Source organism: Stegastes partitus, unplaced genomic scaffold (assembly GCF_000690725.1).
Source record: "Stegastes partitus isolate 25-593 unplaced genomic scaffold, Stegastes_partitus-1.0.2 Scaffold2247, whole genome shotgun sequence".
Taxonomy (NCBI): domain Eukaryota; kingdom Metazoa; phylum Chordata; class Actinopteri; family Pomacentridae; genus Stegastes; species Stegastes partitus.
Window position 1 is genome coordinate 4,379 of NW_007579978.1, and position 64,001 is coordinate 68,379.

General features: G+C 42.2%; 1 protein-coding gene across 1 annotated transcript; it reads right to left on the minus strand.

Moving 5' to 3' along the window:
• Positions 1 to 8,334: 8,334 nt before the first annotated feature.
• LOC103374441 (pyruvate carboxylase, mitochondrial) lies at positions 8,335 to 55,626 on the minus strand (the record flags this gene model as incomplete). The annotated part of the gene is made up of 12 exons (XM_008304533.1): positions 8,335 to 8,420; positions 11,286 to 11,460; positions 16,078 to 16,257; positions 25,243 to 25,329; positions 25,986 to 26,143; positions 33,631 to 33,712; positions 34,422 to 34,589; positions 36,970 to 37,210; positions 40,306 to 40,462; positions 46,645 to 46,866; positions 53,458 to 53,547; positions 55,482 to 55,626. Coding segments are annotated over 12 exons (1,791 nt in total), but the record flags the coding sequence as incomplete, so codon positions are not given.
• Positions 55,627 to 64,001: the final 8,375 nt, after the last annotated feature.

Sequence of the window (64,001 nt, forward strand, 5' to 3'; positions counted from 1 at the left end):
TGTTCTGTGACTTTTTGTTTGTACGCCAAAGTATACGATGACGTTCTTTAACAAAGGAAACTAAATCTCTCACCATATTCTACAACATGACATATTTTGACGGAATATTACACGTTGACATTTTTACGACATACGGTACTATGACATTTAAAAAATTAATTGAAAATGCTGGTGTTAGTACTCGTCCTTTGAGACTGACTACATGCTTAATATTCATGAACATGTTTGAAATATTCCAAATAGTCTATATACGTCACGAATGGCAGTAACATTGAAATGAAGTGGACAATATAGTGACAGCAAAGTGGGATCACAAGCGTTGTTCAGACATTTATCCTCAAAACATCAAGTCACAGTAAAGGCCAGTACGTCCACTTCATCACTGAGTATTGAGCCATTCAATATAAATACATATTATTATAAGAATTTGCCCGATAACACCATTAAATACATCAATGAATTCAAAGTCGGTAAAACACTATCAAATCCAGCTCCTGCCACCCAGCCTGCTTCTGTTTCAGCTTCTTATTAGCATACTTGTGATAGGATCCCTTGTGCATTATGTATGTCCCATATCTCTGGTGCATCTGTGCTGTTTTCATCTATAGAGGCCTCACAAGCACCAATCTGCTCCTGTCAGATCCAGCTACTCATCCATTCAGAGCTACGACATCACTGACTGAGACACTTCTCACATTAGTCTTTGATGTGAGTTTATTAACGACTTGTGCAGCCTGTGACGGAGTAATGAGATTACTTCAGGGCTCCACGTGTCGGTGTCGGTGAACATTAGCCGTGATCGTGTGCGCATAAGTGGGTCCGTGTTCGTGAAAATTTGCGTTTAGACTTCTGTCAGACGTGATTAACACCTCGCTGAGCACATGTTAGATGCACGGAGGTCGATGTCTTGTTTCTGTTCAGCGGTTTCAGGGACGTGTGTCTAAATTTGCCTTGTCCAACTCGAGTTTGTCAGAAATTGGCTGAAAAAAAAAAAAGCATCTGTATTACTACTTAGCCTCTGCAGAGCGTGAAGAAATTCTATCACACTGAAGAAAACGGTCACAAAATTGGAGCGGTTGTGATCTCGATCCATATTCACAGCACAAACGGGAATCCTTCAGGCTTACTGTTCAGTCTTGGCTCTGGTTGTATTGGATTTGCAACAGGCTTGGAGTGATGTGCTAAACAATACCAGATGATTACAGTGAAAGCCTTTGTATCTACTTCCCACAACATCAACAACTCCGGGCTTTAGGTCTAGTGCGGCGCTCGAAAAGATTCGGTATTTAAACCTGTTTTGATCGAGACTTCCTTCGCACACGCTCGCCGGCAAAACTCAGGCAGCTTTTGTTCCAAAAATTTTAGCGAGCATCCTCTGCAGCTCAAAGTTGGCATCTTTTGCTGGTGTCGCTTTGGATTTACCAAAAACACCAACAGAGCCACACTGACAGGGTCGCAGCTCGCTGTTTCCCTTCCTCTGGGCCGTTCTCTGCTTTAACAGGATCTACTGTAATTCTATAAATCAGTCAAGTGTCTGCACTCAGGCACACTTCTTACACTCTAAAAGGTCACACCTGTGCTTACTTGAACCACATGAGTGTACTTTACCTATTCCTCATTGTCCTGTTCATTGAACTCATGGACTGTGAGTATGGACTCATTTTTCCTTAAAGAGTTATAAAACGAAGTGCACTTGAGTAAACTGGACTTGAAACATTCTGTTCCTGGACTGAACACAGAGCTCAGCAGTGCACATGTGCAGCAGAGAAGTGCAGGAGAACCTGTGGCTCAGGTGGTAGAGCGGGTCGGTCAATGATTGGAAGGTCGGCGCTGTAACCTGTGTCATGGTGGTGGTTGTGTCCTTGTGTCCTTCACCCACCTTGCCTGGTGTGAATGCGTATGAATGGATCGTTTGAGGTGGTGGTCGGAGGGGCAGAATGGCCGCCACGCCTCTGTCAGTCTGCCCCAGGACAGCTGTGGCTACAGTCATAGCTACGACCACTGGAATGAATGTATGTGAATGAATAATTGACAGTGTAAAGTGTTTAGAGAAGTGCTATATAAATCGGATCAATTAAGTTTCTAACCCTTGAAATATCAGGTTCATTATACTATTATGCTGTTTTTAAGTTCACGAAATGAAGTAAACTTTACAGTAGATATGACATAAACTGAATTTAACTAATGGTTATATTTACTTACCAAACGGTTAACAAGATTTGTTTAACTAAGATCAGCTTTTCAGATTTTACAGTGTGTGAGCATCTAGTAATTACCATAGACTGTATAAAAGATGGACGTAGCAACCGGCCCTGAAAAATGAAGCCAACCCGGAAGTGTCAAAAACCTGCAGTATCACTACGTCCACTAGCTGCTGGCTCCAAAAAGCCCTGGCTCCCATAGACTTGAATTGAAAAAGAAGTGATCACAGATCACGAAATACTGCATTCCTACAGCTCAGGATTTTGTTCTTATTAGTTTTCATGGTCAAATCCAGAGATCAGGTGGCCAATCTGAAAATCAATACTGAATTTTTAAAAAATCGTCAACATTTTACGGGGCAAGGGGCGTGGCTGGCTTGATTGACAGTCAGCAGTGACGATGCAGATGAAGCGAGCAGAAGGCAGTAAATGTGGGCGGGCAGAGAGGGCCCGCCTCTCAATCCGTCTGAGTAATCACTGCTCCTATGGCTCCGCCCCCCTCCGACAATTTTTGCATCACTGGCTCCAAAAATCCAAGATGTCAACCAGGAAGTAGCAAAACCCTGGCTTCATTTTCTCAGTGCAGAAACCAACGGGTGACATCACGGAAGCTACGTCCATCTTTTATACAGTCGATGGTGATTACAGACCGACACGTAACACCACCTACACTAGATGTCTGCACATTCAGCGACACTCCTGACATACAACAGTCTCATCATACGCAAAAACACAACACCAGCATTCCTCAATCCTCACAGTGATGGCTATCTAATATTTTTACTGCCTCTTTGATCGCTTCTTGATTGCCAAGTCATAATCATTTCACGTGAGATAAACCAGCCGATCAAATAAAAAGCAAATTTAAGACCCGAGGACACTGAAGCAATATTTATCAAACAGTGTGTTCTTATTATCGGAAGAAAAAAACGCATCAAAATATCTTCACCCGGCAAATAGCTGCAGTCATAAGACCAAAAATAAAAACAATTTAATGCTTTGTTTTAAAATCAATGGTGTTTGTAACATGCAATACTCCTGAGTTTCATGAAACATGATGAAGTAAACGTATGTGATTTAATGGAACGGCGCCGCCTGGCCTTTACAACAAAATGGATTAGAAATGACAAAAGTGAGATCTGTCATGTCTACTCTTTTATCCCTTGAGGAGTTCTTTAAAGTAAAAAAAAAAAAGAAGAAGAAAGAAAACAACTAATGGAATCTCACGCTGTAGCGACAGGTCATTTTTTCCTGACATGTTTTCATTCCGCGTCTCGCCTTGTACTCCTAATCGGACCTGATCTGATGGGAGTGCCCATCGTCATGACAACAAGGGGGTACGGTTTTGTTTCCGTGGCGATGACTGATGTCGAGCACAAAACCCGGTGTCTGAAAGTTCTGAAAATGACACCCGGAGATCAGACAGACGGCTGCGAGGAGAGGTGAGGATGGAGGTTAGAGCTTTGTGTTTGGGCGGCGGGTGAATGAAGTTTTTAACTCAGACGGGGGGGAAAGCAAACTGAACCACCGAGAGCCAAGACGGATTAAATATGAAGTTTTCCCACTTAAAAGAGGGGACAGCTCGAAAAATCAATTTCAGTGCAAGAAAAGCCAATATTGCTATAGGCGGGATGGAAAATGAATATTTATACTCCTCATGCTGTGGAGCTGCAGCTTTCGTTGATGCTTATTTAGTCGTTTTTGATGAAGAATCCTGCTATTGATATTCCAGCCAATCGTTAAGGAGGTTGCAGGGATTTGAAAGGAGCCGCACAGCATGTACAAAAGTGTCGCTTTAAATAGGGCTGCGCCATTATTCGAATATTGATCGGCAATTTGGTGTCGCACAAATAAAAGATCATTATTTACTGTTTAAGGTTTGTGCACTGCTTTTAGAAAACAGCTCCTTTAAAAAAAAAAAAAGATAAACTCCTCAGTTTAATCTTTTAAAATGATTTTTCAGCCACATCAGTGAGAGTTGCTGCGCTGCATTAACTGAGTGGAGACTAGAAGCTTCCCTGTGCACAGCTCACTATCGAGCATCTACAGTGACATGTATTCATGCCCTCCCATTAAAGAAGGAAAAAAAACAGCTGTCACTGAAATAAGATGAAATTGACAAAAGTAATAATAAATAAAAAATTTATGAAAATCACGACATTGCTTTTGAATTGTGGTTCAACAGAAATATTTCCGAAAAACCAACAAAAAAACAAAACAGGTATTTTGATTTCACTGCTCATCAGCAAAGTGCTCTAATTTGTCTGAGACTGTTCCTTTTTTTAAAAAAAAAATATTCTTTTCAACCATAATTCAAAAGCAATGTCTTATTTCACACAATTAAAATTTAGCAAATTTTTATTTATTACTACTTTTTTCAGTTTCTAGTTATTTGAGTGACTTTTGTGAAGTTTTTCTTCTCTAATCGAAGGATATGAATAAATCTGAGGACGACTGCACATTGGCCTGCATATGGGGCGTTTAGGGAACATCTGTAAATTTTAGAGTCCATTGATAAGCAGATGTTCAACAAGTGATGCTTTTAATTCCATTTTCCCTTTAAGAGCTGCACTAAATTCAGTTGAAGATAGTTTTAAGTCTCATTTTGATGCAAAGATTTGCACATTAGCAGGACAGTGAAGTGAAGCCGGGGCGCACTGCTCTGTTTAGTTAAACAAATAAACATACTTAAAAATAGTTAATCCACAAATTTAATTCTAATCAGTGGTTTGTGCGCGAGTCTCGCTGCCATATTAAATAATGTCTGGAACCATTTTGCTGCACCAAGATCAACTCAACATGGAGGCTTTGAGTCGCTCAGTAAATACGTTCCTCATAATGAGAGAATCAAGTAAAAAAAAAAACCTTCGAAATAAAATAAAGCAGACGGATGTGGGAGGAACAGATGATGTATAAAGGAAGATGTGCACTGGGGTTACACTTGAGTTCTAACTGGTGAAAAGCTGACGTAGAGTCTAGACAAGAGGCCTCATGGAAATGGTGAAAGGTAGCAGGTGAGTGAAGGGAGTGCAGGCGTCTATTCATTTAGTCATGCAAGTTTTAGTTTCATCAGTGCACAAAAGTGCTCTTTACCAGACACGTTTCACTTAACCTACGGGTAAAAAACATAAAAAAATACCGGCGCTGTATAAAAGCTGAGGTGACAGTTCAGCGATGACTCAGCTGACCTTGTGGCACGCCTCATTCACTACATGTAAAAGTGTCTTCCAAAACACCTTGAAAATAATGAAGTTCTTGTGTTTTTTAAATTGTCTAAAACGCTCAGGAGACAAGAGCTCCAACATCGAACCAAAAGACCAGCTGAGACCGTGTCACTTCAGCATGACGGCTTTCATCCTCTTTAGAAGGAAAGAAAAACAGAATTTAGTTGATGTACGACAAGTTAAATGTACAAAAGGGCTTTCAGTGGTAAGAATTTCATTTCCGAGCGACGTGTTGCCGCTGGAATTAACAAGGTGTCCCACACACAGAGAGAGAGAGAGAGACAGCAGTTTAGGGAACTATCAGCTGTCAGCACAACAGAATGATTTAGAGTCTAATTATTTCCAAATGCTGCAGTTCACAGAGAAATTCACCGCAGAGCATTTCCGCTTATTTACTTCAGGGTAGTTTGCTCTAAACCGAACAGCTAGTTTAGCGGCTGGTTGTCCTGGAAGTAGATTTGTCTCAACAACATCTAATCCACTGGGCGTTTTTGTTTTTACTTCCATCATACGGAGAGAGGATTTTGAAGCGATTCACGTAGAAATTCAAGCTTAAGGAGCTTTAGTGTTAAAAAATAGTGGACTTTTTTCTTGAAGATTCATTTCATTTTATCCTCAGCGAACACCTTTGATTCATCAAGGTGACTAACATTCAGCACCTGGATTTATCAATGCAGGATGTCGGCGGCATTAGCTTACATTTAACCTGCGCAAGGTTAACGTTTTCGCTTGATATTTCACCAACAAAATCATCTCCAACATATTCCTACGAGAGCAAGGTCGTCTCCGCCACTCATTAAGCTTCGAAGCGAGGCCTCGTCTCCTTACATAACACGCGACCGCCTGATTTTACTACACCAAGTCACGATGAAGCTGTAGTCGGAAAACGCCACAGCCGTCATCTCTGACCCGCCTCACCTCCTGTTTACTGGACTGCACCGCGGCCACCTGGTCGCAAACGCGCCGTCCATCTGGGTGAAAGCTTGAAAGGAGTAAAGTCGAGGTGCCACACGGCTTCGACAACTATTTTCCCTCAAAAGAATCGAAATAATTCATCTGTGTTCCCTTTAACTTTTAATCCTTGGAGTCAAATAAAGTTCACGTCTAGTTCCACATGATCTGAACTTCTCTCGACTCGACATTGTGCCACTGATGTTTATTCACAATCTAGTGAATAAACGTATTTTTATTACCACCAAATGTAAAAAGATTTAGCTACACTCTGCTTCATATTGTACCGAGAAGCGTTTCATTCCATGATGACTGACAGACTCTTCCAACATCCTCCTCATCCGAAGTTCTTTTCTTTGATCAGACATCTCATTCTGACATCTGTCAGGAAAGATCTCTTTGGAATCCTCTCCCCGATCCTGATTTCAACCATCACTTTGGTCTGCACTTTCTGGATAAAAACAGCAGCTGTCTTCCATTCTGAGAGAAACCTTCAATCAGCAAGGCAGCAGACATCTTGAAATATTTCTGCTGACTGCATATTCTCGCCAGTTTAAACCAACTGATTCGTAACATTTTGGAAATGACAGAAAAAGGTTTGCAACACAACATTCCAGAGAAACGTTTTTTTTTTAGCTTGAGGATTTCGTGACTTTGCAGTAATTACATCCTCCCTCCCTGAGATTGTTCTGTTTCTGTGCCCCACTAATTTTTCTGCATCCATTTATTTTGTCCCCCCCTTTGGACTGCACGTCCAGCTGCCTCCCTGCTGCAGAACGAACGACGGTACAATCTTCAGGAGCCACTAACGGTTTCATTTCGGCCCCGGTGCATTTCTCCAGCCGCCTCTCAAACGTCTCGCGACAAAATTAATCTGTTGTTTCTGCGCAGGAAGGCCGATCTGATGGCTGGATGGATCGGAGACGCTGTTTGTTGTTCCCCTGATGAAGCGTTAATGCTTTTGTCCTTCCCGTTGTGTTATCAGCGCTCCACTGTGACTCTACATCAAACCTCAGCCATCTGCAGTGACGGAACAATCATTTCCTGCTGATAATGTCCTTTCTTTATGGAACTGTTATTACACCAGAAATTAATTAAAGAGCAAATTGGATCATTAAATGAATTATTATTAAGATTAAATGCATTATCGCAGAATTAGTGACAGCGACTGGAAGAATCATAAATGCACTCGGCGGTGAATGTAACGGATCCATTCGTCTGCCTCTCGTCCAAAAAACAAGCAAAAACCACCAAACAAGCACGAAAACTAGTCTATTTTTACATGCAATACACTACTGAAAATACTTAATTTACCTAAAAAAAGGGGGAAAACACCAGCGTTTGCACAAGAAGTCATAATTTTTCACTGCAATATAAAATCCTGCACCTCTATGGAAACAGAACAATGATGGCTGGAAGAGGAGAGAACTCATAAATGTCTTTTACACAGCATGAAGCAGTTCTAATGTCATAAATCACAAAAAAAAGATCATTTCTTTAAAAAAAAAAAAAAGAGAGATGTATATAAAAAATATAACCACAATCCTAAGTACAAGAAGTGCCCAGAGGTGTTACCAGGACTAATAAAGTAAAGGTGGTTCGACATGCTATAGATATTTTACTACTTCAATCTTTAATTTGTTTCGGTACTCAACTCCTGTCTGCTCTGAGAAAACAAAGCTCAAAAAGTTCTGTCACTGTTACTAATTTGCTGGGTTACTGATGGTTTCGCAGTTGTGCAACGAAGAGCAGATTCTTTAGTTCTTTTTGGAAGCGAAAAGTTTAGATTTTGAAGAATTTTTAAAAAAGATATTGAAAAAATATCCAGATTATTTATTTATTTATTTATTTTTACCTTAAATTTGTTTGTTTTTATTGCCAAAACTGAACAAATGTTTAATTTGGGCTTCTTTTTTTTTCCCTTTTTTAAAATAGACTTTAATAGACAACAGTCTGTGTTAGTTGCGTACCTCAAACTCTTCTGCAATCTTGGGTCCGTCCAGGAACAGTCTGGTGCTGAGACAGTCCACTGGGCCAAAGTTAGCTGGAGGAACAACAACAGAATGTCAGTTTGTGTTCATGACAACGTGGAGTCCATGTTTCTAAATGTGTCTGATGTACATGTGTGTGTGTTTCCTTCTGAACTTTCTGTAGCTGAACAAGCAAAACAGATTCTGCTGTGGTTCTGCTGGAAGGACTCGCAAAACTTTCAAAAACATGATTTATCATAAATTTCAAAGGCACCGAGATCACTTTGCATTTTCCATTTCATCAAGCCTGGACTACTGCAGCAGCCTTTTCACCAGCTTGAACCAAAAACCTGTCGATCGACTCCAGACTGGACAGAACTCAGGTTTTACCCAGAACCAGGAGACACGATCACATTGCTCCTTGTATGTTTTAGAGTCAATTCTACTGACTAACTTTACTGCCAGAAGCTTTCCTGAGTTCATGTGAGTTTTAATTCCCTCTGAGCTGTCTTTTATGTCCTTTAAAAAAAATATTTTTTTACATTTCCCAGCACTGTATTGGTTTTATGGACTAATTGTTTTTATCTTTCTTCTTGAACGATAATTTCATGCTGCCCCCGTGAAGCACTTTGTAACATGGATTTGAAAAGTGCTCCATCAATAAAGATTATTATTTCTTAAACTCCATTAACTTTTACATCTGGTGATATGCGAGCGCGTTCACAAGCGCCACACATCCACAGCAAAAGAGAGATTCTGGAGAACTTCCAGTGTTTTAAATCAGAAATGTAATTAGAACAGACTGAATGCTGAGCTGAGGGTCAGGGCTGTGTACAGTGTTAACCTGAAGGACTGTACAGCAATTATAAATGCTCACAAAGGGGCACTGGCAGCTTGGAGCTAACAATGCCTTGCTCTTCAAAGCAACAATTAGGCTCGGGTTAATCCAGGCAGCTGAATGTTTCCGCAGCTGCTTCAAACAACTTCCAGTCAAGTTTGATTCCTCTTGAACCCTCAGTGTTAAATCTCCAGCATCATTGTTTTCTTGCTGCAAACCTCCCGCTACCTTCTTCAAACGCTGGTGCTCATTTCTCCCTTTAGTGCTCCTGAACTGCCAAATTCCAGCAGTTAAAACATTTCTACCAAATGGCTGAACTTTATAATCAGTGTTCCTGACATAAGCTTGGCTGGTGTTAATTTCAAGGCCCAGTAATAATACAAATGAGAACGATGGCGTGTGTGTGAGAGAGAGAATGAGATCAAGTATCACAAACCCAGACCTGTTTAATATAACAGCTCCAAACTGAGCACATTGAACTAATTAAAAATTCGGATTAGGGATGCAAATTTGAGGCAGTTTCCTTAACTGATAATCAGCCGCGTTATCAATAGGGATGCACACAGAAAAAAACAAATGTCTTAACCGATACTCTGCAGCCTTGTCCATCAATAATTAATTAATGTATAACACAAAATTAATACAGTAGACTTGGTTCCATTTTTTGATGAAGAGCCCACAATGCTCTCTGCTTGCCAACACAACACTGCCTCCTCTGGTCGTATTAAAGCAAGTTTTCCATCTGTTTAAACGCCAAGAGGTTCCACCTGGTGGCGCAACCAGGTACTACAGCCAATCTACAATACATTTGATGGCGCGTCTGAGCCTCATTAGCTAATGGTGTCCATTACTAGCTAAACCCAACAAGACGAAACCGCTCGTAGTCTGAGCGACCGCCTCCTCAGGTCTCTACAGTATTAAAACACAAATGAGCTCCAGACTTCCATCTTATAAACCCGTAGAGGTTTTGGCCTATTTTGGCCGTTTTTGCATACTTTGAGTTTAGTCTTTATATACCACATAGAAACTTGTTTAGCGTGCCCAAGTTTGGTATCTTTCTTTTCAGCACAACATCATCTATATGATCTGACAATTATTTTTTCACTTTAAACTACTATATTAACATTTGGGCTCAAAAACACACAAAAAAATAATAAAATCTGATTTTTAAAAAAATTAAAAATTATTACAATAAAACCAACAAACATGCCTAACGAGGCATTTTGAAAGTAGAAATTGTAAACATAAGTTGCAGATGTGAATATAAAAAGCTAAAATTGATATAAAATCAAACCATATTTGCAACTACAGCAGGTGTGGCTTTCTTTCTCTTTTTATCCATGCCACTCCTGAAAATAGTTTCTGACAGCCAAATCACAGGACCTGCCCTTCCTGGGATTTTCTTTCACTTTCGTTTTGTAAAACGACAAAAAATGACGAAGATGTTGAACAAAAGCGACGCCTGCAGCATATATTTCATACGCTTATATTTTACACGCCTTGTTTTTCACGCACATTCATAACATTATATCTACAGTTTACGTGGTCTATCGACATGAAACAAAAACTGAGAGAGAGTTTAAAGTCAGCACTTTTGAGTGAAGTTGACAGCATCACTGTACATGCGCTAGCTCGTGACGTCTCGAAAATGTCACATGATTATACCATGACGGTGTGACAGCGGACCTCTAAGGGTTAAACTGTAAGAGGCTGCACCTGGTGGCACAAATAGGTACTACAACTAATGTACAATACATTTTCTAGCATGCATGGTACTCATCTTTTGCCTTATTTGTTAATTCATTTGTAATTGTCTCTGATGAGAGTCATTACCCGCTACAGAGGACTACGTCATTGTGGTCTGTTCCTAGCTAAACCCAACAAAGCTTGCTAAGACGAAACCGCCTGCAGTCTAAGCAACCGCCTCCTCTGGTCGCTTCAGTACTAAAACACAAATAAGATGCAGTCTTTCATTTCATTAAAGAGTAGATCGGTACTACAATTGATGTAAAATACATTTTCTGGCATGCATGCCCCTCATCTTCTGCCTTATTATTATTGCTATAGATTAACTGATCAGATTAACATCTGGCCCACTCACAGGTGAATTCCTTGAACTCCTGGAACACCTTGGGGTACATGGCTGCTGACATCACATCCTCGGGGGTGATCTCTTCCCCGTGTGAGGCCCGGAGCCCCTCCTCCAGAGCCTTGAAGTCCATAGGTGGCAGGGAAGCGCCGGGACGACCTTCGATGCGTGGAAGGGCCTTCAGCACCTGTGGCAGGAGGTCGAAAGAGGAAAGGAGACGGAATCAGAGGAGGCAGGAGAGAGTAACATAAAAAGGCACAGAGAGGAGAAGGAAACAAACAATTTCATAAAAGTTCTCATTCAAAGTCATGCAGTCTTTGTGAGTCTTTTCCCACTCATCACAGGCCCCCGTGGGACGCTGAAGCATGTGGGAAGTCGAAAGTGATGGTAAAAAACCTTCACGTTGTACTTCAGAGCTATATATGTGGATAAAAGCTTCAACCTGTCAAAGCACTAAATTGGTAGAGATTTTGAGTGAGAGGAGGAAGACGACTCAGATGCAGGAGGAGATGTTTTGAGGCACAGAGGAGGAAGAGAAACACTGGAAATCGAGGAGAATGCAAAACTTATTAATGCACGTTGTTTTTTAAAATTTGCATAAAAGCGGCGCCACTGTTGTGTTTAGCTCTGCAGTCATTTCCACTTTAGTCCCCCTCCATCTCTCCCACAGTTCATCTTCTTTTCCTTCCACCAAACTTCCACCAGCACATTAACGCCGAGTTAGAAAAAGGAACGGAAGGAGAACAGTGTAAAAGCGGTGGCTGCTTTAACACTAATGATACGACAGTTTATCTTCTCACACAGTTGTTGGTGTCTGACACAACTTGTCGAGGCAATCGATTTGAGGCTAATAATAATGTCTGGTGAAGAGATTATGTTAAGTCGGCGAATAAACAGCTATTTTCCGTTTTGTTTTTATTTTCGCAAATCTCACAGGAGACGGGGAAAGGAAGGAATCTCCATACAATTAGCCTGTTTAGTCGGTGCTTCGGCAAATGTTTCGAGGAAATAAACTTTTTGTGGTACCTTCCTCGCTCCGTGTAGGTTTCTTTCTTTCAAAACATTGTCACCCATGCTAACATACTATCAGTCATCTTTGTGTTTACACTCATTTACCCTTTCAACAGCACTGCATGCATCAAATTAAACCTTCAGCTGATCCCGTGCCTCCTGCGTGCACACATACTGGGAGTGTTGATGCATACAGGTTGCTAAGGTGTGTTTGCGCTACCCTCCGCTTGCCAGCGTGTGCTCTCGTATCGTCACTATATCGGCATATGCAGATGAGTGCGTGTGTGTGTGCCTCGCAGAAATCTCCAGACAAAGGACCCGGTGCAATGCTATTAGTCACAGAGCTAACAGTTCAAAGATAGCTGACTCATTTGTGTACGTGAGAGGAAGACACTTCAAAGATGGCAGGCTCACTGGAGTCCCTGCTCATTAACATCGTCTCCTCTGAGGATGTCTTACACCTAAACTGCTTGATTGTTTAACTGTGAGACACAGATAGCGGCTGAGAGTGTGTGTGTGTCTGCATTAACAAATGAAGGAAAGTCTTCCTCCAAGGTTATTTGCTCTTTCTCCTCGTTTCTGTCGAAGCTGCTCAAAAGCACACTCCTGCTCTTTATTCTTTTTTTACTGATTTTTCTCATCCCCCCTTTTTTCTCCTGCTCTGAGCGACGTGCTGCATTTTTAACCATAATCTTATTTAATTCACTTTCTTTCTGATGGCATCTCCCTCCTCTCCTCTCCTCCCCTCGCCAGCCATCCTCCCACCGTTTCACTTCCCTCCCGTGACCCTGTCTTTCTTGTTTTCCTCTCCCCTGTCCGTTGTTTCTGTCCACCCACGCCACAAACGAACTGAGCGTGACAGAACTAAGATGGGAAACAACTCAATTACCGCTTTGCACTTTTAAGAAAGTTTACCCGATGCATGCAAACAACTTTTTGACAGGCAGCGAGACTGAAATGAACGCATGTGAAATAATTAATAGTTAATACCTCCAAAGCTCCATGAAGGAGACACCTTCGTGCAAATGTCACCTTCGGCTGCAGCACTCTTTAATGCAACCATATGAAGAGGTGTGGCTTTGCTCTAATGCATATTTACACCTCAAACACACACCCGACAAAGCTATGATAAACTTAAGATCATGAGCATCTTATAAGATAAAGCGCTGTTTTAGGATAAATAATGTTTCTTCTCTTTAAAAAGCTGAATTTATCTAAGTTATGTAAATCAGCTGCTTGGAATCGCATCCCCAGACACGACGTCTACGACGGCAGCATTTATCAGAAACGCTGTGAAGGGAAAAGTAAGAAGGACTCGCACCGAAGTTGAACTCTGAATTTCAGTGATTAAAAGGTTATTGTTTAAGTGACTCAGGAAGACGGAGAGAATGAGTTCCTCAGTAAGCTGCGTGCCAGACAGCCCCTTTGGTGTTTGTGCATTTAATATATCGAGGGTGGATTGTCAGAGTATGAATATCTGTAGGAGAGATTTAGAGCAATAGTCTGGCTTTTCTGGCTCGGATGAGAAACTGGCTGCAGTTCATCATGTGTTGAGGATTTACTCAGAGTACACAGTGATGATGCGGGCTACAGCTTTGACATATTGTTTAAAAATGAATGGTGTATCATAGAAAATACGTTGTACAACACCGACGGGCCGGAATACAAACACGCCCCACTACAGCACACAACAGATGGCGGAGGGGAAAGTTAAGTGGGCAAAAAATGTCAACTCTGGCATTCAGGTTCGCATCATCTCTCAGCGGGAAGTATTTCAATGCTGAGTGGAGATGAAATGAAAAAGGACAGCGGAGGATTTGATTTAATACAGAAGCTGTCCACCGTCCTGATTATTTAATAGGAATTACTCTCCTGTGCTGAATTTTCACTTTGGAAACATGAGACCGTCGGAGAAACAGAAACACAAATGTCAAACTGGACAGGTAGCAGACAGAAGGCAGGATTGTTGGTGATTTAGCCTCACAAACATTTTACTATTTTATTTCCCCCAAATAAAGAGACAAGGAAAGGAAGGTCAAAGGTGGAGTGTGAGTTTCACAAAGGGAAGAACAGTGTGTGGAGATGAGTCCATAAATAAATGGATGGAGAGACTCCTAAAGCTGTAAGTATACAAATAATTGAGCGACGAGCTGAGATGAACCGAACATGGCAGAGAATAGGTGATTTAAGTATTGCACAAATGCACTGTAGCTGCATATATAAGACACAAACTGTGCCGGTAAGTGCAGGTACGGCCTCAACAATACATCTTCTGCAGCGGTCAGCTCATTGATAATGCATTATGAAAAGGACAACATCTGTGAATGTTAGTGTGGAGGGAAAAAAAACAAAACATCCGCCTAATCGTCTTCCTAAAAAAGAAAAAACTGCAGTCACTTCTTTTTTTTTTTTTTTTATTCTCCCTGCAAATGTCAAGTATGCCAGTATGTCAGCAGGGTTTTTTTGGGGAGAATGTGACACGTTTGCCTTTATTCATGCAATCCTCCTGAGGAGACTTCAAGCTGTTGGGCTCTGATGTGCACGAGAGTCTCTACGTCGCTGTTTGTGAAACACGAGGAAGTAGGTGGAGGTGAGGAAACAAAAGAGACGAGAGGACGGAGCAACATCACGGCTTCCTTCGCTGTTTTGAGGCGTCCTCCCGGGGACGGGCGACTGTCAGACGTAACCGAGCGTGTGACAGAGTTTGTGTGTGTGTGTGTGTGTGTGTGTGCAGAGTTACACCTTAAAATGGGCTTTTCAGCATGTGTTTGTTGAACATGTTTGGTACATAAAAGGTAGACATGAAGGAGGAAGTGGAGGAGAAACATTACAAGGTTTGGATGAGTTATTTTTAGGGATTGGCTGTTTCTTTTTATTTATTTTTGGTCTGACATTTATTAGTAATTAAGAAAGGCAGATAAATGGTGAATGATTTGGAACTGATATACAATAAATATATGTATTAACAGCATGTGATAGCAGAGAACCTGTCATTTATCTAACAGGGCTTCTTCGTTATTAATGACCACAACAACTGAATATGTAAAATAAAAATTGATGACATCAGAGCGTCCTGTGATGCTGCCTCTTCTCTCATCAGTTTATCTCTTGCAGTTAGGTTGCTGTTCTTCTTTATTTTTAATCTTTCACTGGTCACAAACCATTTTTATTGCACATCATGATTCAGATTTTAAACATTTATTAGTTATAGTTTTCCAGACACTGTTTCGGGATAATCTGTGGCTGCCTCCTAACTCCGCTGTTAGATTAGTGTTAGGCACAGTGAAATGAGCCATTTTCCTAATTTGTGGCGAAGGCCGTGTTCGGTTTATGCAGGTTGCATCGCGTCTGGCGGTTACAGCAGATTGCTTAAATCAACCTCACTTCAGAAAGACGCCACGGGCGGTCACAGGTTGACAGTGAGCCTCTTAGTGATTAGCAACATCTGCTACGTCACCTTCGAAACACGTGCGCCGTTTTGCAAATGCACTCGTCTGTCCCCGTCTGTAAATCGCTTTAAGCGCTAATTAGCCGTTACTGGTGACGTGCAACCAATGAAATATAATCATAAAGACCACAGAGTGACTACAGAGAGGAAGCCAAAGTAGCAGTTAGTAAAATAAACACCATCAGTTTTTATTTTATGATTCAAATCCCTGTTGTAGTTTTATTTATCTAACTACATTTAGAGTGCTTCTTTAGATGTAAATTTTTGTTATTCCATGTGCAAAATTAAAGTACTCAATGAAGAAAACTGCCTCTATGTGTGTGAATCCAGGAGAAACTGCGGTACCTTGGACCTGAGCGGCTCGGGGAAGCCTCCATGTGGGATCCCGATGTAACCCTGCAGGAACTCCACCACTGACAGCGGGAAGGACAGCTCGTCTGCCCTCTCCTCCACCTCTGCCCGGGTCAGGTTGTTCTGCACCATGAACTGGGCCAGATCACCCACGATCTTTGAAGACGGAGTCACCTGGGAAAGAAAGAGAGGTGGTATTAAAGACATGAGCTCACATTCGCTTCCTTTAGCCGTCAGTGAGGTTTTTTTTTTTCTACTATTTCGCCACAGGCTGAGCAAAAGATATTAGAATACAGCCTCTCCACACAGATATCTCAATTTACCGGCGACAAGGAGAGGTGCTGTTATTTCTTGCTAGTCTGTGACCACTGGCCTTTTAATCTGACAAATATCAGCATTTTGCAGAAAAAAAACACTCTTGCATGAGAATATATTCAGGGTAATACCACAGTTTTCTACAGCGCAATGGCTTAATCTTGCAAAAAGTGGGAGCAGTTGCAGCCGTCTGCCAGATCCATTTTTCTCAGTGAAGTCCTGCTGTGTTGTTTCCACACAGCAGTGCACAGGTAGGACCGCACATACGCAAAAAAAAAAACAAGTGGTGACAGAGTCTTTGTTTTAATGAAGATGCTGTCTGCAAAGATTAAGCACTGAGTGACCCGGAGAAAGAGAAATGAAGAGATGTTTATATCCATACAGTCTCTTTAATCATTTAATCTGGCAGCTATGAAATAAACCACACAGACCGTCTCCGTGAAAACAGAATGAACCTGAAAATGAAGATGGAAGAAGAAAGAACACAGAAAAACATTCATTAAAATCACATGTATTCATTCTTTCATTATTTATAATGGCATATCATTATGGTAATAGCGATCCCTATTAGCATAATGGTGATAAGTGGAGTCCTTTTTTTTTGACTGCGAACAGGACACTGATGCAAATATCAATTGCACACATTACTCTTCTATTGGGAAGATTACAGACGCAGGTTTAAAGCTTGCTGTTGACTTGCATGTGATACTTAGGCCAATTGAAGGGAGAAAGGGGTCAATTAATGTGATCCATCAGCGTTCTGTGTCAGAACCAGACACTCTGGTTTGTACTCGTGCTCGGTGCTGCATTTTTTATTATATAGTAGGCGAACAGATCAAAGTTGAAGAGAGAAATATGACAGTCTCCCACATGGAGACCCAGCTTGTTCAAAGTTTTAAAGACCCCCTGTGGTGAAAATCAAGTTCATACCTTGATAACATGCCCATATGGTGTTTTTTTATATGGTGGTAGACGCATCGTGATTCACTTTGAAGCCGCAGTGCGCTGACGACAGTCTCAAAAACACGGATTCACACAGTCAAAGTTTTATATGTAGCCAACTTAACTTTCGGGCTTTCAGAATCGGTTTCTGGATTTAACATGCACGGCTTGCCAATATGTGATGTTGTTGTTTTGCAGTGTTGGAGCAGAGTGAGCTGGTGTGCTCGAGCTGCTTAGATCTGCACGTTTTAGAGGAAGCAACGCTGTAGAGTTACATCGAAGCCATTTTAAGGCACAACAGGGTGAATTTCGCGGGGAAAACAACTTTTAAATATGTAACTGTAAGCGTTTAGAGATTTTAAACTGCTCTCCCATTTTGGTGCTCGCCAGCAGAGCGACAGTGTCCTGTTTAAAGCCTCCACCCATAGTTTGACAGGTTGTAAAGTTAAGCATTGACAGCTGAAGGACTAGCGAGAACAAAGAACGGGCCCACACTCTACGAGATGTCTGTTTTTTTTTTTCTTTTTTTCTGTGGCAATTAGTTCACTCTGAAGACGGAAGAAGAAAGGCAGAAAGAGAATAGATGAACAAATATAGATCAAGTTGACACTCCCCGAAGAATTCCCCAACAAAGAACTTGACACCTGTTTCTGGGAGATGTGATGCCAAATTATCGAGAGTGAGACATGAAGCGCTCGCGTCCCCTCTGGGATTCGCGCAGCCCCCCCGGGGGTTTGGGTGCTTGTTAGGCTAGCTGAGCTCCTGGGATCACTGAAGTCTTTCAACAAGCGCAGTCGAACTTGTGTGTGTTTTGTCTAAATGCCTTTGGTCTTTGGAGATGACAGGACTACCGACCACCTCAACCTGACCTTCAAATACCAACAGTATTAATGATGGAAGGAAGGCCACACTTTAAAGTCAACCTGTATGTTGTATCCTTGATTACAAAAGTCTTAAAAGAGTACTTTAGTAAGGAGATTTGAAAACTAAAGGTGTATAAAAAAAAAGCTTCTCCCGCTGTGCAGCTACGAAATACATCAGAAAAACTGCAGCTGCGTTTGCTCTCCTGACAATAAACTTTGGAGAAACAAGCCCATGACGCCTGTTAAGGTCGGCGGCCACTTGAGCAGTGTTAAAGGAGCCTTGCAAGCAAATCAGCGCTTTTTCAGCAAGCTGCAAGAAAAGGGACGCTTCCTGCTGATTGGAACAAGTGTGCACTTCCCTACAGCACTTCCCTGCCACAACACTTAAAGCTCAGTTTGATTGGGTTTGTGAATAGAGGAGATAATGATACATTGCTTTTACTGAATGACTGTTTACAGAAAAGCTTAAGAGATTTGAATGGGCTGTTGAAATCCCTGGAGAGGCCATTAACTTGGTATAGCTGAGGAACAAAAGCTCACTGCTGAGTTACTCGAAATCTATCTAAAACATAAGAAAGGAGCATGACTGTGCATTCCTAGTCTACCTTCCCTTCGTTTTCCATTGTTTTCTCCGTCTCGCCGTCTCCGGAGTCCATTTTTCTCCCCCTCTTCACTGCAAAGTAAATAACTGTTACTCTTCTCTTTATTATCCATCTTCCAGAACCATTCCTCTTACTCCAGGCCTCTCGCTATCCTAACCGCTATCTTCTGTCTTCACGCTAAAAGCCGAGATGTTGACTTCTTGCATCGTGAATCAACTTAGTCCCGTTGCCATCCTTCTTATCTCCAGTCAGTCTGCCAAATGTTTCTTTCTCTTGATCCAAGAGTGTTACTCTCATTATCAATCTCCGCTGATGAATCATCCACCTCCAACTCTCTCTGGATGCCTCACACACACACACAGGAAAAGGAAATTATATTTTCAGCATGGTATGAGCTATACGTGATGTGTGAGCTTCTCTATATTTTTAGACGAGCAGTGAGGTAAATCACATCCTGGCTGGGTAAGAAGAATCTGATTTCCTCCGTTTGTGTGTGTGAAGCTGAGCTCAGACTCTTCACTCTGAACTGCAAATCTCTCTCAGTCTAACAGATATGATAGTGTTGTTGTGTCAGGAACTCACATTTTCTATCTTTTATATACAGAAAACATAGTTAAATTACATTATTAGGGGGAGTTTAACTGGACTGATTTAAGTGGATTTCTTCTTGAATCTCGGAACAAAATGCAAACTGGTAGAGAAAGTGGGCTGGTGTTGTATCTCAAATAAGTTTGCTGAGAAAACAGTGAGGGTCCACACAAGGTCATTAACAGAAAAACCCAACCATTAGCTTTGTGTGGTGAAGTAAAAATAATAATTGGACACAGAGTGGTGTTAGAATAAAGGTCTTTGGCCAACTATCTCAAAAAGAGTAAAACAGAAACGTCAACATAGGTCTCGAGAGAGTTCTTGAGATATAAAGTTGTACGAACAGCATGTTATATAACTTCTCTATACATGAAGATTAGCTGTAATAGCTGATTGTACTGTTTACTACGATGGAAGACTACAGGGAGGTGGTTGCTTGGACTATGGACAGCTCTGTGTTCTGTGCTAGCGATGTGCCACCATGACATCTGTGGCGGTTAATGGACTCCAGATAAAGCTCTCAAGACAAGAAAACGTTCCTATTGCTGAGCAGCCGATTTACCCGAGCCTTTATTGATCCTGCATATAGAATATTGTCTGCTGGGCTTCATTCTTTCTCATAATTCATTATTTATTGAGAACGCAACCAACTATCTGGACTAAATGAATCACCATGCTTTATGGCCATACATAGACACTGCACTGAAAACGTCAAACTTCATCGCGGTGCTAGCAGAAAGTCAGTCGGCTTTACGCTGTGGAGGTCATGATTGTCTGTCCAGATATTTACAGCAATCTATTCAGTAACAGAGCCTTGAAACCAACTCACTGACATTACCATTCCTGGAGCCACAGTACAATCCGTAATGTATTTTTGTGCACGTTTCGAAGGATTGCATTAGATGGATAATTTATTGGAAAATGCAAAATCGCTTGAGTTATTTTTATTTTTTTCCCCCCATAATGGCACATGGAAACACCTTTTTAAAACAGGTTCTGACTGAACAAACAATGAACTCACTGCTGATCAGCCTTTTCTGCTTCTTTCTTTGTCTTTGTGTCTGGACAACATGACAGATGGCCAAAACCAACTGACTTGAAATAAGAACGACAATTTGGACTTTTCCTCATTTTTCCCTCATCGACTGCCAAAGTTATGTTTGTTTTTCCCTTTTCTGTTTTTTTTTTTTTGGCGGCCTGGTTTTGCCAAATCTGTTTTACTTACAGCCGTGCGTAACGTAGCGTACACTGCCACCTTCTGGCGACACTACACAGCCTGGTTTATTTGCTCCAAAACGGTTTGTGCACATTTTCAAATTTTTTGGGGGACATTTCACAAGTTTGTTTGAAATACTGGAAAGACGACTAGGAAGGTATGGTTACTGTTTGAATTATCTATGGTCGTCATTGCATCTGTTCCACAAATGCATATTTTACCAGAAATGAACACAGATTCATCTAAATCGAGGCTCTTTATCACCACAACTGTCCCGTCCCGCCCTCGTCCACCTCCAGCATCTCTTTCTGTTCTCACCACCTCCATGTTTCTTTTCTCCCACATTACTGTTCTCCTGCCTTCTGTCCATCTTTCTCACTTTCGCTAATGTACAGCTCCCACTAAGTGGTCCGGCGTGACTCCCCTCTCCTGGCAGCACAGATCTGGTACAGTGTTAGAGAGTGTACCAACGCGAGCATGGCAGCGATTTCCAGTGAGCTTGTGTGCCTGTGTGTCATGTGTCTGTGTGCTTTGCTCAAATTTGTTTTGAAAAGCGTCTCTATCCAAACCTGAACTCCCCTAATGGGCAAAGGATTATATCATCCAGAACAGCGAGTGTGTGTGTGTGTGTGTGTTAAAGAGAGAGAGAAAAAGGCAAATACAACAAACACACACACTATAATGCGAGGCAGCCAAGCCAGCAGCAGAGTGAAGAATGGTACCTGTCAGGAGAGGAGGAGACAGGAGAGAGGAGCGATAACAAGAGGCTCAGGCAAGGAGGAGGGAGGGAGAAATGATAGAAAGATTAAGGATACATGAAGGAAGTCTAATCGAAATGAGGGAAGGTGGGAGGGAGCGACGAAGGAAGGGATGAGGCGAAATGAAACCGGAGAGGGAGAGACGGCGGACGGGGTGATGAAGAGAGTGACAGGAAGAGTAAGAGGGAGAAAGAAAGGGATGGACAGATTAACCGAGGGGAGGAGAGACGGAGGCAAACAGACAAGAGCAGCAGACATCTGCAGCCCCACAGGCGATACAAGGAGGTGCTCCACCTCCAACTATAAGAGACTGTGTGAGTGTTTTCACAGTGTGGAGGTGAGTGAATACGTGCCTGTAATTGCAAAAGGAAAGTGACAGACTAAGTGAGGTGAAGGGCAGAAGACGGAACACCCTCACAAATACATACACAACTTGTCCTCCTTACATGGACACGCTCGTTTTGCGACGGATGAAGCTGAGCGAGACGGAAAAGGGAAAGAAATGAGTGGAAGTTAAAAGCAAAGAAACGGAGGGAAAAGAGGTAGACTTTAGTTACAGCATGTCGGTGTGAGTTACAAACATGCCACCCTGTAATTTCCTGTGTGCTATCTGCATGCCTTCTACACACACTACATAAAGGCTCACTGTCGGCGAGAACAGCTACATTATTAAAACATCACCTGCAGGCATCTGTTCATGTATGTTTTGCTGGATTTCTCTATCGCTAACTTTAATCTACTGTCAAAGAGGGTTTGTCAAGCTCTGGTGTGACACTACAGCAATGTGGTCTGTGCAAGCCGGGCAGCGCTACGTGACCAGGAGGACGATAAGTGGAAGAAGAAAGAGATTGGCATCCACCAAAGGTTACATGTTACAGAGCATTCGCATGTAAAGGAGAAAAGGTCTATTTTTAATTTGTTCAACATTGTCAAGGTTCCTTTTTCAGTTTCACAACAACACTACATTTTACCATAAGAACCAATTTGAAAGCTTTACTGATACATAATGTGAAAAACGCAGCAGAATTTTAATAACGCAGTCGAATATTTAAGATAAAAGTAAGTTGAATTCCAAAGTTGCCGGGGGGGAGATGTGAATTACTTTGAAAAATAGCATTAATTTAAATGGTAAAATACTAAAAATTACAAAAAGAATGAAGATGCTTCGCAAAACGGCAATCAATCTTATCCCTAAGAGGATTCTGCAAAATGAAGTCAGGGGGCTCTATATTACAGACACACAATTAACACAAGAGCAGAAACTGGAAGACATCATCCTACTTTCCTCCTGCTCCAAAGTCCTTTTGTGACTAATGCACATTTAACAGGTGTGTGCACACATACAGTACTGGCGTTTGACAGAATGCCGAAACTGCCCTCGCTCAGATCAATAACTGCCCTCTTTCTACACAGGTTTTAAATAATGGGGTAAAAACAGTTCACCTTTCACAGCTCCTTCTTCCACATCCATCATTCTGCTGCCTGCAAAATGCCCCTATCTTTCTGAACTTTTTTATTTTATTTCGCTGTAGCAAGCAGTGTGGTGAACAGCCACCACTTCATCTTAACTGCTGCACATGTAACCTGCGTGACTGCTGCGTGATCAATAAATAAGATCTGATCTGGCCTTGAACATCCTCAACATCCAGTTAATGCTGAGGAACACTCCAGAGACCGAGGATGTTTTTATGCCCTCTGTAATTGGTAATCAACTGCATGGATTCAGGTAGATTTGGTGAAATGCTGGGTGATCAGCAAGCGATGTGATGACTGCACTCAGCTACACATCTGGAATTATTATTAAGCTGTAAAACAGTTAGGCTTAGCAGCATTTTTGGGAAAGTCTCTCGGTCTCCTGCGTGGCGTTTGATGTCGTTTGGTATTAAGTGGAAGCCAATGAGCCTAAGTCCCGGCGTCTCTTTGAATTTTTAATCAGGCTGTTCTGTCAGTTCATGCCGTACAAATATCTTGATTTCCTAATTCAGGACGTGACACCAACTGCCACGAAAACATGAATTAATAAACTTGGCAAAGCAAACAATCGCTTTAATGCAAATCACTTTTATGCAAATGCTTTGATGGTGATAAAACTTTTTTTTGTTTTTTTAAAAAAATCCAAAATAATTAGAGTTGTTTGTCTTTTTTCATGAGGGGAGTCGATGCTCTTGATAAGAAAAAAAAAACAAAAGGGAGAAAATGCTTAATTATTGATGTAAAAAGTTTCCTGGACACTAACTTCATGATTCTTGGCTGACAGCTTCATAGTCATGACGTCTGCAGTGATGTGTGGGGGATCGCGGTGGAGGCACGTACGCTGGATGGATGCTCTGCTTACTGCCGGTGCAGTATGTGGTGCGTCTACTTTATGTCTAAATCTGACAAGCAGCCTCCTTCTCCCTTATCGACAAGCCGACAGTGTGAGAGGCATCGCCATTGTCAAACTAACAGGATACAACTGAGAGCATAGCAGGACTCGTAGGCACATTAAGCCAACATTGGCTTGTGCAGTGAAGCCCGCCGAGTCTTAATTGAATTGATAGAGAGCATGGGGAGAAGGTAGGGGAGGTCGGGGGAGAGAATTGATGAGGAAAACAGAGAGGGGGGAAGAAAATTAAGGAGAGAGGGGACCAGAGAAGGAAAATTGAGAGAGAGACATAAAGAGAATAAAAAAAAAAAAGGGAGGTGGTGGAGTAATGGGGAATCCATGGGAGCATGTCTACGACGAGATGGAGCAAAATAAGAAAGATGGCAGAGGGATGGCGAATAGAAAAGGTGAAAGAGAAAAGTGAGACGGGGGTTTGAGAACGGGAACGCAAACAAAAGAGCAAAAATAATTACAGAGTGAGTGTGAACACAGCACAAGAGGGATGAATCTATTACTACGGTGTGATGGTAAATAACGAAGGGAGGAAAACAAAAGGAATTAATGAAAGATGATGAAAAACAAAAAGGCAGGCAGGAGGTGAGTCTAGGCTGAGAACGAAATTGTTGACTGCAGAATTGGCAACGGAGGCCTCTCTCCATGACAGCGGCTAATGCGCCCTTCAGAAAATTAACCCACAAACAGTTCACTGGAGTTTCTCCTCAAATTAACATGAAGCAAAAACAACGTAGTATCAAAGCTGAATAAATCAGTCCAGCTCAAGGTAAAACGAGAGGATAAATGAGCATAATGCAGAAGAAGAACAGTTTCCCAAGTTAGGATTAACAAGTCTGGTAAAGGAAGGAGAAAAGATATGAAAAGGTGGGTGCACTGAGCTAAAGGAAGCCAGGGAGGGTAGAAAAAACATATACAGTGTGGCTGAAAGTGAACTCAGACAGCACAGAACAGTGGATGCACCTAACTTAATCTGGGATTGTTTGGTTCAGCCAAGCCATGAAAAAGGGGCAGCCTGGCAGGAGCAGCCACTGTGAGCAATGCCAATGAAGGAATATCAACAGCGTGCCAAAGTAGCAGTTGTGTTTTTGGCAGAGCGTTCCTCTCAAACTGCTTTAGATGAAACGTATTAAGGAAGGCAGCGAAACTCTCTTGCAAATGCATGTTCCTGCAATTATAAAAGAGTTATTTATGTTTCCATCTGTATTTCAGTAGTAGATGTTCTTAAAGGTGATAAAGATTATAATTACGGACTTTACCTTTAAATCAAGGAGTTGTGGATGTTTTACTACCAGCCAAGTGAAATTAGGATTTGCTGGCATCGGTAATTACAACAATGATGAATCCTCAGGGGCCCTGCGTACATTTATTGTCCTATGTATCTGCTGTACGATTCCATACCGGCGTGTCACCGGTGAAACTAAATTAGGGCCGAAACTGCACAGCTCGGTGATGAAAAACCAAGAGGGATTTGTCATGTTTTATCTTCATGTCTCACCTTAATGAGGTCTCCTAGTAGTTTATTGGCTTCAGCGTATGCCTTCTTCACCTCCTTGAACTTATTTCCCAGTCCCATACTGTGAGCCTGCAATGAACCACAGTGAAACAAATGCCAGAATAAATGAGCAGAGTAAAAATAATCTCTTTATTATTTCCCCATTTAAAGGGGAAAGCCGGGGAGCGCTGGGCGAGCCAGCTCCATCCTGTGATTTAAAGCAATAACTTGTGACCAAAGCTTTTAAATTTAGCAAAGGCCAGATGGGCCGTCCTGGTATCCCACCGCAAACTGTCATTTTCTGCACAGCGTATTTGTTTAACACTTGATATAAACGGACCACAACTGGTCTCAGATATGGGCGGCTGCAGGGTTTTTGCAGGGGATTCAGTCACTTCTTTTTTTTCCAGGATTTGACTGGGTCGATACTCGTCATGTGATTAATAAACAAAGTAAGTTGTTCAAGCAGCATTCAGTGTTTCTAAAGCAGTGCTGCTCTTTTCTTGTCACATTTCTTGCATCTACAGTTGCTTTAAATAAAGAAACACAAACATTTAAGAAGGCATTTCTAAAGAAGAGAACTCTAAATTCGAAAAAAATGTCAAATATCAACAGTCCCTGCATTTAACAGTGATGACGTGTCTGATGTTACACGGTGCCAATGTTGCCTCATGCACAAACCGGCTTCTATTCTCAGTGCAGAAATGAGAAAACACAATAAAAAATAGAAGGATAGCTCAGCGTACCTGGAAGTGAAGGTTGGTGTACTGTCCTCCAGGTATCTCGTTCTCGTAGACATCAGCGTTGCCAGATTTCATGGTAGCGGTGCAGTCAAATGGAGCGTACAGGCCTCTGGCTACCTCCCAATATTCACTGTAGTCAAACACCTTCTCCAGAGCAATGCCTGCAACGCAACACAGTAAAACAGCATCAGATCAATGGGAACCGTGCACATTTGTTTATTAGACTCAATAGTATCGATGTACAGTAATGTCGAGTAATTTTGCTGCTCGTCTTAAGAGAACAAAAGGCGATAACAAATGCAAAGTTCGACAGAATATGCGGTCGGTTTGGGTTTAGTCTAAATGCTGATACACATGAAGGCTGTGCACAGAGATACGACCCTAATTCTGCTTTTAAGCCAAATCTGCTCTCTTTTTTTTCCCCTGAACATTTTTGGCCCCTTACAGCTAAAAAGAGGGAAACGATGAGATATTCACCACAAATATAGTTGAATTGTCCTGGAAGCTTACGTGGCAGCCTGCCATTTATCTGCATTAGTCATATCACTGACGAGTGCCAGCTAGTCAATTGTGGGCTTATGCGGTTGATTTTAATGTATGAAAATATAAACAGGATGTGAAAGTTGGTACAGTTCTGACAGTGTTTGGGGAACTAGAACAAGTGTCTCTGCTGTTTTTTTATTTTACTATTCTTAAACTATTCAGCAGGAGAAACCAAAACGCTGTAGTCTGCCAGGATCTCACTCTTGACAACTGGATTAGAGAGTAGTGCACTTCATCTCCTCTATCTAACTGTAGGTAAAGTGTACTATTAGCCTGTGAGTGTGCTTGAAAGCTGCATTTTCATCTTGCCTTTTTCTACATCTGAGCTGCTCATTAAATCTTTGTGAGATTTTGTCGTCCTTAAATAAAACATCTGTTGCTCAGATCCACGACATTCTGCCGCTGCTGGTTAAGGTGCACTAAAGCTGATTACCTTGAAAGGAAGAAATCTGCTTTAATGCTGCGACAGAAATGGCAGCACGCAGAGCTCTTGGCTAATGATGACAAAAATCATCCATGTTAATGAGACAAACTTAGCTTGTTACTTCCACAACAACTGAGTGACGAGCTTGTGTTTTTATGATTTAAACAGAGCGCACACTCCAAAGTGTTTGTGTGTCTCCGCTGTGATCTTGGTGGGAGAATGGCGCTACTGTGAAATTAATGTGAAATTAATCTGCATGTTGTTGCTCCTCGAATTCAGCCGCCTGCCAAGCCGGGCTGTAATTGGGTCCATTTCCTTCTCTGTTTGCGAACACCATTTTTGTTGCATTCATTTATGCCTCCATTGTGAAATTACAGTCTCAGTTTACAGGGGGAAGGGACGCCATGTTCACGGAGACAGCAGACAGCAGCTTTTGTTGATTCAAATGGAAGCTTGAGTCAATTTCACCAATAAGCAGCACCAGCTGAACACCTCAGGCTCCACTTTATGTACTCACGGTTTGCAGTTAGTGGACAGAAGATATTTGCAAGTTTGCACATAATTAGGAGTAACTGACTTCTCACATCTGAAAACAAACTGCATTCTGTTCTCCTGCACTGAGGCTGCAAAACCCGCCGTCGTCTGGTTGCTTCCATGATGGACTGCTGAACGTCGCCATGAAATGTTGTTTCTGGAGTTTAACTGCACTGGAAGTGTTTCAACACACCCACATTTGGCCACATCAGCATGCAAATCTACGTCTAAATCTGCAGATATTATGTTCAATTACGCCAAGAATGCAAAATTTGGACACACAAGTGCGCTTAAATTCCTCTAAAGACAGAACTTAATGCATATCACAGAGGATAAAAAAAGATTTAAGCCTCATTTGGAAGAATTAAGATTACAAGAGAAGGTGGGAGATAAGATTTCCCCTGCAGTCGCTGGTAATTTAATACACTGTTCTGGACGGGATTTTAAACTTGACAGACGCTCAGAAAGACAGTAAACTTCTATAAATCTTAAGCTCGTTATCTTCATTTATGTGCGATGAGCTTAAACAGCAGTGGTGTCTGAGAGAATGTTTGACAACTGTGTTAGAAGATTAACCTCAGGTAAAAAACCAAACAAACTCTGTTTAGTGTGAGTCCTTTCCCCCTGAATCTTAGTGTTAGCTGCAACTGCTAAGTTTGCACAGTAGCTACATTCATGTGAAATGCACAGGACTGCAGTAAAACGGAATTATCCTTTAAGGTTTCTCTAAAATTATTATGATTCATCATGTGGAGGTCATGAAGAGATTCATGGCGACCCATCCACTAGGCTGGCTGGTGAGCATTTACAGAACTACATCACGAGTGTGGCTTCTCAACCCCAATCAGCCTGCTGCACCGCTGAGGTCAGGGACTTAGTGAGAGGTAGAAGTTGTAGTTTACCACTTTAACAAACCAAAAAAAAAAAAAAGCATTTTAGAGTCACGAGCTCCAGACTGTGCGGTGGAGAGGCACCTGGTCCAACAGCTGAGCTGCAGCGTGTCCAAGAAACACTGTTTTCTATAATCCTACAGTTTGTAATCTTCCCTCTCTCCGTCTAATCAGCCAAACACTACACCTGTGTGAGCTGGAGAGTCCTAAATTGTTAAAAATGATTAATAATCTTCATTTACCAGAGAAGTGCTTTGGCTAGAAAGGATAACAGGTCCAAAAAAGAAAGTTGGCCGTAACGAAGCACCAGCACTCTGTTTTGTCTGCACCGTTTTCTGATATTGTGATAAACTACCGACTAAATCACGCTGAAGGTTTTCTGCTCTGTGGTTCTGATCCCAAAATCATACCCTGTAAAGCATGTGTATGTATTCCACAGACAGCGGTCCATACATCACTCATTAGGGTGGCAGCTTGGCAGCGACACTGTGCCATCAATATTCAACTCATTAGCAGCACAAACGCACTAATGCAGGATACGAACAGACAGAGACGCACATATATTTGAGTTTGTAAATGTATACACACACTTTCTGCAGCAACACAGATGAACACAGCTAGAAAACGACAGTCACACAGAGTTTGTGGTTGATGTGACAACGAAAGCAAAGCGAGACGCATAGATGAAGACAGATGAGACACCAGAGGATGGAGGCCGAAAGACAGACGGGGTGAGAGAGATGGAGGTGATGCTAAACATCCCTGTTGCCTGCCTCTTTGTCTGAGCTTTGACTACTGCGTCTTGAACAGCTGCATTGTTGTTGCAGCTGAAGATTTTTCAATTAAGTCCATGCATGATGCATGAGTCAAGGCAGTACATGCAGTGCGTGACAATACGTGTGACTTTTAAAATGCCCGAGTTTGTGCTCACGTTGTGGCACACTGAATAAATAAACTGACAGCTTAAAGACAAATGAATCGAGCAGAGAAACACTGCTTTTGACATTTCTTTGGAACAAAGAGATACTGTGAGAGATGCTAAGGGAGTGGAAGGGAGAGAGCAAGGAGAGGGGGAGTCTGAGGGAGTGAACTAGGCATGGAAAGTGCTGTTAATTGCTTTGTCACCGAGTGAGGGGGAGGGAGGAGGAGGAGGACGGAGGGACAATGTGAAAGAAGCGGGGGTGATAGGAAAAGGCATGAGAGCATAGAGAGGGAGCGAGATAGAGGCAGCAGAGCACATTGCACAGCACTGATTACTGCTTTGAAACAGAGATGGGAGAAAGACGGGAGGGAGTGAAGGAAAGCAGTAAACAGACTAAGGTCAGGAAGGTATGGAAGTATCCAAGGAACTGCTCTGCTTGATTACAAAAGTAGTGAGATAGCCAAACTGACACAGAGAGGGGAGAGGAATTAAGTGGAACAGGGATGAAAGGAAGAGACGAGCACAAGGTGACAGGTATAAAAGAATTTGGACGTGAGAGGGAGTTTGTCTGCATGTATATGCATTATGCATAACCGGGGTCACATCAGGACAGACCATAAGTATGCACACATGTGTGTGAGAGAGAGACATCCTGCATCCCAGCTTAAGTCTCAAGTGAGGCAAATTGAAATTCCATGAATAAACTGACAGACTTGAGAACCTGTCGCTCTTCAGTAACGACCTTGTCTTTCTCTCTCCTGTTTTTTTTGTACTGTACGCTCACAAATTGATATTCTGTCACTAAACTGGACCGTGTCTAAATGATGGCAGAGTTTCTATCACGTTTCTTACATTGTCCAGAGCCATATTTATTAGCTCCAGATGTGAACCTGCTGCATTCAGCTGCCCATTTAAAGTGTGGATGGAGGCGGCGGCAGTAAAGCAAAAGGTTTTCCTCTCAAAGCACAAGTCACACATCATCCTCACAACACAGCATGTCTTAATGGATCTGTTGCTGCACTGCTTTATGGACTGTTACAGAAATTGCTTCCTCTTTTATGACAGATTTTTCAGTGTATGATTGTTAAATATTTCTGTCGAAACAATGAGGCGAGGAGAGAAGCCCATTCACGTCGAAGGACACCATCGGGGGACTAATAACACCGAGACCTGATGTTTACGGTTATCATCTGCTGGACAAATAACACCGCAGCTGCACTGGAAGTATCAACAGGACATCTTGCTTTCAGTGCGGCCACCCATCCATGGAAATTAGAAACAGCAAAAAATTAAGTAACGTGGCACCGAAATGCAACGAGTAATGCCTTTTGTTTCCTGAAAATCTTTCTTTTGCTGACCAGTGGTTTAACTTTTCACCTTGCTGCAGTGATGTAGAAGTGCACTCAGGGCTCTGTCAGATCACTGTTGAGCAAGCTGCAGGTTTAACAGAAAATACTTGTGACCACACCCAACAGAGACACAGTGAAACTCTGCTTCTAGCCCAGAGTTAAGTGGTGAACTGTTTGGATGGTTTAAGGTGGAATTTTTCCTCCAAGATGCACCAATAATTTTAAAAACGGGGGATAAAATGTAAGATGAGAATTCATGCTGCATTCAGAAAGTCCTCAGACCCCTTCACTTTTGTTATGTGACAGTATAATTCATTCCACTGAGCATGATTTGGAGAGGCACATGTCTGTCTATAAGGTCTCACAGGTACACAATAGAGCTGAAGCCAAACCATGAGGTCAAAGGAACTGACTGCAGAGCTCAAAGACAGCTATGAAAAAAAGCTATTAAAAATTGTGCCTGAAGTTGAAGTTCCCAAGAGCACAATGGTATCCAACTTTACTAAATGGAGGAAGTTTAGACCAGCCGGGTCTCTTCATAGAGCCGGCTGTCTAGCGAAACTCACAAACTAAGCAATCGGGAGGAGGAGGGCCTCGATAAAAGATGTGATCAAGAACCTGGTGGTCACTCTGGCTGAGCTCCAGAGATCCTGTGTTGAGACGGAAGAAACTTTCAGAAGGACAACCATCACTGCAGCCCTTCACTGATGTGGGATTTAAGGCGGAGTGGCCAGATGGAAGCCTCCTCTCAGTGAAAGACACATAAAAGCCCCATTTGGAGTTTGCAAAAAAAAACACCCAAAGGACTCTCAGACTGTAAGAAGTAACGTTCTCTGGTCTGATGAAACCATGATTGAACAATTGGGCCTCAGTTCCAAGCGCCATGTTGGGAAGTGACTAGTCAGCACTCATCGCCTGCCCAAAAACTATCCCAACGGCGAAGCATGGTGGTGGCAGCATCATAGTATGGGGTGGTTATCAGCAACAGAGGCTGGTCAGGGTGGAGGAAAAGCTTAATAAAAACCTGCTCCAGAGCACTCAAGACCTACTAAGGCTCACCTTCGAACAAAGCAAAAATAAATAAATAATTGTTTTGCTTTGTCATTTTGAGGCATTGAATGTAGACTGATGGGGACATTTCAAACTATTTTAGCACAAGGCTGCAACATAACAAAATGCAAATACAGCGAAAGGCCCTGAAGACCGTCACTTTATGTACAGTAATGTAACATGCAGGTGCCTCCTGTGATTTTCCAAACAGCGCTCTTTGCAAATTTGCTAACAGAGCTCAACGAAATCTCGCTAAATTATACAGCAGTCTGACACTGACAGACAATGATTACTGTATTCATGACAGGAACACTCCAAACCATGTGGCATTCATGAGAGTGTGTTAATAAACATGCAAATTGTGCAACAGGCATGTGTTTCACTGCAGACTGATTTCTCTACTTCATTACATTAGCATCAGGTTGTTTTTTTTGACTGTGTGGCATCAGAAGGGTCAACCCATCATTGGTTGGCTTTTTTTTTTTCTATAGACCACATCAGAAATTGAGGTGATGGGAGATAATGTTACTCCTATGCACAGAAACAATAAAAATCCATTGTCAGAGTGGAGAACTTGGGGTACACCAAGACGTCCATTTAAAAACATTATCTGCATTTAGCTACCATACAGCAGCAAACAGCTTTTAATGTTAATAATATCCTGCACTACAGCAGCCAGCAGTACATTAGCTGTGCCGTGTGAATGTAGTGTAAACAAAATTAGCGGGGCTTTCGTGGTTCTGAGTAATGGAAATGAGCTATCAGATCTAGTTAGCAGAGCTGAGTCAGTTTTCCCAATAGCATTACTCTACATAACTAAGCAGCAAACTCCACATCACTTTTAATTCCTTTAGCCTGTTTCATGCGCCTTCAATTTTTTAAGCAGCAGCTTTACAACCGTCTGTTTAAATATGTTTTCCACGCTGCGCCCCTTGTGACGTGGGAGGTCACTGAGCCCGGTCACATATCAGAGGTGAGGGTGGGCTTTTCCCACAGCCCATGAAAACGACATTGAGCAGAACACGCTGGTCGACAACAAACCCGAAGGGGAATGAACGCATTATGAATCCATTCCTCCACTTATCATATAACCTCCTGAGAAAATAGAATAAAGCCGCGGTGCTCCACAGCGGTCCAGAGGGGCTTGTACATGAAACATCTCTGATAGAACGTGGCAGAATATCGTTTAGGAAAGCAAATGAGTAACCAACCGTCATGTCAGAGTTGCCTTGGAACACCTTTAACCTCAAAATCCTCCAGGGAGGGCTACTACAAAGAATAACAGTCTGTGCTGTTCATTTTTTATTTTTTTTTGTAAACACACTGGAATGAAAATAAGATCACCTTATTCATGAACACAAGCGGTATTTTTCTATACAAAGCAGATGGGTTTTAAAGCATCAAATAAATCTGCTCATATGTATCATCTTCTGCTTAAATCTCTCTGAACCATTCATTTTATGGATCGAGAATGTTTTGTTTATCAGAGCAACAGTTTTTTATTTACGACAATGGTTTCTTTCTTCTGGCGTTCCTCCCCTCTCGTTTCCATCTTCCTCTCATAATTGGCTGTGTACATTATCACTGAGCAGAATGCGTAGGTTTCTCCGACTCAGGGCCATAATTACTGATGCGCTCTGTCATTCATTGATTTGTTGACTGATTTTCTTCCCTCGTGTAAAGCAGCAGACTCCGAGAGAGAGACGCCCAAAAAATGATTTCTGAGCAAGACGGAGAGATCCCCCTGTCTCATTAACAACCGCATGCTGCAATAAAAGCTTAATGTTTCATTTTTTTCGAACCTGTTTGTTATAGTTGAGTTTGCTCAACTAGAGCTAATGAGAATGACAATCAACCAGTGTCTACTAAAACTGATGCATTACACAGAACTTCCTCATGAGATTATATACTTTCTAGGTCAAGAACTGCGACTTACCCGTGTCAAGCTTGGTCCCCTTGGCGCAGGCGACCATGGCTCCCATGCTGGGTTGAGAGGTCATTCCCGCCATAGAGTCAACCTAAACGGAGACAATCAATACAAATGCTGTTTGATTAAGTTTAAGCACATAATATGGGCCCACAGCTTAGTGAATCGATTGTATAAACACGGAGTAAAAGGTGCCCTGGTCTGCAAATCTGCATCTAAGTCATGTAAGTATAATGAGTCGTGGTATGAAAGCACAAACCACCAACCTTCCGCACAAAAACACACCTCCCCTCCCCTGTTCGGTGTATCTCGTTTGCTGTTATTGTGCATGAATGTTTTATTATTACCCTGATTTATTATTTAAATACACAAACTAATGGAACCGATGCAAATGTTTTTAGAGAGTGAGTCTGATTCATGGTGGACACTCGGTTGTTTGTTTCATTCAGTGTTACAAGGAACTGAGCAGCACAACAACCCAAAACTGCAAATAGTAGCCAATTGTTTTAATGAAACTGCCTGTGCTGGCAGCATGCGTCAGTGAGCACAGTGAGGGGAATGTTCCTGGCGTCAACAATTGTTTCTGTTTAGTTTCAGCAACATTTCATTATGCAAACGGCAGCAACTGGTAGGAAATGAGTGTTTGTTCATGTTCGGATAACTGGTGGGTGGACGTAAGCTTCAGAATATTGCTAATGGGTCACATGTCAGGCTTCCGATAATAAACCTGACATCAGCTTTGAATAATAGCCATGATGAATCAGTAATGCAGCTGTAGAATGAACACGATAAATACTCACCGCCACGTCGACTACGTCAGCTCCAGCGCCGGCACAAGCCAGCATGGCGGCTACGCCGGCTCCAGCTGTGTCGTGGGTGTGCACGTGGATGGGAACATCTGGGAAGCGGTCTCTCAGAGCGCCGATCAGAAGCTTGCTGGACTCTGGCTTCAGCAGACCAGCCATGTCCTGGCAAGAGAGAGACAAGGATAGAGACATGAGATGCAACGTTAGAGGGACATTCGACACGTTACAGATACGTCACCTTGTGTTGTTGCTTATACAATATTTTATTTGTCAAACTGGTGGGACTGGATTTCTAGACATGATATAAAATGAGCTACAACATTAAAACCACTTGCCTAACATGGAGCAGATCCCCTTTATGTTGCCCAAACAGCTTTTTACCCATGAAGGCCCATAAATAAACACCTCCTGTGGTATCAGGCTCCAAAACGAGAGCATCAAACCTTTTTAGTCCTGTTCAGATTTTGGGGTGTGGCCTCCATCGATTATGTTCTTCCAGCAGACCCCAGAGATACTCAACCAGATTGAGATGAGGAACATGGAGGCCAAGCTTACACCTTGAACTCTTTATCATGTTCTCCAGACCGCTGCTGAACAGTTTCTACAGGGCATCAGGGAGCACTGCTTAAAGAGGCCATCAGAGAACGCCGTTGCCATTAGAGGGTGTACGTGATCTGCAGCACGATGTTCACATGAATCTCTTCAGGTTTCCCAGAGCAACACTGCCTCCACCAGCTTGCCTTCCTCCAACAGGGCATCCTGCTGCTATCTCTACTCCTGTTAAACAACGTGCACACACCCGGCCGTCGACATGTTATTAAATGAAACTCGATTCATCTGACCGGGCCACCTTCCTCCATTGCTCCAGGGTCCAACTCTGATGCTCATTGCAGGTGCTTACAGCGATGGACAGGAATCAGTGTCGACACTCTGACATGTCTGCAGCTGCACGGCAAGCTGCGATTGCACTGTGACTTCTGACATCTTTCAGTCACAGTCAGCAGGAAGGTTTTTAGCAGTTTGTGCAACAGCGGCTATTCTGAGGGACCCACGAGTCAGCTTTTGCTCCTCACGCACATCGATGAGCTTTGGGCGACCATGACCCCGACCCCATCATCGGCTGGTCGCCAAGCAGACTGAGAGCACCTGACAAGATCTGCGGTTTGCCCGTTTCCTGCTTCCAATACCTCAATTTTCCTGAACTCACGGTTCACTGGCTGCCCTATAAATCCCCCCACCTCTTGACAGGTGCCTTTGTGATGAGATAATCAATGTTATTCATTCACCTGCCAGCGGTCGTAGCTGATCGGTGTAATCTACATGTTACTCTTCAGAATCTTTAGAATGACTTGATCTTGGGAGGAAGAGGTAATGACCACTGACACTTTTTAAATAATCACTGCATTAACTGCTGCATTAATCTGAATTGAAAATGGATGAGTTTACTTGTGCCGTTGAGGAAGCCTTTTTGAAATAGCCACTTAGGAAAATCACACGTCTTAGAGGAGGAAATGATTAAATATGAATTTGGAGATTATTGAACAAGCACAACAGAATAGAGACACTCATGAGGATTATTATAAAAAACAAATCTCAACTGATATTAACAGAAATTGCAGATGCAGCTTAGATGTTTAGTTGCGCTCTCTTTGATGATCATTGCACTCCATGAAGTTACATTACATGCCCATTTCCTCTCACAAAAGTTAACCTCATTAGCTGTGGCAGCGTTTTATGAGGCTTCACCGCTGCGTGCGACGGTTCACACTGTGGTAGTTTATCATTCCACGTCTGCAAATATTGTGTCATGCCTGAATAAAGAAATTAATTCTTTGTGAGCATTATCAGTCCATTCATTTAGATAAGACGCGCGAGTATACAAGTTATTTTAATTGGAGCAAGTTGAATACCATCAGCTGTGTTCAACGATTACCTCAAGAAAATTTTCTTATTATTTAAAATGCTAATCAAAAGCCATGTATGTGTTTAAAAGGGGGGGTTTAATTCAGCACAACACATTAGTGAAATTGGTTATTGGAAAACTCATTTTTTCTTGATCTATTTTTATTTTTCAGCTGAATATCAATTAACATTCCGCAATTAATATTTTTAGTTTTCAGCTGAATATCAATTAACATTCTGCCATTTTGGTAATAATGGCAGCAAACGTAACAGCAGAAATAGAAGCGGAGGTTGCGGGGTAAGATAAGTAAACTCACACACGACAGTTTGCTCAAATGATTAAAGAGTGGTAATTTCGTCAGGAATTAGTCGGGCCCAACGAGTTTCAGTATAGATTAAACCGAGTGAACGCAAAAAAGACCAATCAAAGCTACTTGGAGTGTAGACAAACCATGCTAGATAAGGTTTAGTTGGTAGATAAGGTTCTAATTTTTGATAAAAATGCCACTGCTTGTGTAAAAAAGTGTGTGTATACATCAGTTTCTGTTACTCTGGTTGCAGATTGGATTGAATTTCCACACAGAAATCTTTGCAGAAGCCTGAACAACTTCTACAGCAACTCTTTGATTTATTTCCTCACCTTGATGCACAAGATGTGGGTTCCAGCTTTGACGAGCTCATCCGCCAGCTTCACGTAGTAGTCCAGAGAGTACTTCTGCCTCATCGGGTCGGAGACGTCGCCCGTGTACGAGATGGCGGCCTCGACGACGCCGCCCGCCGCCCCTGCAGCCTCCATACCCAGCAGCATGTTGGGCAGGTAGTTGAGGGAATCGAACACGCGGAAGATGTCCATGCCGTTCTCCTTGGCCACCTCGCAGAACCTGAGGAGGTGGAGATGATGCTAGTCAACCAAAACATCCGCATTCAAATCAGGTTAGGAAGGTTGTCAAGACTTATTGTACGCTGCAGGATTATTACGCAGCCTCACCCACACATGTATAATGAGTTTGCCTTCATGCACAGTGTACTCCAGATAATGGTGCACATCCGGGTTGGGATAAGCTGTTTATATCCATCTCCATATCGCTGCTCATAAATATCGCTGTACCTGAGTAAATACTGTATCCTCACTATTTTCATGAAAAGTGAGCTTGCAGCCTGCGAGAGCTCACAATAAGTGGGGAGAAATGTATACCCGCCTCATTATCCAAGCAGCTAGTGGTAAATCCTTCCTATTATTGCCTTGGCCCCGGTATCTTAATCAGGTTTTTCATAACTGGAGTGACTACTTACTGTAGCTGTGCGACTGTGAATGCAATATTTACTCACGCTGAGAGCTTTTGTTTTGGCAAATAAACAGATAAACATTGTATGTCAGACACACATTGTTACGTCTGTTTATTTGTGCCACAGGAGGATTGTCGGTCCTGTGTGTGTGTGTGTCCAGTATTTATTTAGTGATGCACTACAACGTATACGCGTGCTGTTTGCCCACTGGCACCACATGAAAAACACTGCACTGCCCTACATATCTAACTCAGAGCTTAAAGTTATCATTATCTGTGAAATTCATAGAGGTTTTTTTTTTTCTTTCCTTCCCTCCCCAAATGTGACAAGAAAATCTCGTTAACAATCATATGACCCGTTCAATCCTCCAGGCGGTTTAGACATTTTAGAAATGCCACATCCCTCTCCCTGCAAAATGTACTCTACTGTGACCCTGTAAAATGCACTTTAAATCAACTAAATGAAATGGAATTACACTTTGATTTGATTTAGTTAATGAAGACGCTTAGGTCACTTGGCTGCCGCGCCGAAAACGTTGCGGGCGAGGGAGTGACAGAGTGCAGGGAGGGGAGAGGGGGAGAGAGAGAGAGAGAGAGAGAGAGCCGGGCAAACAGATCAAAGCCATTAATCACAATGATGTGCAAATTTTCGATGGCACTCCCCCTATGGGACGCCGTGAGTGAAGAGGGAGATGAAGAGCAATAGGCGTCGGAGGAGGGGAGTTGGAAAGAGGGAAAGAAGTGTGTAACGCGGGGAGATGAATGGAAGCGCAGAAACGAGAGGCATGAGTAGGGGTAAATAATGACTCCGCGATCGGAGGGGTCGGGCGGGGGCAAAAAACAGGGAGGATCGGGGAGGTCTGCCGGTGTGTGATTCAATGCGAAGGAGGGAGGAGGGGACAGCTGCATTAGTCATAAACTAGCCACTACTAATTTACTTGAGGTGAGGGGAAACACACTGTGCATGTGCGAGGGAGGCGGTGTGTACGTCCCTGCCGGCGTTTGTGTGCGCGGCCCGGGCTGCAGTTGTGTTTACATGAGTCATCCGCATCGCCGACGAAGCCTGTGAAGCCATTTGGAAAAAAAGAGGCGTGTGTATGCATGTGTGTAGGCACAGGAGTATTTATGGCCCCAAAGTGCATTACTAGTATACATCTGTATCAATGATGTGTAACTCGCCCAGCGCGGTAAGACGCAACGGGAACGCTTCGACCAAATTGACCTGATTAAATGTGTGGTTTGTGGAGAGCTAGCGTGCATTATATCCATTTAGATATGTTCAGAAAGATAGCAGGAGCTACTGATGGGTATTAGGGATTGATGGATAGTCAAGGCTGATGTTCTGCGTTTCTCTGATCGTCTGTATCGTCACTTTTACTGGCCATTTTAAGGGTGAAAAAGCAAATAAATGTGCTACTGTTGCTCTGATGCAGCCACCTCTCTTTCTGCACACATTAAGGCAAATCGCTGAAGCTATTGTTTACACAGAGAGACAGATGAGCACATTTACAGCTTTGGTGAATTAGCTGTGTTTCAGCTTTCAGACTTTGTGACTCTTTCAACTGAGAAGCAGGATTTGAAAACGGGCAAAGAAGTTAGCAAAGATATTATTTTGCACAAGTCTGATCCGTGTTTATAGTGTTATTACTTCGACATGTACAAATACGCATAACTACAAAACTCTCCTTCCTCTGATTCATACGATATGGTATCAACTTATCGATGCAATTGCGAGTTCATGATGTTAAACTCAACAAGTACTGCGGGTGTGGAGATGGCGTGCGAGTCGTAACTGTGATTAAATGTAATGCAAATGCAGTTTAGGATGTGTTTTTGGATGCAAATCGTGTCTATTTGGGTTTAAAACAACAGCTGACGACTTGAAAAATGTGCAGTCGTCATTCATTTAAGATGAATTCAACTCACAATGGTTTAAAAATATCTATATTATTAGAGCATCATTTTGGCAATAGTGTGGTATGAATAATAGCAGCAATGTTTCTATTTTATATGACACTATATATGTAAAGTAGGGGCTCTTTAGTCCGTAGAAAATTGCGTATTGCGTGTTCTATCGGTTTTTGCTCTCGTGTGTTGTTAGAAGTAATTGCTTTTCAATTGTTTCGCTAAATTGTTTGTGTAATTATTCATAGATAGCAATACTTTTCAATTTCACTTTCAATCATCTAAAAGGCCTGACACTATTACATGGAGCAAAAAAAAAAAAAAACACAAAACACCATCACGTATGAAGTTGACGGTTCCCCGTGTTGTTCCCATGGAAACGACCCAGTCAGAGGACGTTTTCTAAATAATATGACAATGAGAGACAATGGAGCAGAAGGAGCGGCAGCTGGCTTCAAGAAAATCTTATTCAAATTGATGTTTTGCAAGAATTCGATAAAAACTGTTTTCGACACAGTTGGGGGGGAAAAAAAAAAAAAAAAAAGAAGCTAAACAGGAAAATGAGAAAGCTGCTCCGGTGCTATGAAGGATCTGTGACAACACTGACAATCCGACATACTGAACAGTGTGTGGCAGACATCAGACAGCACACTATACCTATGTTTGCTTTATGTGTATTCCTTTATTCGCCTAAGCTTTTGAAAAATACTCACAGTTTAAGATTCGGTTGTTTAAGAGCTGAATTAAGAAGAGCTTGATGAGACGTGTGTGTATGAGTGACTCACTTAAAGACAGCATTGTCAGGGTAGTTAGTGTAGCCCACAGCGTTGGCTCCTCTCAGCAGCATCTGGAAGGGGACATTTGGGATCAAAGCTCTCAGCTCCTGGAGTCTCTTCCATGGACACTCCGAGAGGAATCGCATGGCCACGTCGAAGGTAGCACCTACGCAGGACACACAAACAGGTCGCGGTTTACTTCAGCTTTCATCTCCAGTCTCATTCGTCATCCCGACTTTGATCTCAATTCGAAAAAAAAAAAATCCCAAAATAATATTTCAAATTTCTCCCATTGCTCACAAACACACACACACACACACTCGGACAGCACTAATAGAGGACACAATAATGGATGCTCGAGTAAAATATCTGATGATAGTTGCACATTCATTGTTCGTTCTAACACTTTCATCATTCCTTTTTAAAGTCACTTTAAAATCTAAGAAATGTTCCGGGGAAGAGGTGAAAAAAAAAAAGACAGGAGAGATAGCGATCTCTCATTTCCCTTTCTGGGGGAGTAGATTAGCGATTCTCATACCCGTTTATCATATCAGCCAGAAATATTGAAGCCTCCAGTGGTATTCTGCTGATCCAACACTGTCATCATTAAATTTCATTTTCTGAGCACTCATACATTTGGACATGGGGAGAATACTAAGCGCAGCTGCTTGTTCCTGACTCTATGAGCAGGAGGGATGCCCTGGAAAAACCCTCCTCTTCATCAATTTTTTGGTAAAAAAATTCTTTCCCTCCAATTTGGATTTTAGCCTACGTCAGCATCTCTTAAACCACCGGTCTGGAGCGGAAATGACTCCAAGCAATCTTATCCGATGTTAAACATATTAGTATTAATGTTTCATTGCATTTGAGCTATCAAAACATGATGCCGAGTGAGGAATTCATCTGGGACAGCGCAATCTACTCTAATAATTTGATAACGCGAATGAAGACTGACAGCTGGTCCCACGTGCGGGACATTAGGCATTTGCACTGCTGTAGTCGGCCTCTTTTATTTTTTTATTTATTTTTTTGGGAAAGATAGGCAGCCTCCAATCTGCTGTGAATGTGAGTTGAAATAAATCAGATGGAAGGAAGGAAATAAGGTCTTTGTGCAGTCCCCATGACAGCCAGCAAAGTCAAGAAAAACTTATTTGGGGACAAACTGTCTCCTGGAATAGGTGTTGTGGAGATATATGGGCTTGTAACATCTTCCGTAATATTAAATTTTATACATAACTCGATAATAAAACAGTCGGTTCAGGCGCACGCTGGCAAACTCCATCCAAAGTTGTATAAACTAAACTTCTATTTTATGCTCTTAAGCAAATAAAGGATGCATAAATGTGATTAATATCTCTAATTTGAATTGTTGGGTTACATAAACACACATATCTCAGCATTTTTTTGCTTAAGTGTGCAATTACGCCCCCCGTGCATCAGACGGTTTTTCCTGCCGGATCAATTTTTATGTCATCTGAGATTCCACTTTGATCCACCTTAGTGATGTCCAGACTTTTTTTTATTTTTTTTGCTCTCAGTGCACAGTCCTTAATAAAACAAGCAAAAGTACTCTAAGTTGCTGATTACACAACTGCTCGGGTGAAGACGAGGAACACACCAACGTGTAAAAGCGCAGTAATTAAGAATCTACCGCTGCTCCATCTGATAAATTTGCCAAGTGTGAAACAGATATGAGGAGCCGTATAGATACATTATGTGACCCAGTTCATTTTACTGTATCTTGCATGGTGTAGGGAGAAATGCTATATCAGGAAGGGACTTAATCCTCAAAGGGCTTTCACAGGCTTAATCTCTTCAATGATTCATTCTGCCTCTAAGCAGCTGAAACATGTGAAAGCAATATTCCCTATCTGAGACCGCTCTGTGTTAAACAAAAAAACACAAAACAAAACCATTCCAGCGTAGGGACAATGTGTCAGGGTTACAGCGTTCAACATTCACATGGTCGTCTCCCTTCGACGATTTATTTTTGCTCTGAGTGATTGAAGCCCAGACGAGTGTGATATTGTATCCCTGATCACTCTGCAATGAAAGTGCACTGTACAGGGACCTCCAATCAAGTGGCACACAGCAGTCATTCCTCCTGTGGTCATTAAGTGATTTATGAGGATCTCTTTAAAGGTGCCGTAACAAGCAGTCACAGTGGGACAGTGTGTGCTCAGCTGAACTTTTTACAGCGTCGTAGTCTAATTTGTGTTTCACAGCTTAAATCAATGTGGGGTGAGAGAACGGCAAATGGCTAACCTGGGAACTTTGGGTTTTAAACACAGGGTAAGTGAAGAAAAGGAGACACAGCTCATTATCTTAGCAGTTAGAGGTATACTCTTTAAAAGGTTAGAGTGTTCTTTTAGTACAAGGGTTGCTCCACTTATTTCACCTGAAGACCAGTTTATTCATCATGGGGAGCGCCGCTCACTGCCGTATATAGTCTCTGGAGAAAACTTTTAAAGACTGAGACAATAACCCCTTCCAATAGCAGCAGAGTTATCTAGAGTCTGCAGTAGGAGGTGGAGGCACAGAGAACAGATGTGGCTATTTGCAGTAGGAGGCATGAAGGGTCTGGAAGTTGACCGATACCAGGGTCTAAGTGTATGAATGTCCTGACTTCTGATACTCATGACTTACATATAATTAACAATATACTAACTGATAAGGCAGAAGCTGAGTATTCTGCGGTTTATCTGTCAGGAAATGTTCTGCAGATTTGCTGTAGTACCTGGTTGCCCCACCAGGTGGACTGTTTGATGAGACGGAGTTACAGGTGTGTTTGCTGACCACTTGTTAAGAGTTTCATCAAACAAGCGCATCTCTCTCATGTTTACCGTGTTTAACTGTGGCGGTCGCGTTGATGAAGTCTGCAGCATAAACATGTAAAAAAAAATATGTCTGCAGGCTAACTGGTTTATTTAGCTACCTCAACGCTAATATAGGAAAATCAAATGCTAAGAAGCTACTGACGCTGCTAATTTTCAGAAGGACTTTGGTTGCATGCTTCCTATAAACATTTAAAATAAACTGTTGAAGTGTATTCTAGAGGTGGCATTAAATACTGACAGACTTCCTGGACGGATAAAGTTGCTGCAACAGTATTTGAGGACATCTGTTCCAGCTGTTTACAGCAGCCGGACGAACATTAATAAAGTGAGCCACTATTTTATATGTTGTAAAAATTCTGTAAAGAGATGATTAACTTTACAAGCTATATACTACAGAAGACTTTAGCTGTGTGCAATACTTTGGATTTTGTCGGGACAATCCTTAGACACCAGTAAACTTATTCAAGGACTTGTTTGTTTTTGCTGTTTACTCTATAACTTAGTAACCAGACTTTTACTTCCTGATCTAACCGAGCCTGTTTTGCAGCAAACATTAAATTATGGTGGTTAAAAACGGTTTAACAATCATCTGCAGAATTGTATTTCATTCACTGTAACAAGACTGTAAACATGGACGACTATTGGTTGAGGAAATTGTTTAAAGTGTGCATTCCTAGAAAAAACTTGGAAGGAAGTATATGCAGCCACAAGAAATGGGTACAACTCAAAAAACAGGCAAATCTCCCATCTTTAAGATTAATTTAAAAACCGTCAGTCTGTTGTGGAACATGTAATTTCCATGCTCGGTTACAGAACCTAAGCAAAAATTGAAATAATTGCCCAAACAAGTGTCAAAAGGCTCGGTGGCAGATTCATCACATGGCTCTCTAAATGCTTTGTTGTTCCCCCTTAAGTAGCTCAATTAGCATCAAATTATTAATATGCACAGGAAGACACTGAGGCGAACACATTATTACGCTGCTAAATAAAAGTGACAGGAAGGTTTCAGGGGGATGTCTCTTTTTAGAATTTATTCTGCCTTTAAGTGTTTAAATAATTATGAGACAGTCCCCCCTCTGTTTCCTCAAACTCATAATCATATCATGCAGGAAACACTGATGCCTCAAGAGGATCCACCAGCATATTACGTTTCTCTTCTGCGATTCACACGATCACCACTACTTTTCTTAACCGAGAAAGACAAATGAATCCTATGCTGCTCAGCTCATAATATCAGCCCATTACAGAATCATTATGTCAGGACTTGTTTAAATTTCCCCGACTCATGTTTTACATCTGATTTCAATGATCTACTCTTGCTGTTCCGGTATAAATGGGAACCAGACAAGCATATATTCACTTTCTCTAACTTCTTTATGGAGACGAAAGACTGTTTAAACTTCAAGAGCTTTCATTGACAGAAGATTTTAAAACTCGACTCCCACTGCAATTCAAACATTAGCACTTTATGAAAGAGTTCAGGAGGGAGGCACGGAGCGAGACGTGTTCGCTATTCTCTTCACGTTTGATCATAACTGGATTCAGTTCAGACACCAGATTAATCTGCAGTGTTTACTCTGAGCTTTTACTGCAGCAAACGCCTAAATTAAGACGGTTAGCCACTCTGTTGGCTCGTTTAAGAATAATTATAGGTTTTGCTTAAAATACTCAACTGAAGTCTTAAAAAAATAAACGATTTCATTATTTAATCTTACCATCAACGACGTCTTTTTGCTGTATTTAAACGTAGATTTGTCGTCATGCAATCAATGGATTTGTTGAAAATCTGGCCACACTTCTTCTGGCTTTGAAACAGTTTGAAGGAGCAAAAGGTTTAAAGCTTTTCAAAAACAAGCCACTCTAAATTATCCCTGATGTGCAACATTAAATGGTGTGAAAACATGCTTTCTGTCAGGCTTTATTGACTGTCTGTTGAGCACATGAAGCCAAGCGAAACCGGCAGAGAAAACACTGGCTTGAAAGCCTCAACAATGGCCCCGTTGGACCGTGTTTGCTGCATGTTCTGGTGCGATCCTCAGAAGTAAAGCTATCAGCGAGGTCGTGTTCTGCATGATTGCAAATGACGGTAAACAAGTTTTTTAATGCGGTCTTGGCTGGAAACTTGGAAGCACTTTTTTAAAGTTGTCAAATATATGAAAATGAAATCTTAAAAAGGCATTTATGGGCCTTAATCAAAGCACTTTCGCCTTTCAGAGCTGGTTCACATGGCATAATGAGACAAACACAGACAAGGGGCTTCCCTGGCACCTATTCAACGCTTTCCTCAGGAGTTCAGCGCAAGTTTTCACAGTCTCTCTCTTCAAAGATATGCTTTTAATGTAGCTCCTCAAACACTGCTACGCTGAATTCATATCATCTTTCCTGGGTCAGTCTCATAATAAAATCACAATATTCTGGGAGATGGAAGACTGGAAGCGTTTAAGCCCTTTTTATCGAAATATCTACTCAATAATTTACTTTTGCTATAGCCTTTTTATCTGTTCAAACATGAAATAAGTAGACAGTTGCTTAATGTGAGTTTTGCTCAAAGTGCTCTCCCACAGTAATGAAATATATTGCTTTCCCCCCCCCTAACTGGTGCACCATGATCTGCTACCAAGAGGAATTTAATCTTAGAAAGGGTTTATAGCACCGAAGAGGTTTCACTGAAGACTCACGCTCGCTCTCATGTGTCTTTATTTTTTTTTCTCTCACTTTGTTCAAGCAGCATCTAACGATGAGGCGAGCCACTGAAATAGAAGCTGAAACGGAACAGGGCTTTTGTTGGTTAGTTCTTACGTTTGTTCTTGTGATCTTTTCGAGGCACTCCAAGTAATACAAGCACAAATACTATAATTGAGCATTAAATTAAATGCTCCAACCTCAAGAGGTGTGCTGGGCATCTCTCTTTCACAACTGTGTGTCCTGAATGCACAAACGTTCAGAAGGAGCTCGTAACAATCGCACTTCATATAGGATCGTTATGAAGAAGTGTTGATAATTGGTCTTGTTACCAGCTGTTCAAACCTCACGTTTTCTTCCCCTTCCCCAATTTTAGAGTAATTGCCTATTATACAGCGACACTACCGGACTGCTCGCGCCGCAAGAAGTTTCAACAACGTGTGATTTTGTCTATTCATTGAAGAGCAGGGAAGAGGTACAATCATCGTCTGGGTGGTGGGAGAGGAGATGGCAGAGTGAGATGTGATTTTCACAGCTCAAACACGAAAAAACAAAGAGGCTCATCACTGAAACATGGAGCAGATCTACAGCACGAGTGGGGAGAGACATTAAAATGCACAAGCACATACAAAGGGATTCAATTAACACGATAGCCATCAGGGTAGTTAAATTCATGATGTTTTTACACAGCTGCCTGTAGGAGATCAAATATGATCGTTTTCAGCTCCATTATCCGGCATCTTCAGAGCTTTTAGGGTTTCACTAATTGATGTTGCTCATGTGAGCTGTGGATCATTTAATTAAACTGTTTCACAAGAGGCAAACTCACCCCCCCAGTTCTCCAGGCTGAAAAGGTTGCTGAAGTTGTGGCTGACGAATGGCGAGATCTTCTTCAGGTCATGGGTCCGAACTCTGGTCGCCAGGAGCGACTGGTGAGCATCCCTGAACGTGGTATCCATTAGCAACAGGCCTTGGTGGGCACGAACAGCCTTGGCGAATCCCTCGGGACCATCGCGCAGCAACACATCACGGAAACCTACCGGAGGGTCGCCTGAAAAAGACAGAAATAGGAAACAGATCAAAGTTAGTGTGGGAAACAATATAGAGGAGAAATGAAAAGGGAAGAAAAAGGGTTTGCAGTAATGTTTGTGAGAAATCAATATGAGATGTTGGAGAACTACTTTTATGTTCCACCAGATGTCTGTTTATTCACAGAAAATTGACTAATATGTCAATAGAAAGACGAAAAAAATATGTAAAGGGAGCTTTTAGAAGCACAGGACTGCAATTACACAGGGGGTTCCATTGTTTTATTGAAAAGAAGAAGAAGAAAAGGTGTGCAAATACGCTTTTATTCATCCAATCCTAAGCGCTGTATCGACTGTTTGCACTGCTTAAGTGTGTAGCCTGATAAATGATTTACCTCAACTTAACGAGAGCGCAGGTAAACTGATGGTATTTACTCAGCGCTCTCTCTTAAGTTAACAAGTCTGGTGCTTGTCATAACTTGTGCTAATGAGGTGGATCCTATCCGCTCTCAATGCTCTTCCTATCACCCTCAGCTCAGAAGATCAGCTATAAAAGAAGACAGGCATAGAAGCTCAGCAGCCGCCTTATTAGACACACCACCCACTGATTAGTGAAAACGGATTGCTCCTGCTGACAGTGACTCATATGGCTCCGGTATTCTATATAAAGTCAGCAGCTACCATTTAGCGAAACAAGAGATCCAAGGAGCTTGAGCTCGGTACTGTATGGCTGCCAGCTAACGGCGAACCGGTTCCAGGACGGCTGCTATTTGCAGTTTTTACGCTTTTTCAAATACCAAGTCATCTGGCTGTTTTTAGGTCCCAAACTTTTCACAACACCAGTGATCAGAGAGGTGCAATGTTGTAAATCTGAGTATGGCATATACAGTATATTGGATTGTCAAAAGTGTGGAGGCAGCACCAGATGGAAAACTCTGAAAGGAGCCTAATAATATATGACTAATATTTTATATGATATTAGATAATAATACTGTTGGAACTCTCCAGTAACCACGACTGCACAACCAGCAGTCATGAAGACACAACTTTAGGGAACACAAAACAAGACTAAGAGTCTACAGGCATGGTAGCACATGTAGGGATAGACACTCACTGATAACTCTAAATGAATTGCTGACATTAAGCAAGTATAATGTTTACCACCTTAGTTTAGTGTTGGTATGTTTAATGTTGCTATCAATGACTGTCTACAACAGGGGTGCCCAATCCTGGTCCTCGAGAGCCCCTATCCAGCATGTTTTAGATGTTTCTCTCTTCCAACACAACTGATTCACATGATCAGGATCGTTAGCAGGCTTCTGCAGAGCTTGATGATGAGCTGATCATTTGAATCAGGTGTGTTGGAAGAGGGAAACATTGAAAACATGCTGGATAGGGGCTCTCGAGGACCAGGATTGGGCACCCCTGGTCTACAAAGATGGATGAACCCTCAGACCCATCACAAGTTTCCTGAGCAGTGGCTTTAAAGCTCAGCCTGGTTGCTCAGGCGGACGCTATCCTGGAAATGCTCGACTCGCTAAACCAAAAATTAGCGAAAAGGTGGAGCATGAAGGGAGCTGAGGCGGGCCATGCAAACGTCTCCGAACCACGGCTTGCCCTATGACGATGAAGCTGAGTGCATCTTTAATTATGCATTGGCTTCAATGTAATCCATAAAAAAAAGGAGTTACATCAAGGTTCACTCCCTGTACAGTTGTCATGAACGGGGAAACTAGCTAAAGAAACCAAAGCTGTGTTTGTACTGGGCTGTAAACTTGTTTATTTCTCCTGGAAAGTTGGGCATTTTAACATAGAGGTCTATGGGGATTGATTGGAATTTGGAGTCAGCCTCAAGTGGTCATTTGAGGAACTGCAGATTTTGACACTTCCGCTTGGTTGCTACATGAAAACTTTGCTAGACATGCTAAATACTTAAGTTAATTTAGTGTAAGTCATGGATGTCTCAAAACTACACCTTGTGAAGGTGCAATGAGAAATGCCATAGGAGCTTATCCTCTGGGTACCATAACAGAATGTCATGCCAATCCATCCAACAATTGCTATGATATTTCAATATATACCAAACTGGTGGATCAATGCTACTCTTCATATAGGGCAGCCAACATAGGTTTAAAAAGTGAAGAGCGATGCAGGCAAACAGATGAACTAGAAACAGATAAACCACATCACATCCATGGAGAGTGCTTGTGAAAACCTGCAGGCTGCGTTCCCTCGAGGAACCGCGGATGAAGATTGTTAGACATGCTGGCACTGGATGAGTGTTTCTGGTTATCGTACAAGACTATAATGTCAACATACAATATTGAAACACAATATAACCGCTAAAAGCATCCATGAGGACGAATAAAAATTGCTGTGGAATCCCCAAGACAAATACTGGCATTTCCAGTTTATTACAGCAGTGCTCCTCAAAACAAACACGCTAAACATTGCAACGACCTCGCTCTACGGGCTGCGAGCAACCTTCCATCCCAGCCTTTCTCTCGTTCCTCTCTGCCTTGCAATTAAACACAAGCACCACCTGAGGCATTAAAATATTGGAAGCAGAGTTGGGATCTATTTTTGCTGTGGTGTGTACAATCATCAATCAATTAGACTAGTTAATGAGGTAGTATCTGCCTGCTTAGATGTCCTCCAACCCTCCCGTCTCTCTCTGTCTGTGTAGTTGAATATTTGCTCTTGACCTTTTATTGCTGCGCCTCATTCGTGAAAACAAATGATCTGTGCTGTAATTGTCTCTAAGGCCGGCATGAGCAAAATGAACCGACGCACACACAGGTACAGATGCATTTGTTCATGCATGCCAACAGCAGGAACTCACTGGATGAGCTCCGTGAAGCAAACCGACGTCTGAACTTATCGAGATATGTACATAATAAAGAGGACACGTGAGCCACGCTGAAAACAATAACTCGCTCCCAAAGCTCGCCCTCCATTTCTCACGTCTCTGCAGCTTCGCAAATTTGCTTCCCATGTTGTGCCACTTGTGCCGCCTTTGAAACGACGCAACAGAAAGGAAACGAGGGCGTGTGCACTGGGACCGCCGCTTCCTTACACACAATGGCCGATCCATGTGACAGTTTTCCTAGAAAACAGCGTTTGAGTGGATTTGTGTACGTTGTATTGAGCGAAAACACAAAACAGTAAAGAGATACGAGTCCCAAGTGGTCGTCGTGCTCCAACGCTAACCCACTTACACACAAACGCCTCACGCCCACTCCCTGGCCTCCTTGCCCTCGCTTCACTCCTTTGTCTTGCAGGCTGATGGCATTTTACACCTCTTATCTTGGCATTCTTCACCTGCCTGCTCCTCTATTCACACCGCAGCTCTTCTCCTGCAGCTACACAATGCCAGCGAATATCGTATGCCTAGGCAGTGCAAACTACAGCGCTTAGAGGTGCTTCTTTATTAATTTCTGAGTGAAAACAGCTTGCCTTGCCTCTGTTCTGAGCTGACATCTGCCTACCAAAAAAAAAAAAAGAAGGCTGTTAAATGTGCCGTAACTTTTTGCTGAGGAACATTTTAATTTGCCGATCAGGTGTGCTGGAACAGCCAGTTAAGCCTGTACATGCTAACAGCAGGTAATTTACCGTAACTACTAAAGTACAGGCTGGTGGGGAAAAACCCCAACTTTTGACTGGCAGTAATGTTCAAGAGCAGCATTACTTTTCCCTCACATAGCTGCAAATGGAGGTGAGAACAAAGACAAAAACTTTGCTGTAAACAAACGTGAAAAAAATCCCAAGTATCTTCAGGTTTCAGAAAGCCAAATTTAAGACTCGGTATGAGGCTGCCTAAAAGTGATGTTTGGACCTAAACAATAGTAGAAAACACAAAGCGGCAAAAACAATTTGTTGTCTTTGAAGATGAAATGAAAGGATCCCAAAACTAGAAACAGGCAGAGACAACAAAAAGGGAATGTCGAGGCACTGGGTCCGCTACTTTGTGCATGCTATAACATACTATTGTGCTGCAAACTACTATTCTACTTTAATCCGGAGAATGGAGGTACAGTGCACAATGGGGAGGTTGGAAAGTAGTCTGTCATTTTTATTAGTCATTCTTCCCAGAGCTAGCTCACAGGCATCTGGTGATTAACCTCTAGATGTCCTCCATTAAATAAATCCAGACAATAATTGGAACAAGGTGTACTTCTACACCATCGATGAACCACCAGCAATCAGCCTTCAGAGGGAACGTTTCAGACTACAAATCCTAATTAGAAAATAATGGCCTTTGAGTGCTTAACAGGTTTTGTCAGGACACCCTCGCCCCGTCTTTCAGGAACAGTTGTCGTCCCGTCTCTCCTGTGTTTTGGGAACGCCTCAAAAGTCTTGCCGTTTTTTCCCCCCCTCCTCCTTTCGCCTTATCTTCAGCGGTGACATTTCGAGGTGCCACGCTGATCTCTGCACGCCACATAGTCGGTCCAGCTCTCTTTCCCCCACGCGTCAGTCTCGATCAATTTACCCATCCATATCGCCACACCTGCCGCTGGATCCACCTGACCGTTTTCTCAATATATAGGGATTATACGCTGGCCGAAACCCTCTCTGTTCTCCCTTCATAACCCCTTTCTCCCTCCGTGTCCCCGTCCCTCCCTCCGCAGAGTGTGATAATACAGGCCTAATCCCTCTCTTCTCTCAATCCCTCCGTCGAATGAAAGAAAGGATATAAGCACATTACAAATCTCATTACTAGGCCTTAGGTATGCTTCTGTGCGTGCCTGTGCTGCATACAACTACCTCATCAGCTGCTTACAGTAGGTAAGTGGGGGCACGTACACAAAGGGTGTCTGTCTAAAGAGTGCCTGCTCGCTACAGTACACGCCTGTGCCAGTTTGGGTGATTTAGTGCATACGTGCATGTATGTGTGTGTGTGTGTGTTCGCTCCCCCTGCGACAACGTAGACAGGCGATGATAGCTTTCAACGCGACATTTGCATAAGTAAAACAAGTGGTGGGTAAGCACGGAGGAAACACACAAACACCGCACATTATTCTGTCCCATTCTGCTCCATTCCGTTCCACCGTGCACGCTTTTTAGATGTCAGATCTGATTAGTTATGCCTGATTATGATTCATATTATTCACATTATTTTGCTATAAATTCGTGTTTACCAGGCATGCCGGGGTCTGTGCTGAGGCAGAACAGGGTGCTGATAAACATGTCAGATTGGAACAGTTGACTGCTGTGTTGCTGTCAAAAGGAGCAGCTGCATAAATTTATGCCATTATGCACCCCAAACGAGAACGAGCCTGAAAGAGCAGCGGCACAAGACAAAAAGCAGCGCTGCAACATGACCAGAGTCAAGTTGTGACATCAGTTGACACAGGATGTTTGTGATATTAGAAAAATTGGTTTACTCTTTGTAGTGGTCTCCACATCACACAAGAAATAAATAAAAAAAGAACAGAAAAAGAGCTGAAGAGAGCTGATTGTATCTAATTACAGGCAGGTTCAAGTGAAATCAGATCTTATGAGTTTAACACACTCAGTCCATTTAGCCCAGATCTGACAAAACATATCTTTTTGCACTGTTGTGGTCACCTGAACATCAACTTTTCCATCACATAAACCTTGATATCAATACATTCCTCAATGGTGTGTGGTTCTACTTTCAACTCTTTCCTTGTGATGTTTTTTTTAATTGCTGCCAACAGCATACTAAGTAATTCCAATTTTCAAACAATGTACGGCCCAGATACATAAGTGTTTACCCCACATTCATTGTTTACATGTTCATGGACCCGTTCCCAGTGAGTTCTAAAAACCTGGCAATCCCAGAAGACACGAAAGTGAGTGAAAAACCTTAGTTTCTTCTCAACACTCTTCCTTTAGTTTTACCTTACAAAAATCCACTACCGCACTGTAGTTAGAATGGGGAAGGAAAAAAAAACCCCACAGAGCTCCACTCCAGAGACCCAAAGTAGCTCAACGAGCTCATCAAAGCGCCCAGCTTGGCCGCTGGCCTTTCCTGCGAGACTACAGTGGCGCTGGTGCAGAGCAGGGTGAGGAGTGGAGAACTTCTGCCTTCACAAACAATGAGCTGCACCCCTCTCGCTGCTGTACTCACAGCTCAGCAGAGCACTCTGGGCTAAAACCCTTTTCCTCCCCGAGTGCTAAACTGAGCCATTTAGGAAGGCCTTTCCGCCTACAGCTATCAGACTGTTCGACAGCCCATTTGTCATTCGGTGGGTGCTTTTATCCAAAGTGCCCTGTGGATCCACAAGTGTTTACATTTTTAGAAGCGTTGCCCCCGGGGAGACGAAGCCCCCGAACCCTCGCTGCAGCAGTGCCTTGCTAAATTAGTCCAAATGTAGTAAATCCACAAGCGATGATGCATTGTGACATTATTGTGGTAATAATTCGATTTTTTTGCACAGTTTTAACTTCATATTCAATTACCAAATCTTGATGATGTCTTGCCCTACACACAGGTTAAACACTCTTTTAATGGTTTCATTGTCCAAGCGCCATTGAACAAACTGCTTTTACACTTTGGTGCGATGCCTCATTGATTGTCGAATGAATAAAAGTGAGTGAGGAGTTGTAACTGGGGAAGCTGAGTAATGAGTGACAGAGGGCTGACGTACCCATGGTGACCGGAGGAATGACCGGGTCTGTGGAGGAGGGCTTGGCCTTGACTGGGATGGGCGTGGTCGGTCCGTTCACCATCACATGACCTGGAAAGGACAATAAAAATAGAAGTCTCAGAACATACTGTAAAGACAATACTGACGAGAAAAAGAAAAAAAAAAATCAATGAGGGTTATAAAGAGCATCCCCGAGGCTGGTATGGATTATAGTCTCGCCTTGCGTCCTCCTACATTTGCGAGTTAGAGGTATTTAGTACATCAGATACCCAAGATCTTCTTTGTCTTTTCCCTTTTTCCTTTTTGTGCAGAGTTAAACACCCCCTCCGGTGAAAACCTTTTCCATTTAATGCTAGAAGACAAATCATGAGCGAAACAAGCAGCCAGCGCCACGGTTCCCGCCTGGAAACTGCAGCGTGCTAATGTAGCGTCAAAAACACGGATTCTGACAGCCGGGGTTTCATATGTCACAAACCAAAGGAACCAATCCTCTCAGTTTGCAGGGTAGTGTTTCCTGCTTCCTTAATGTTCTTCAGAATCAGTTTCCAACATGTCACAACTTGCAGATAAGTTTTATAGTGATTTAGCAGAGTTGTGGGTGAGCAGGTGCACTGAAGGGTTTAGCGTAGAAAGAGGCTTCATGAATCTGCACACCTTAAAGTATTATTTTCATGTTTAAACCTTCTGAATGTGTAACTTTGAGACACAAAATCGAGTTTTCAGGGGTTTAATCAAACACCACAGAGGGAGTATAAACAGAAACTGTGAGACATCGCGAGCTATCATGTCAACAAGCTCAGCACATGTTGACAAGATAAAACAGTCCTGTGCCAGATATTACTCACAACAAAATGACATAACATGAGAATTATTGCAAGTGCCTCGTAGGAAAGCAAAAAAAGATATCACTGTAACACACGACTAAAAATGAAAATAAGCATCAAAATAAGCCAAGAATAGAAAAGGAGATACTTGCAATGATTCAGACTAAGTTAAGTTATATTACGCATGATAACAAACACTACACATATAATTGATGGTTGCGGCATTGGCTGTTTCTCGCTCTGCCTTCCCTCCGTGCCGGTGTAGTTCCTGTCCAGCTATAAGGAACCACATCTCTGCGCTGTGCAACATGCTCCAGGCAGCTAAACCCCTGAAAATCCACTGCTGTGTGTTGTGAGTGCTGCACTGCTTGCACACATGTTTATGTACCAAATCCTGACATTTTTGTGCAAGGAGGAGTGGGGCCATTTGTTTTTTTAATGTTAGACAAGGGCTTAGTAAGTCCACCTTGTATTTCAAGCGTACTGAAGACAGTCTCAAAATCATGGATTCAGGCCTTAGAAACCAATCCAGGGGCTTTCTTCTTCTTCAGAATCAGTTTCCAGTAGTAGTGTAGTTTCACAGTGTTTTAACAGACTTGCAGGTGAGCTGGTGTGCTCGAGCTGCAGCGAATGGCAGACAGGGAGTCGGGGAAACTAAATCTATAGATGTGTGCACACTAAAGGAGGCTTAAAGTTACATTAAAGCCATTTTAAGGCATGACGGGATTATTTTCATGGCAAAAAAAATAAACTCTATAAGTGAGACTGACGAACAGAGACGATATTCAAGAGTTCAGAAGAAGAGCTTAAGCTTTCACTGTTTGTATCTAAGCCTCGCTGGAAGGCGGAGAAGAGCCTACCATGGTTATATATGACGGTACATTAAATTATACCATTCACATCCATCAGTAGGTTGAGCCGCTCCTCTTTCATTTAGAATTATCTGAAGAAACTTGATTCTTCACACCATATTTCACCTTTAGCTCGCGAAAGCTTCTCTGACTAGAAGCCACAGAAACAATCAGGGTTTGATAGCTCTGTCCCAGATAGGTGGCTGCCGAGCATTAACCTTTTAATCTCTGCTTATAAGAGGCTGGATTTGTGCTGAAATGCAACGGCGGGAGTCAGAAGCGAAGCTGCAACGTCATACTGTTTGAACGCCAAATCGATTTCGCTTCTGTTTGTTGTTTATTTACTGACCCAGGTAGTGCAGCAGCTTCTGGGCTCGGTTCTGAGTGGGCTTGAGGTTGAAGAGCTCCTGGTTCTCGTCGATGAACTGGGTGTCCACGGTGGAGTGCAGGAACTGGTGGTTGGCGAAGACGTTCTGCAGGAAGGGGATGTTGGTCTGGAGAGAGGAGCACAAGAGGGGACCGTTAACTTTTTTCTCCTTACTGAGCAATTTACAGTTTTCAAATCGAATAAATGCAAATCGAAGCACATAGAAATACAAAACCCAAGCCGGCTCTGTTTTGCACTTGAAAGAGAAGGCTTTATTTGAAGAAAACACCGCGCTCAAGAGGTCAGCGCTTGACATTTGCGAATACAAAGCGCTCGGACGTACACGGTGGTAATAAGTAGTAGCCTCACGCAAACTTCATTCAATAACCGAAAACCTCAAACGCTGCACAATCTCAGCTTGAGCAGACAAACACACGCAGGGAACCGGGAGGAAGTCAACTGCTGAAAGTAATTACATTCCATTTCTATTTCGTTGTTGTTTGTTTGCCTCAAAAGTATTATCACGCCAATTAAGCTCTCCAAATTAACAAAGAGAGGGAGAGCGGACGGGAGAGAGGAGGGAGGGAAGATGTGTAATTGTTGGAGTTAATTTCATTACTTGATTTGTTGCTGATTTTTTATTTTTTTCTCCCCTCCACTTGTAAGCCCGTCTTAACAACGCGGATAGACGGCTTTGAGTTGTTGTAAGAGGAAGGAGACTGATGGAGAAGAGGAAGGAGGAGACAGATTAGTGGAAGGAAAATCACAAAAGGGGAGAAGAGTGAAAGGATGTGTTAATATATTCTTGGGGCGGCTTTAAACGTATTTATCAGCGTTTAACGTCCCCGAGGGAGGGAGGGAGGTAGAGTGAAGGAATGCAAACTGCGCACATGATTATTTCTCAAAGTTTTCTCAAAACGTCTTTGCACATGACCCGGTATATATTGGATTCTTAAGTGACATTTAAAAAGAAAACCCACTTCCACACATACACAGAGAACTTAGGGAGTCCCAGAGGACCTGCTGGGTTTTAGATATAAAGCAGCACATCCACCTCGCCGGCTCTGTAGATGCAGATCTGTGTCGCCAAACACGCCGCGCAGATGGACAGAATTTACAACCACAATTTCGGCGTTAAGCTGACAGTCAAAGCTGGACCGAGTTGAAGTAATTGCTACAGCATAATCACTCAGGAATCCCATAATTGGAAGAAGGGCAATAAACAAACCCCATAGACACACACCTCATTACCAGCACTGAGAGAGAGGAGGGGGATGTAGTGGAGAGATCAATGTGTTCGGGCAATAAAGCACATGTCAGTCATGCCAATAGAGCGACAATAAGATGCACACAGTCAGAATGGAAACAGATGGAAAGAGGGAACAAAATAAAAATCTCTCTCTGTACATATAAAGTATTATCAATACCAAAATAAATCTGAAGGAAAGCAGCCCATGTCTTGCCAGCTAATCACATCTCCAGCAGGGGAAGAAAGGTTTTCATTTTCCGAGGTGTACGGCGGGCACAAACACAGGATGACACTGTACTCTCAGCCCTCTGCCACAGGGAGCAGAGCTGGAGAGCAGAAAGAGAACAGAGCTGAGGGATTCACACGGCTTGTGCTGCTCCGCCAAGCCTTGGGCTGCAAGCTGTGGACCAGAACAAAAAGGGATTTCTGCCCAAAGACTTCAAAAAAAAAAAACAAACTCGCGTACGTCTCCTTCCCTTCCATTAGCGGCGTCGGCCGCCAACAATAACTGCATTAAAATATATGCTGCTGCCCCACATGCGTCTCCAAACTTCTATGTAAAATATGGAAGCTGTTATATAATACGTTGTTATTGGATGAAGAATTAAAGTTCGGACTCGAGGACGGCCAAATGTGGAGTGGGAAAGCCAGCTGGTTGGGTCTGACCACATTTGGTCAAAATGAGGAAAAACATATTAGCTAAAGAATCAAGCTGCTTTCCTTTAACATGTGTTACTGTTGCTACTAGCAGATTAGCTTAGCATAAAGAGCACAGTTTAATCCTGTTTATAAAAGGTGACAAAATCTACCTACCAGCACCTCCAAAATGGCTAATTAACATTTTACGTCATGTTTGTTTAATATTTGGAGCAGATTAGCTGTTTCCTGCAGTTTCCAGTATTTATGCTAAGCTAACTAGCTATTAGCCGCGGCTGCATACAAAGCAAATCAACATCTTTCCCTAAACATTCCTTTTGCCTGGTAACCTTGTACAAGTGGTAGATTATTGTAGGTTTGGAACTATCATCTTAGATTATAACAAATGGTTGAAAATCTTTTTTTTCTCTATATAAAAGATATTTTTTTGTTTACAGCAAATATTTGGTACTCATCCAAAAAGGATGACAATGTAAAAAGTTGAAAAAAATTCGACTGGCATTGGGGCGTTGTGGTGTTTCCTTAATTTCTTTCTTTTTGACGCCTTCTAAATCTATAATTTTATATTATTATGGTTATTGTAAATGTGAGAAATATGGTGCCTCTAAACGCAAAGCAGCCTCTGGACGTTTTCTGCAAGTTTTCACCAACAGTAGGCTCATTTTTCTCTCCAATATAAAGTCCTGCACCTCCAAGGGAAAGAGCACCATGCGGTCTAGAAGTAGAAAGCACTCAAGAATGCACTTTTGTGTAGTATGACACAGTTAAATGCCATAAAGCTTAAAAAAAAAAAGAAAAAAGCAAAGTTACATTTCTTTGGTTATTCACTGAAAAAGCCTGGAATCAACATGTGCAGCGTTTTCCAAGAAGCCCGCAGGTGTTACCAGAGCTGGAAAAATACAGCAGCTCCACATACTAAAGATCATTCACTACTGACTTCTTGATTTATTTGCATCCCTCCGTCTCCTCCGTGTGAATACAGCCTGCAGCTCTGACAAAGTGTCCCTGAATTTTTGCGATTGGGTTTTTTTGTTTTTTATTTCTCCCCTGCCAAAACTCAAAGTCACCGCTAATTAGTTCAAACACTGTCAGGAAGTTGAAAATCTGATGATTTTTCCTGTTTCTGCAGCTTCCTGCTCTGATAAATGGTGTAATTATGGTGTTTTTTTTTCTTAATAGAACAACATGGCAGGCAGGTGTTGGAGTTCAGAGGGTTAATAAATGTAACAATAAATCAAATCTAACAAATACGACTGGCAGGAGAAAAAACAACAACACATCTCCCAGGCAAACTCAGGTAACCATAAATAAAATATATAGAAAATCAAAATTCAAACACAACATAAAGTGGTGTCGGGGAAGAGGGAGCCTCCAGACAACCAGGATGAGGCTGGTCTTATATAACCCAGAGACAGCTGCCTCTAGTTTCTTGATTAAGTCCAGCTCCAGCCAACCAGGGAACCTGCAACTTTAAAGACAACACACACACACATACACACAACACCACCACACACCAGCTCTGGAAAAGGCCCTGGGGCCCTCACAGTAAACAAACTTAATAAGTGAGCACGAGGGGGGGGGGAAGCAATCAAAAGGTATAAATAAAAGAGGGATGTGGCAGGACAGAGACACGGAATGAAAGACAAGTAACACAAACAGTGGTTATTAATGAAAAACTCTGAAATAACGGAGAGGGACGCCAGAGACACCATTAATACATGGAGGTTTGTCCTTTTCCTCTCTGCTGTACCAGATCAATGTGTTCATTATCAGCCGGCTCTGTCTGCCCGTGGCGATCGTGCACACATTCCCTTCACTCTTTCTCCATGTTTCCTCTAATGATTTGTAGCACACGCTATAAAAAGACTCGCACACAGACACTTTGGGCTCTGCGTTCCTACCGCACAGTCTCTCTGCTTATTTTTCCATCAGTCTTCATCGCATTCTCAGTAGCGTCACACACGCACAAACACTCAGCAGAGGCCCTTCCCTGATTTGGATGCCCTGAAACAAGCACTCGGCTACAGCTTTCCGAGCGATGCGCACAGCATGCAGAGCGCACAGGCGCTTTCTTGCCAGTGTTGATTGTGGCTCCCAAATGCTTTTCATACTGTGAGCGCAAGCACACAGGCGTTTGAGTACTGTATTAGGTTCTAGAGCTCAGTAAAAAAACTGAAATAAAAAAATCCATTAAAAACAAAAACAAGCAAACAAACACAAAAAAAATAGTGAGAATTCAGCAGCAAAGGTGCCAGAAAAATTATGATAAAAATGGTGGATATTGTAACAAACAAATGTAAAAACGGCAAAAACAATGCCAATAATCTAAAATCAATACATTATTTAGCTGATTTCAGCACAGTAATCTGTATAATTTCACAGCCACACATGGTAAAAGAATGAAAATTGTTATTTGTAAAAGTACAAACTTTGTATTGTGAACATTATGTAGGGTTTGCTTTATTTCTTTACAGTCAACATATAAATAAATATTTTTTCAGTGATTTTACTAGATATAAACTGTAATTTAACAAAACAGGTAAAATCTGGAAAATCAGTTAGATTTTTTTTCATTTTTCCAGTACTGATTTTAATATACATACATAATTTTTCTTTCAAATATTCCCAAATATCTTTAAAATAACAATACTTTTGCTAATTCAAATGCGAAAAGAGAAATAGTTTGTAAGAATGTGGATTCTAAATTAGTTTTTTGAACAATTAACATGTAAGTCAATACCGTTTTTCTAAGATTTTACTTCATATTATCTGTTTAAATGGTTCAGTTTAAAATAATTTTCTATTTTTCAGCCCTCAATACACACAATTATTTTTTAAATACAGGCAAATATCTGAAAAATAATATTTTTGCTCATTTTGCTCAAAATTAGTGTAGTTTTACACTGCAAAAGAACAACACAGCATTTGTAAAAAAAAAAAAAAAAAAAAAAAGACACATTTTGTTTGATCTGATTCAACGGGGGAAAAAAAAAAAAAAAAAAAAAGACATAGACGTTATACATAGTTTATGGTTAACGTGAACTAATTCTTATTTCTCTGATTTTACTCCATATTATCAGCAATTTAACAAAACAGGGGCGATCTGCAGGCAGAATTACAGTTGAAAAACGTCCATTTTTTACAGTGTGGGAACCTGAACACAGCAAGGGTTCTCGTTCAAATCCACCCACACTCTTTCTGACGTGGACCGATCCCCTCCTCTCTCTCACACGAGCCTCCGTCAGCGATCATTGCCTCGTTTTGTTGCGAGCTAAACAACATGCACTTCTTCACCCACCAAAAACCAGCATCTGGTTGTGTCTCTCCCCACTCTGGTTCTCACGGCGCTCCGTTTATCACCAGAAAACTCTGTTTTTATTGCTATTCCGCTCACAGCTGCTCGTTATCACTCTTGTTGCAATCAGCTTCACTCGTGACTGCCAAAGCGACAATGAGCTCAGTATTGACATCCGCGGCCGTTGGTTCGGCTGCAAACGAGTCCGTTAAACACACCGCCACTTTAGGCCGACCAGTAGGCTAAAGGTGATTTGTGTCTCGTTATTTCTAATTTAAGTTGGACTTAAAATAGAAAAAAAAGTGTAAAAAATGGTGTCAATGTTGTCATCTAACATCCAAATGCTAGTAGAATTTACATCTGATAGTAAAACGCAGTCTGGATATCACAGGGAAGAAAATAAAACGAATCACCTGCTAGTTTATGTGTCGTCGTTGTCTACAGTCTGTCCGCACTGGCACTGGATGTCATTTTTAATAAGCAGGTAAATAGGTGGGGTGATAATGGAGAAAACAAAGGGGGCAAAAAAGCAGGTGTTACCCCATTACTGTCCAACCTGCTCCTTATTAATATGCTGTTTATATTTCAAAACTCTGAATTAGCAGTGGGAAGGAAAAAATGAAGAGTTAAGCTAGGAGCTGCTGCACATTTTTACCACAAGGACATAAGCTGCCTCGGTAATGTAGAGACAGGAGGGATCGTGTTTACATCTAGATGGGAATAATTTCTAATTTTGTGCCATTTACACCTGCCCTGTTTTCCCTAGTTGAGATATACATCGATCCTAAGACTGGGATCAGGTCCAAACGTGGGACCTTTGAACTGATTGTGCAACAGAAGCCACAAAAACGACCATATCCTCCTGCACTCTAAATCCACTGCTCCAGGTTACCTCAGCTTCATTTAACAGTCTGGTGCTGGCGAACTGTCAGTGCCCTCATGACAGTCTTTGTCACGGTGCTGCTTTACTCGCTAAACCAACGCTCTCTGCTTGCCAACACTGAAGTGCCACTCTCTTTATTTGCTACAGCACTTAACAGTAAGGGCTAAGCTAACACTTCAGCTAATCTACAATAGCTGAAATTATCAAGAAAAATGTTACCAGCAAACAATCTCAAAACAATAAAATGTCCACTTTTATGCGGATGACACTGTGATATACGAGCTGTGTCAGAAAAGTTTCAGGAGGTGTCACAAAAGATATATTTCAAATCCAAACTAACCCCTTCAAAGTAATCCCCCTGGAGTCTAACACACTTTCCCAGTCTTCTCTGCCACGCCGCCATGCACTCCTGGAAGGATTCTTCTAGGATCCTCTGCAGCTCCGTCATCATCTTGATGTCGTCCACGTCTTCAAAACGGGTCCCCTTGATGACCCCCTTCAGCTTGGGGAAGAGGAAATAATCCCATGGAGCCAGGTGGGGTGAGTAGGGAGGTTGCTCTTGTTGTTCTTCTCAGCCAGGATCAGTCGGATGCTCAGGGCATCGTGAGCGTTGTCATGGCTACCACTTGTCCTGCCACAACTCTCACCTCTTCTCGCGTCGCAGGATCTCTTTGTAGACGTGCTGGTTGATCGTCTGAAGGGGAAAACTCCTAGTTTGTAGTTTGAAACATATCTTTTGTGACACCAGTCCTGGAACCTTTCTGACACCTCCTCCTGCTCTGAGGCTACATCAGGCTCTTCAGTAGCTGCAAACGGGATTTAATACCTGAGGTGACTTTTCCTGAATGCTGACAAATCATCAAAAAAAGCAACAAAACAATCATTCAGGGCTCTCATTATTGTGTTTCTCCTTCTAAATATCTAAGAATGGTAATTAATTACAACTTCTTTCACACCTCAGATTCCAGAAATTGGTTTAAAAAAAAAAGAAAAAAGTTGAAGTAGGGTTTCATTTATAAACATATTCCTGCTCATTCATATCTAGTAAATAAGTACGGGAAGCTTTTTCCTTCGCTCCCAGGAATTAGCCGACACATGCATGTTATGACTGACTAACGATGGCCTTGCTTGATAGTCCTTGATGACTTGTGACATGTTTTTTCAAACTGTTTCATGTCTGTAACCTGTTAGTTAATGTCGTCCGTCTTGGTCAGGATGCTCTTCTTAATCTCATCGAGCCTTTTCTTAGTTAAATAAAGATTCTACTCCTCTAACTGTGGACTGCAAGGAAACCCACCATTATTATTCTCCCTACACTTTCCTAATTTCATGTTTATTTTTCAATCACCCAAGCGAGCTTATCTAGTCAACATCTGAGCCGATCTGAGGTAAAGCTCTGTCCTGCATCACGTCGAGGTTCAGCGGGGCCACGGCTCTCTGCAAACGTGAAGTGGAAGGTGAACGCTCTCAGGGCAAAGGTAGCAAAGTTGGATCTAGAAAGTCTCGACGAGCAGACGTCAAGACAAATGTCTGCAGCTTTAAGGCGGCGTTACGCCTTGTCGAAGTGCAAAAAAAAAGACACGTCGAGTAGAAAACAGCCTGAAATTGAACCTTATTTACCAGAGTGATCAAACAGAGCAGATTTGTTTTCGGGGTGGGCAAGGTGACAAAGCAAAGTTAAACAGGGAGGCAACATAAATAATCGATAGAAGCTTTAAAATTTAAAGAGACAGAGCGGCAGCCCGACACAAACACTATCAGCTTCACTGATGCGTGGCTGTTTGCATTGAGTCACATAATGACGAATACACCTCAACGCTCACCTGCTACGGATGCGACAAACCGCAGAGAGGTGATAATTAAGACTGAGTGTATATCTGTGAGAGGTGTTAGTCTCGTCTAAGTGAAATCTCAACATGCCTCTTCCTCAGCCGGCACCCCGAGTTGGCAAACAAATCCTAAAGCCCACCTTTAAAGCTGCTCTGAAGCAGGGCGTCTGATCCGCAGCTCACCTGAATCCACGTCTCCTGTAAACAAGGCCGCTCTGCTCCCGCTGCAGATCAGCCTCTCAGCAGCTTCTTATCAGCGTGGTGTAGCATTTCCAAGTGATCAGCGCTCGCCAAATGTCTTACGTTCTCCCTCACACACAGATCGTGCACCGTGATGTACACTGACTCAAACAAAATACACTCTTTCTCAGTGTGAATGTGCTCATTTCTTCATGCTTCAAGTAAAACAAAGTGCAGAGACGCTGGTTTATAATCTGCTCCAGAGCTAACATTAGCTAAATCTAAGATACTTTGATGAGACGGATTGGAAAACAAATAATTACATCACGTTTCTGCTAAAACTTTGCATCGGTTTATGTACATTTAAACATTACTTTGCTCTATTAGAAAGAATGTTTATGCTCTGAAA